This window comes from Salarias fasciatus, chromosome 20, assembly GCF_902148845.1.
Source record: "Salarias fasciatus chromosome 20, fSalaFa1.1, whole genome shotgun sequence".
Lineage (NCBI taxonomy): Eukaryota > Metazoa > Chordata > Actinopteri > Blenniiformes > Blenniidae > Salarias > Salarias fasciatus.
The window spans coordinates 31,831,140-31,900,724 of record NC_043764.1 but is presented as its reverse complement, the minus strand read 5'-3'; the positions used below and the strand labels follow the sequence as shown (position 1 = coordinate 31,900,724).

Here is a 69,585-nt window from a genome sequence, read left to right as displayed (position 1 = left end):
CCCGGCTCCAGAGACCGACAGCACGATCCTGCTGCAGATGGCGTCACTGAGCATCGTTCAACTGTTCAACATACTTTGCACAAGGAGCAGTATGGGAGAGGAAAGCGGCGGAAGCCTTTCCTACGCTCAGCCACAAACAGAGCTGCTCGCTGCTGAGGCTCATGTGGAGAAGCTCGCTTCATGTTGGAATCAGCTGCTGTGGACTGATGAATGTAAACTGAGTTATTTGGACACAAAAAGGGGCGATATGCCTGAAGGAAGAACACAGCATTCCAAGACAAACACTTCTACCCTCAGTAACATGTGGTGGCGGTCCCATCATGCTCTGGGGCTGTGTGGCCAGTGCAGGGACTGCAGTCTGGTTAAATTTGAAGGTCGCATGGATTCCAGTCAGTATCGAACAATGTTCAAGACTCAGTGTCAAAGTTGACACTGGATACTTCAACGCGACAATGAGACGAAACACTGCTGAGGCTCTACTGAGGCGTTCAGCAGAGGAACAACTAGAACGTCCTGGATCCGCGTCTCCGTCCCCGGACCTGAATAGTATTGAAAATCTGTGGTGTGATTTAAAGCGGCTGTCCTGCTCAGAAACCATCAAACCTGACTGAACTGGAGACGTTTAAAGGTCAAAAATACCTTCGACCAGAATCCAGACCCTCACTGGAAGCCAGAGGAAGCATTTAGAGGCTGTTATTTCTGCAAAAGGAGGATCTACTATATATTGAAGACATTTTTCTGTTGTGGAACCCAAATTTATGCACCTGCCTCCTTTTAAGTAATTATTGCACACTTTCTATTAATCCTATAAACTTCATTTCCTTAATCCTATAAAGTTCATTTCACTTCTCAAACATCACTGTCTGCTATATGATGTATTCAACTGAAACTGTCGATCAGAACAACCAATGATTTATGAAGGAACATCTTAAAAATGATCAGCAGTGCCCAAACTTTTTCAGACCACTGTTTTCTCTCACACTGAATCCCATTTCACCCCTCAGCCCTCCCCCTTGGCCCTATCCCTCCGTTCTGCGCGTTCACGTGGAGGGTAGGGGTGTCCCGATTGTCATTATGATGGAGGGGTCGGGGGAAGGGGGAGGGCTGTTCACCCCTCCAAAAGGAGATTCTCCCGAGGTACACTCCAAACGGAGGGTATGATCCAGTGGCGGCCGGTGGCGAGGGGCGCTTGTTTTGTCCGCCGACATCGCGACTGGCGGGTGGGGTTAGTTCACTTCCTCATTGGCGGGAGCGATCGTTTCCACACCTGCGCATTCCAAACACAACAGATAGACGATTATTTTCAATAAACTGGTTTCTTCAACACCGCCCGCCTGGAATGCGCGGGTGTGGAAACGAGCGCACAATAATATAATATAAATAGAGCGCACAACAATATATTCTAATATTCTACCCAGATTAGACCAAAGAGGAGGTTCAGCTGGAAGAAGGAGGTTAAGTTTTTGATTTCTGATCAGCTGATTTGTTGATGTTGCTCATCAATAGGGAAGGTCTGGAGGCTGCTGCGGTGAGCAGCTGAGGGGTGAATTTCCAACATTAAAGGCAGACGGGTTATTAGTTAAAGTTGAATTCTGACTTGCAGCGGCTCCTGAGGGACGGTTAACAGACTCAATCAGACAGACAGTATTAGCCAGGCTGGATTTATTCTAACCATCAGCATCAACCAGGTTTGATTTATTCGAAGCATCACTGCTGGTTGTGTTTGAACCAGTCCACTCAGACTCTGCTTCACTTCACCCAGACTGGAGAGGATGATGGGACGTAGAGCAGGCGGTCGACTCAGCAGCTCTGTGGACATGTTTCCTGTCTCCTGATGGGAGACGCGACACACCGCCAGTCTTTATACGGTCAAGTCTATCAGATGAGTGTGGGGAAGACCGAGGCCTCGGTGGCTGCAGGACTCCTCATGTGGTGGCGAACAGCGTCAGGAGTCCTTTGGCGAACGACACGATCTCGTTGCCCCCCAGTTTGGACTCGCCGTAGACTCGGTCCACGAAGGAAATGGGGACCTGTTGTCAGGAGGAACAGGAACACGGTGCTCAGTGGGATTGTGGCTTTGAGCTGAACCAGGACCAGGAGCAGGACCAGGACCAGGAGCAGGAGCTCACCTCTCCCACTGTGTAGTTGAGCTGTCTGGCCCGGACGATCATCTCCATCTGGAAGACGTAGCCTTTGGAGACGCAGCGCTCAACCAGACTCTCCAAAACCTCTTTCTTATACAACCTGACGGCAGCAGGACAGAGAGCTCAGAGAAGCCAGCGTGCACGTTTACTTACACACACACACACACAAACACACAGGAGTAAATCCTCAGACAGGAATCTAGAATCTCACCCTGGATTTAATGAAGTCTGTGACTCGGTGACTCTTCATCCTGTAAATACTGTGAGGGTTTTGAAGACCTGACATTTTCCTGCCTGAATTCTCTTTACTTGGACTAAAACAGTTGGACTTCTGGATTTTTGTGCAGTTATACCTCTGATCTACACCCCTCTAGTTTCTCCTTCAACTAAAGCATGTTTGACACAGCTGATTAAAACTGAAACACATGGATTTTTTTAAATGCATGTCTCTGTTCTCACTATTTCATTTGAGAATTCTTGGTTATTTTAAGCAGCTGCTGGTTAATAGAAGAGCCTGTGTTGGACGCTATTAGTGACTCTGATCCAGAATTCTCTTTGTTTTAAAAATGCAATAACAGTAAAGACAGTTGGCTTCACCCAGTCACTCACCATGAGTGGAAATATCTTATCATTCATATTTTATGAAAATAGCCACAAAAAAACTGTAATTCTGCAAGAGGACATAAAGTTTATGAGCATTATGTAGCGACAGAAAAGCTGTGGGTGGATAAACTGGGGTTAGGAGCAGAGGACAGTTGAAGATGAGTTGTGAGTTTACCTGAAGCTTCCTGTGAGATCTGAGGCTCCGGGTCTCAACAACACCTGGGTCAGAAAGTTGGCCCCTCGACTGGAGGGAGGAGAGAGGAGAGGGAATCAGAGTCTGTGTCGTCTGGATGCAGGTACAGAGCCTCGCCAGAGCTACCTGATGAGCTTCCTGCGCAGGTCCCAGCCGTACACGCCTCCGTTCCCTCGGTACCGAGTCCCAGACACCAGGTCGTAGTCACCCTCTCTCTGCTTTCTGACAGTGTCGGACGCCATTAAAAGAACATTTATAAGAATATGTCCACTTAAAACCAGCCAGAAATACAAAGCCTATACAAGAAGATTAAACACCTACTCAATAAATTCTGGAATAAACTTGGGCTGAAAAGAAAAAATGACAAATATGAATATGAAACTGTTACAAATATGGCATGTATGTCATTTGATGATAAGGTGAACGCAGAGCTCCACCCACATGGTGAGAAAGGTCTGCGTCCATGATGATGATGAAGTTCCCCGTGGCGTGCTTCATGCCGTGGATGTAGGCAGTTCCTGAAGGATGAAGTGTGAAGACATCAGCGGCTGGCAGAACACATCCCGGCTCCCCTCTCCCCTCTTTTAAACCGCTTTCATCTTACCCAGTCCTAATTTCTTTGCCCTCGGTCGAAGAAGCTGAAGAAGAAAAAACATGGTTTTAATTTGAAAGACAAGTCAAAATGCCCACCACCTTCTGTCAGCCTGCCTCCCTGGATCCATCTCAGTTTTAATACCAGACAAACACACAACCCCATAGGTCACTTGTGATCACTATCTTCATACAATTTATTGACTTTTAAAATACTCACTATTTATATAGATTTTAAAATCAGAAGGGTCTTGTGGATGTTGGTATCCGGTTACGAACCTGTCTGTTTTGATCCTTGTTGTTCTTTCACTGAATGTGGGCTACTGAAGACTAGAATTTCACAGTTTTGGAGTAAAAGTCGACCAGCACTCACTATCTTGTCTTCTCCATAAATCCCCTGCAGCTGCTGAGCGATCTCCAGTGTCCCGTCTGGGCTCCCGTCGTCAATGACGATAATTTCATACTTGTAGCCACTGTGAGCAAAAATAAACAAACAAACAAACAAATAAACAAATACAGAGAAACGCGTTTAACAAAGTCACACCAGGACTAAGCAACACTAAAGCATCATTAATCGGAGCAGCAGGAACTGGCTGAGTTGAGGTTTCAGTGACAGATCATCACAGAGGCGCATTAGCGCCAAGCTAACGTTAGCATTAGCTCACATTAGCGCGGCGGGCCGCCGGAAACGCACCTCTCACCAAAATACTTCACCAGAAGCCACACTATCAGCGGGAGGTTCTCCCTTTCGTTGTATGTCGGTAACAGGACGGAGTATTTGTCTCCGTTGTCTCTGCCTGGGGTTGAAGTTTTTCGGCTGGTCATATTTCGGAACCTGAGTTCACGCGCAGCTTACGGGGAAACAACAGCCGGTCTGCGCTTTCAAAATAAACCTCTGAGAACGTATTTGATACTAATGGTGAAAGCATATAAGTGCAAAGCGGGAACAATGCTCTTATAACGGAGGGGTATTGTGCGGAAGTGACGTAAGCAGAAGCCCTCTCTCGCGGGAAATGACGTTAGTTCAAACTTGTGAGAGCGAGAGCGCTTCAGTTGCAATTTTTTTTTTAATTCGATTAGAAAAAAATTAGTCTAGTGCCAAAAATTACCATATTTAAATATCAACTGTGTGGATTTTTTTCCAGAAAAGATGTAATAATAATTCATTTCTAAGATATTATTTTGTCAGCTCAATATAACCTGGAACAAAAAAGAAAATCCTCAACTTCAAAGACTGTATCCCAAATAAAATTGTGGTTTCTCAGACTGAATTCCTTAAATTTCCAATCCCCCCAAAATATAAAGAAGTACATTTCAAAATTCTCAATGAAATTTACCTTTTAAATGAATTTATCCGAAAACTATTCAAATTTGATGTAGAAAAATGTCACCTATGTAAAGACCACTTTCAGACAACAGAGCATACATTCTTGGAATGTACTACAGTCCAAAAACTTTGGATCTGTTCATCAGTGGATGACATCCAGCTCTGTGAACATAGACTTATTCACTTTCCAAAACATACAGGTTGGTGTGTTCCTGAAAGATTAAAGATTAAAAAAGAATTTTGGGTGAATATTATCATTATTGTAACTAAATCTTATGCACATAAATCCCATATGGCAAAGTCTTCCCCATTACGGCCTGCTTTGAAAAATGATCTCTAAAAGTATAAAGAAGGTCAACAATGTCCAATCTATAAATAATTTGTTTTCTAATATCAGAATAGAAATTCTTATCATCCCCTTGTTTACTTTTTTGTATGTAGATGTACATACTCAGTTCATTTTTTTTTTTTTTTTTGCTGCTGTTGTTTTTTGCTAATATAACTAATTTGAGATGCCTCCTTTTCGCTGAGATATCTGCTATGACTAACCATTTGGAGGTGATAAATATCTGCAAAGTTAATGTAAATGTATTGATATTATTTTGTGATATTGCCATTATTGTTTATGTTCTATTTGTTCATTTGTTCAATATGTTCAATGAAAGAAAAGCACTGCAGCTCATGGGATGTTTCTTGGTTTCTTCTCACGTCTTTGGGATCTGGACAGAGCGAAGAATCCCCTTCCTGTCTGTGTAGAGTGAGGAGAGTGTAAACAGCGGCAGCAGGAAGCAGAGGAGGCTCACGTCCAGCTGTGTGTGATGCTGGATCTTTACAGTCCGAAAACTAAATTGTGTTTCTCTGTTCATGAAGCGGGATCGTTTGGTTACATGAACATAACAGGTGGCACCGCCCGTGTTCCAGGGCAGGCCGCGCCTGTCCGCACATGAATGTCGCCAAGCGGCTCTTCCAGAGAGCTTGCACAGAGAGCACTTTTCCTGACAGCAGCAGCCGCCGTCACCCTTCCGTCTGCGGCTCAGCCACACACCACCGACATCCAGAGACACGTCTACTATAACATGAAGATCCCAAGGTCAGGGCCTCCAGAGCCATGGCGGACTACCCCCATCAGCTGGTTCCAGATGAGAGGACCTGCAGGACGTGTCCAGGAAGTCCGGAGTTAGAGGAGGCCGTCCAGATCACAGACAAAGCCAGAATCGTCAGCATGGGCGGTGTAGTCCAGGGTGCGTTACACTTGGTGTTTGGTTTCCACAGTGTGTTCAGCTTGTTTTGAGTCTCCATGTTTTGTGTTTCTCTGCATTCTCGATGTGTCGACCTTCAGCCAGAGGTGTCCGCAGTGCGCCCTGACCTACCGCTACCAGGAGTGGGCAACTTCAACCACCGGCTCATCCTCACAGTGCACCTCTGCCTGTACCTGAGGCAGAACCTCCAGGTGTGTGTGTGAGACACCGCACCGTCACCCCTCAGACCTGCTCCTTCTCGGTGTATTCCGTTCATCTGCACATGATCAGCCGAGGATTCTTTGACGGTGAGTATTGATTGATTACTAGAACCCACTGAGTGGTGCTCTGCACTCCTGCTCTGCATGACACTGCCTCGGACGGGACACTCGCAGAAGCAGCGCTGTCCTGAACACAGAGTTTGAGAAGGAGGGCTTGGAGTCGGGGCCCGGTTGATCTCGCCATGCAGGTTTATCAGAGAACGGGCTGATGGGGCAGAAGGTACCTACACACCTCAAGGCTCAGTTTTCTGTTGTTGTCAGTGCGATGCAGTAGATTAACACTTCAGAGTGACATGGCCTCCTGCCAAAAGTCTCGTCTGGATTACATTACATGTCCTCCTCCAGGAATCTGCTGTCTGAAAGCTGTGCAGAGCGTTGAACCTAGATTCAGAAGGATCATGTCTGGACCTCGTCAGCCGGCTGAGAGAGGACAAGATCAGCAGGCCGGAATATGACAAGGCGCTTCATTCCATCCAGGGCGTGTCTGGTGAGACCAGGAACTCCTGTCTTAAGGCATACATGGAGGTGAGGCGCCTCTATGTAGGGCTCTGGGTGACATGTTGAATTTTACATTACATTGACATCTTCCTAAAATCCAACACTGACCAATACGTTATCATTTATACTGATCAAACTTTCTGCATTAAAGGGGAACGGTTGTTTTTACAATCTGGACCTTATTTCACATTCAAAACAACAACATTTACTCACCCGTTTGACTTTCGTGTGATTTGCAGTTGGTTCGGAGATAATTAGATGCTCCCATATCCATATAACGGCAGCGGGCGGGGCACCGACATGCAGCCGTTACAGACGCTCTTTTCTCTTATGTTTGTTGTGAGGTGGTAGATACATGTAAATTTATTAAGTCAGCATCACTTAGCGCTATTGGGAAGTCTGTAAACCGGCTAGATTGAGCAACTCTCCGGGAGCGCTGAAGCGATGATGTCATCACACTGCGCCGTGGCGCACATTCATTCTGTTTGTTTACATGGAAGCAGCGTCTCTGCTCTGCGGTCAGACCACGGCATCTCGATTGGCTTTTTTAGGCAGTCAGAGTTTATTTTCAGCCGGTTGCAACTTTGGTACAATGGTTCCAGTGTGCATATATCCTGGTTGTGAAAGTGAAATGACCAGCTGGACGTCACTGAGCTCACAGGCTCCCACTTCGTGACCGGGATTTATTGAAGCTATGGCTTATAGCGCTCAACATGGATCCCAGCATCAAAGTTCAAACTTTTCGTTTGGATTATCGGGTGTGTAGTGCCCACTTCACATCTGAGGACTTCTTCCCAGTTCAGGAAAGAAATGAAGGCCAGAAGATCCAGAGAATGAACCTCAAAAAAAATGCCATTCCAGCGGCTGCAGGAGGAGGACAGGTCGAGGTAACGTGATGCTAATAATATTCATTTTTTTTCTTTACTAATGTCTAGAGTTGGCTAGAATGTTATAAACTTGTTCCTACACCTCATGAGCAACAGTGTACAGAATATTTTACTGTTTATGTACAACTCTTGTCATTGACAGATATACTTGTATCATCCTTTGTTGTTGCTCAAATGAACTAAACAATAAACATCCTGGCCTCTAGACATTAGTAAAGAAAAATGAATAGCATTAGCATCATGTATACAAGTACCGTATTGGCCCGAATATAAGACGACTCCGATTATAACACGACCCCTATTTTTCAAAGATCATTTTGTGAAAAAAAAAATGCTGAAGACAATATGGTCACTCATAAAACAACTTTTTATTATACAATTATTATAAACTCAAAAACTCACAACTGAGATAACATTTCACGAGATATAAAATGAAAAAAATATTACTACAGTATTGAATAAAAAATATATTCTCTTTCTCAAAATAAGAAACAATAAGCAACAAATAAGAAGCCTCAAGGGGTCAAAACCGCATAAATGATGTCAATAATTTTCCAGTGCCTTCAGCTGAATCAGGCTCTGGTGGTGGACATTCCGTCTTTCCGTTTTTCAGAGAGGTATTCACTCACCCTTCTATCAGTCTCTCTGAAGCGTCGCTCTTAGGACCACGGAAAGCTTTTCTCATAGTGTTATTCTATAGGCGTTTTTTTCTGTGCTCTCCAATAAGAACGAGGCTCTGCTCCACCAGATCTCCTGGCGGCTTGGCAGTAGTTTGATGACTCTGCTGCGTTGGTCACCATCAGTTTAAAGTTAGTATCATAACTTCTCCTCTGTTGTTGCTCAGTTGTCCAGCGTTCGAGCCCCTTTGTTCCAGATGATCCGCCATTTTTCATCAGATCATTTGATCTCATTTCATCACTCCACTCGCTCTCTGGTCAGTGATACTTTGGCTCCATCTAGCGGCGCAGATGCGTATTGACCAACTACCGTAAGTCCGCGATTATAACACGACCCCACTTTTGAGGATGCAATTTCTGGAAAAAAACATCGTCTTATATTCGGGCCAATACGGTATATCTGTCAATATGGGGAAGAGCTACCATATTCAGGATGGATAGAAGTGACATTTAAATCAGCTGCAAACGGACTTCTCACAACAGAGGTTGTTGTTCCCATTCTGGTGATTAAAGGTAACAGTCTCGCTCAACCTGTTATTGGCTCAAATGTTATTGAACTGATTGTTGATATTGAGCTACAGCAGAATAACGCCACTGATAAAGCACAGCTAATCAAAACTGTCCAAGCAGCTTTTCCTGGCTTTGGAATGGATCGTGCTGAAGTTTTTGTAAAGCAAGTTACTGCTGAACAGCGATCACATGAGTATGTAGCCAAGACAACCAGAGAGCGAGCACTTGTCCCCAGACACAGCATTAAAGCAGTACTATGCAAGATTTGCTTTAGCGCTCCCCCTACTGGTCTCCTGTCAAAGCTCACTGTTGTACACGTCCTCCATGTCACCCCCCTCCCCCACCCCCGCATGCAGAGAGCGTCCCACTCCCGTTTCTTTTTTTTCCGCTCATTAGACAAAGTTTTTTTTTTTTTTTCTGTCTTTTTGGTTCTGCCATCCATGAGGTGGTGTAGCGGTGGAATCCTGGTTGGGGTTAGGGCTAGTCCCGGAATTATCTTCCGTTCATGTCCGGTGTGTCGGCCAGGACACCACTGTGGCCACTTCTGGGATGAGGAGTAATGAGGAGGGAGGCAGGATGCAGGTGAATAATGGACTTTACTCACAGTTCAGTAGGCATACAAACTGTACTCGTGAGCGTGGGTGTGTGTGTGTGTGTGTGGTTTTCCTAAACAAAAGGAAACAATAAACAATTATCAAAATGACATTAAGGTGATTACTATACAGAATAAACATCAAGCTGCAACATCTGTAGCCCCACAGGAAATACAATGCTGTAAATAAACCGGTGCTCATGATTCCACAGTCACGGTGCTTTAATGTGAAGGGCACCGGAAGTCACGCATCGCCGTTAGCACGTAGCTTGACAGTCATCCACGGAGATACTGAATCGCTCTGTACACGTAACAATCAGGGAGCGATCATGCCATGTTCTACCAGCTATGCAACATCTGAACCTGCGACCGGATCACTGTTAGCAGCCAACTAACAGATGGCAGGGAACGGCAGCCCGTCCGCGCCGTGCTACTAGTTAGCCACAACATGCCCGGCGCTCACCCGACTTCCCCACCAGAGCCGAGATACGCCCGGCGCCAACCCGACTTCCTGGCTCAGATGCGAGTCACTCGGCAAACAATCCGACGCACGTACAACAACAGAAATCACGGATCATGAACCGACGGCGGTAACGGGGGATGAGTGAACTTACTTTTCACTGACGCACACAAACTTCACGATTGATCTCTTCTCCCCATGCACTGCTACTCCGTTGTGTCGGCGCTGAACTACAGGTAAGGGGGGCGTGGTGGCGTGGCCGCATGACTTAAACACCTCTGTGACCAGTAACCCTGTGGCAAATGAATACGCCCATTCTAGACACATACAAACGATGAACAAACTTGGTGGCCTTTCTTACAGGTGGCGCTGCTAACGCTAGCGAGGGTTTCATGTTTGTTTTGCGCACTTTTGTTAAATCTTCTGCAGCGGCAGTTCCTCGTGCTGCCTCCTCTGGTTGCTCCTTCTGTTGTAGAGATGCCTGCCTCACACACTCTATTGGAAAATAAAACACACTCGGAAACATGCTTTCAGCTCAGTGCAGCCAACTCGTGCTCTCTTCTACGAGAGGAGGTGCCACTCCTCTTAATTTTTCAGTTACCAAACAGAAATTAGAACCAATCAACACATCATGCAAAGATTGTCTATTGCAACACAATGACAGAAATCGCACTCCAACCGCTTTTATACTTGTAATCCCGTATGAGCGCCGTAAAGCAGGTTTGTTCTCTCAGATGTAGTCGGGTCGCTCCTCTGAAATTGCAAGCGCTGTTTTCAGGACACAGACCCCGGGGAGAGTGAAGGAACAGGCGAATCACCGTGACAAGTCTTTGTTTACCCCCACAGGGATTCTGAAACACATTTATTGAGGTAACAAAGTTGCAAAGTTCTGCTTTAAAAGTAGAGTGCCGTGTTTTGACAGCACCTTTGCAGGAGGAAACAACACTGATCTTTGAGCCTAATGTTGATCCACGGCCAGAGGGCGTCAAGTTCACTGACACACTTGTATCATTGAAAAAAGGGGCAAAACCATTCATAATGGTGGATGTGCAAAACTCAACAGATCATGACATAATGCTCACTGGCAGAACTGTTATTGGGACAGTGCAGCAAGTTCAAGCTGTCTACCCATCAGAAATCTTTGGAAGGCCCTGCCCCTCCCCTCCAGTAACAGTGAGTAATGTGGAAGTAAGGAAAGAACAAACCTCTGGTGGTGAATGGGATCCCCCAGTCGATTTGAGTCATCTTAACCCACCTGAGAAAGAAAAAGTTAAACAAGTGTTGAGAGAAGAGTCAGGCTCTTTGTCTACTTCTGATGATGACATCGGCTGTACTGAGAACCTGCAGCTCTCCATATCATTGACGGATACTGAACCTGTGGCCAAAACGTACCTGTCTGTACCGAAACCATTGTATCAAGAAATGAAGAGCTACTTACATGATCTCATAGCACAAGGCTGGGTACGCAAATCTAACTCCCCCTACGCATCCCCAGTTGTGCGTGTTAGGAAAAAAGATGGAAGTTTACGCCTGTGTATCGACTACCGTGAGCTAAATCGCAAAACTGTACCAGACCGTCAGCCCATTCCCAGAGTGCAAGACATCATGGGTGGTCTGGGTGGCAACTCTTGGTTTTCGCTCTTGGACCAGGGAAAGGCTTACCATCAGGGGTTCATGGCACAAAAGAGTCGTCCCCTCACTGCTTGCATAACCCCCTGGGGTTTATACGAATGGATTCGAATCCCCTTTGGACTCATGAACGCACCAGCCGCCTTCCAGCGATGGAAGAATGTCTGGAGGGGATCCGAGATGAGATCTGCATTCCATATCTGGACGACACACTTGTGTTCAGTCAGTCATTTGAAAGCCATGTTGAACATGTCCGGACTGTGCTGAGGCGACTAAGAGAGTATGGCATCAAGCTGAAGCCAGCAAAGTGTCAGATGTTTCGACGAGAGGTTCGTTATCTTGGACGGGTGATTTCATCAGAGGGCAGTAAAATTGACCCTATGACACCATAGCTGTCAGGGCTAACCGATAACAGGAACTTTGACCGGTTAATACTATCGGTTATTTATTTATTTATTTATTTTTTAAGCTCCAGCTGGAGCGGAGCTCTCCACAGAGCCCGTGCGTCTTCATGCAGCTGGCGTTGTATTACAGATATCAAAGACGACACCTTAAGTCACTGATTAATTCCAGTTGCCTTCATGTTGTGCAGTAGGGGAGGGTGTGTTTCTTTGTGCGCATTTACGCATGTGGCACAAAACTGGTGTTACATTGAATATTATTTTTTATCTCCAGACACGCCGCGGGTTGTCCAGATTTACAGTGAAATAGTTGGGTGTGAAGCCGCATCATCCAGATAAACATTAAGCTCCATCAGAACTGTTTAAAAATCAGATTTCAAAAGCTAAAACTTTATTTAGGAAATTAATCAGAACACACAAAGAAATCTCCAGCGTGCTCACTAATTTAAAAAAACAATACGAGATGACTGAAGCCTACAGTGCTGTTAATTATATCTAAATCTTGTAGCTTTTTTTACATTTTAGATGAGTATTTGCTGTCATTGTAAATCTGCAGTGAAGCACCGGACAGCGCCGAGTCAGTCACTCAGCTGAACGCACATTTCCGTGTCAGAATAGCAGTGTTTCGGAATGGTGATATGTCTAAATAGTGGTGCGTCGGAACGTCGGAGTGGCAGCATGTAACCGCTCAACAGGGTGTTTAAAAGTCGCCCATGCTTCGCGTCGCTTTGGAGCCTGGGTGCTCCACCGATGCGCGTTCCTTTCTGTGCGCGTTCCATACACGCCCACTGTTCCACGCATCCTTGAGAAGCTTTTCCGGCACTACAGACTGTTTCTCTGCTCCTTTATTACAGATTAATTAGGGAAAATTAAGCACACACATTGTCAGTACGTTATCATTAAAAATTAAAGTTTATATAGCCTTTTTTTTCTTTTTTCTGAATCTCGGGGCGGCGCCGGAGCGATTCTGTCGGCAGACCTTCTCCTCCCTCCAGACAGTCTGCTGTCTCCTTCCACGAGATTTTCACTCTCTGGTGTGTGGAGCGATCAGGCTACAGCTCCGTCTGCCTTCACTTTTACCGTCATATTTTGTTTGCTGTGGCGCTCTGGCGAATGCGGCGCCATCTGCGCGCAACGCGGTCAGCTGATAAAAGCCAGTTGAAATCATTCAGTACACAGAGTAAAAGGCTGATAGCTGAATGGGAAGAACTTACCTTAGATGATGATGGCATCCTGTGTCAAAAAACAGCCACACGAATACCGCTTGTTCTGCCAGAAAAGTACAAGGCAACCATTTTGAAGGAGTTGCATGATGAGATGGGACACCAAGAGTTGACCGAACCACCTCGCTGGTAAGAGAACGCTTCTTTTGGCCCGATATGCAACAGGACATTGAACACTATGTGGCGAGAAGCTGTTCATGTTTGAAACAAAAGAAGCTCAGCCAAGAGGTGAGAGCACCCCTAACCACATTGGTCACAACTCAGCATTTTGAACTAGTCTCCATTGATTTTCTACATGTTGACAAGTGTGCAGGCAGGTATGAGTATATATTGGTTGATATTAATCATTTTTCAAGATTTGCCCAAGCCTACCCCACACCCAATAAGTCAGCCAAAACAGTGGCAGACAAGCTCTTTCATGATTGTGCTTTGAAATTTGGATTCCCTCAACGCATTCATCATGATGAAGGAGGTGAATTTCTAAATCAGCTCCTTGCACAACTGAAGAAGACCTCTGGAGTGTTAGGCTCACGAACAACGCCATACCACCCTGAAGGAAATGGACAAGTTGAGCACTTCAATCGTACACTCATGCAGATGCTGAGAACACTGACAGAGAAAGAAAAATCAAACTGGAAAGATTCCTTGAACAAGTTGATTTTTGTGTACAATTGTACAAGATGTGAAGTCACTGGTTTTTCTCACTTTTATCTTCTTTTTGGAAGAACTCCAAGGCTGCCTGTCGACATACTCTTCCATTTGACACCAGAAACAGGTACACCTGATCATAGAGAGTACATGGCGAAAAGGGATGCAAGAAGCCTATGAAATCACAAAGAACAATGCAAGAAAGTTAGCTGAAAGAGGCAAAAGGAACCATGATTGCAAAGTGAGAAGCTCAGAGTTGGAACCAGGAGATCGCGTTCTGGTTAGGAACTTGACCCCAAGAGGAGGAACTGGCAAGCTACGCAGCCATTGGGAGGAAACTATCCACAAGGTTGTTCACAGAGCAAACAAAGATGCTCCAATTTACAAAGTTGTACCGGAACAAGGAAAAGGGAGAGATAGCCTGATATTACATCGAAATCTCTTGCTTCCATGTGATCATCTGCCTTTGGAAGTTCATTAGTTGGCTAGAGTGTCATAAACTTGTTCCTACACCTTTTGAGCAACAATGTACAGAAATATTTTACTGTTTACGTGCAACTCTTGTTTTTGACAGATATACTTGTATCATCCTTTGTTGTTGCTCAAATGAACTAAACAGTAAACATCCTAGCCTCTAGACATTAGCAAAGAAAAAAATGAATAGCATTAGCATCACGTTACCTCGGCCAGAAGATCCAGAGAATGTGTAACAATTCACCTGTTGTTTCCAAGGCGATCTTGCCACTACGCTTAAAGAGGTCACGGGCGGAAAACACCAACCAGCAGGGGTGATTAACAAGCAGAAGAGAAACATGAGATTGGGAACATAAAGCAGCATTTATTCTAACCCCCCCCCAACAGAAAACAAGCGACCTGCCGCTTGAGCGCTCCTCCTTATAAATTCAACAGATAATGCTGCACAACGTGAAAGTCCAGAATAAACAGAAAGTGCTCAAGAAAGTCCTGTCTTTTATAGCCCAAAGTTCCCCCCAAAGTCCGGGTCGCACGTCCTTTCGTGGGGACAGACTGAGTGTCCCGTGGCTGTTAATTACTCACGCCCCGGCAAGACCTCAGTCCGCTGGTCTCCACAGCTCCTCTTCTCTCGCCCGGTAGCTCCGTGGAAAAAAGGACGGTTTAATCCAGTAGATCCCAAAACCACCAAGTTATAGTCCCTCCCGATGCAGATCCACCCTGGCAAACGTCCACGGCCTCGCTCCTCTGGCAGGTGAGCTCCAGGACGGCGTGTGACGCCACTCCCCGCCCCGAGCAGGTGCGCTGCTTCCCCTTAAATAGTCTCCCCGCCCCGGTACAAATGACCAGATAATTATGACTTTGACACAGTTTCAAAACATAAACCCGTGCCCCAGATTAAATAGCCACGGTGATCCAAGTTTTACATGTAAGGATAACAGCACAGGAAAACATTTCATCACCCCTGCCGGGTGAAACGTGAGGACCTACCCGGTCGTTACAAATGAACCTCAAAAAGAATGCCATTCCAGCAGCTGCAGGAGGAGAACAGGTCGATTATAACACTCTAGCCAGCTCTAGACATTGGTATGGAAAAAAGATGAATGGCATTAGCATGACGTTACCTCGACCTGTTCTCCTCGCCTTCATTTCTTTCCTGAACTGGGAAGAAGTCCTCAGGTGTGAAGTGGGCACCACACACCCGATAATCCAAACGAAAAGTTTGAACTTTGATGCTGGGCTCCGTGTTGAGCGCTATTAGCCATAGCTTCAATAAATCCCGGTCACGAAGTGGGAGCCTGTGAGCTCAATGAGTCCAGCTTGTCATTTTACTTTCACAACCAGGATATATGCACACTCCAACCATTGTACCAAAGTTACAACCAGCTGAAAATAAACTCTGACTGCCTAAAAAACTCAATCGAGATGCCGTGGTCTGACCGCAGTGCAGAGACGCTACTTCCATCTAAACAAACAGAATGAATGTGCGCCACGGCGCAGTGTGATGACATCATCACTTCAGAGTTTCCAGAGAGTTGCTCAATCTTGCCGGTTTACAGACTTCCCAATCCGCTTGGAAAGTCCGACGTCACCCCACAAGGATACGTCCACTTCTGGGGCCAAACACGTCTGCGCTCCGTCAGCACAACGTGTAAAACAAATCAAAACAAACATGTCAGAACCTGTAAATCTCTTTACAATTGCATCTTTTTTCTGGGGAAGCCTCAGAGAGGATTCAAAAGGGTCTGAATTCTTGTAACTCCGGTTGGGTGGCAAATGTAAGCGTTATACAGGGTGTAATTTAAGGTAAAATCCAGGCATCTATGAAGAAGAAGCTCTGCGATGTCGAGGTGAGTTAACCACTGCTTTCTGGCTTTTAATGCTGTATATACCACTCCCTTGGCTTTTAAGTAGCCTTAGTTAAGACTTCAATAGTGATGTGGCTTTTCCTTCTTCTTCTTTGTCAAAAGCCACTGAGCTGTGACAAGGGTTGTTTCTCGTACGCGAATAAAAACATGAGATGTCCTCTAAGTCAAAAATGTTTACTCATAAAACAAAAATAAACAAAAAATACATTTTACATGTTTATCCGGTAGAAAAAAGTTCTGCTCCCCATCTTGTCACAGCTCTCATGCCCACAAATGAAACTTAACTCTCTTAAAGGCTGCATCAAATTTAAAGGGGCAGACACATACATTTTTTATAGGCCAAAATAAAAACATATACAGGTCAAACTGACTACTGTTCAAAATTATTACTCAGTTATGGCTCTTACAGGCAGATTTATATTATGGATAGATTTGTGTTATGTAACATTTCACTTGTTCAAATAGATATATAACGCGTTGTGTCTCTTGTTAGCTAAATGCTAACAGGTGGCTTAATGACCTGAAATCAAGCTGTCATTGTCTATAACAAATAACTTAAGAGTGAGTTCTATGCTTTTCACCCTTATTCTCACCTGCTCTTCAAAGCCAGACTCAGAACTCACCTGTTCAGACAGTCCTACATCACCAACGGGTCATCGTCATATCCACCAAAACAATGTTGTTGCTTTATGTTATTTCTGTTATGTTATTACTGTTCTTAATTTTTCTCAGTCTTTTAATGTTCAGTGTCCTTCGGTGCTTTGAAAGGCGCTTTTTAAAACAAATAAATTATTATTACTAATACTCACCTCATTCTAAAATGGTGGTAAAACAGCGGATAACAGCTTACAGATCTTCTATTTTCACATTTTTACACAGTGGCTATTGTGTGGCTTAACTGCTTCTCCCATCTGTAGGTCAGATGTCCCTGGACGGCTGCAACAAAGACTGTCCTGCAGGCAGCAGACAGAAAAGACTTCTTTCTGCAATGGAATGCAGCAACTGGTTCTCTGATGGACGCTCTGGAACAGTTCTACAAAGATCATTTCTTGCCGAAGATGTTGCAGGAGATGTGAATTTGCGCCACCAGCCTACAGAATGCATGCCATAAAGAAGAGCCACACTTTAAGCAAATGACACTTTATTATAATAAAGGTTCATACATTCATGACTTTGCATTTATTTCTTTTTCACATCTGAATCATTCCCATCATGCCATTTCATGCAGAATTGGTGTTTGCAGATTTGTAAGACAGACACACACTTTCAGTATTTTATCCACTATCCACACAAACCGTGATGGCCCAGCAGCTTTGCCCTGAGGGAAATGCCAACTGCACACTCTTGCGTTGTGGTTTGGAGTGACGTTGTCACGCCTGCGAAGGAGGACAGATCATTACAAATTGTAAAATTGGTATTAGTTATGTGTACAAAAATACATGGAAATAACTGACAAAGACTTCAATTTCAGACTTCCTCAGACTATATATACTTTTTTGAGATAAGTAATTTCTGTCATATGTATGGAAAGAACAAGTGATGGAAAACATAAATACTCCAAGATAATTTACAGGGTTGCAGTTACAGTATTTTAACAACAAACAGTGGTTAGAAAAAACACAGCAGGGATCGTCAGTTACACATTTTAGTACAAAGAGATGCATTTCTAATAAAAGGCTCTTAGAATATTAACACCAGCTTTGGATTCTTGTAGAGAATTATTTTGTTTGGAGACCTAAGGGCTAGTTTGCGATCATGACAGGCACAAGATAATGTCGATTGTCTGCTTCTGTAGCTGACATGAAGCTAACTCAGAAGCTAACGAAGACAGACACTCATCATCTCTTCTCTTCATCACGACCACAATTAATAATAATATAAAACACACAATACATCGACCCAACCCAACCTTTCGAGAAGGGCTGGACTCTCCACTTCTCTGGTGTTGCCCGCGATGAGAGGCAGCGGGCTGGAGTGGGTTTGCTTATAGCCCCACAGCTCAGCCACCATATGTTGGCGTTCACCCCAGTGAACTAGAGGGTCGCATCGCTGCGCCTTCGGGTCGGGACAGATGCCTCACTGTTGTCTCGGCATACGGGCCGAACAGCAGTGCAGAGTACCCGGCCTTTTTGGAGTTCCTGGAGGGGTGCTGGACAGTACTCCGACTGGGGACTCCATTGTTCTACTGGGGGACTTCAACGCCCACGTGGGCAGCGACAGTGACACCTGGAAGGGGGTGATTGGATCGCACAGCCTCCCCGATCTGAACCCAAGTGGTGTTTTGTTATTGGACTTCTGTGCTAGTCACAGTTTGTCCATAACAAACACCATGTTCGAGCACAGGGGTGTCCATAAGTGCATTTGGCACCAGGACATCCTAGGTCGGAGGTCAATGATCGACTTTGTTGTTGTGTCATCTGACCTCCGGCCGCATGTTTTGGACACTCGGTTGAAGAGAGGAGCAGAGCTGTCGACTGATCACCACCTGGTGGTGAGTTGGATTAGCTGGCGGAGGAGGAAACCGGACAGACTTGGCAGACCCAAACGTGTTGTGAGGGTCTGCTGGGAACGTCTGGTAGAACCCTCTGTCAGCATGGTTTTCAACTCCCACCTCTGGGAGAGCTTCTCTCATGTCCCAAGGGAGGTTGGGGACATCGAGTCTGAGTGGACCATGTTCTCCACCTCCATTGTCGAAGCAACTGCTCGGAGCTGTGGTCGTAAGATCTCCAGTGCCTGTCCTGGCGGCAACCCCCGAATCCGGTGGTGGACACTGGAAGTAAGGGCTGCCGTCAAGCTGAAGAAGGAGTCCTACCGAGCCTTGTTGGCTCATGGGACTCCAGAAGCAGCTGACAGGTACTGGCAGGCCAAGCGAACTGCAGCCCGTGTGGTTGTGGAGGCAAAAACTCGGGTCTGGGAGGAGTTCAGGAGGCCATGGAGGAGGAATATTGGTCGGCCTCGAAGAAATTCTGGCAAACCGTACGGCGCCTCAGGAGGGGAAAGCAGGTCTCCGCCAACACTGTTTACAGTGGAGGTGGGGAGCTGCTGACCTCAACTGGGGATATTGTTGGACGGTGGAAGGAATACTTTGAGGACCTCCTCAATCCCGTTGCCACGTCTTCCATAGAGGAAGCAGAGGCTGAGGTCTCAGAGGTGGACTCGTCCATCACCCAAGCTGAAGTCACCGAGGTGGTTGGTAAGCTCCTCGGTGGCAAGGCACCGGGGGTGGATGAGATTCGCCCTGAGTATCTTAAGTCTCTGGATGTGCAGGGACGGTCTTGGTTGACACGTTTCTGCGACATCGCGTGGCGGTAGGGGACGGTGCCTCTGGATTGGCAGACTGGGGTGGTGGTCCCCCTGTTTAAAAAGGGGGACTGGAGGGTGTGCTCCAACTATAGGGGGATCACACTCCTCAGCCTCCCTGGGAAAGTCTATTCCAGGGTACTGGAGAGGAGGATCTGACCGATAGTCGAACCTCGGATCCAGGAGGAACAATGCGGTTTTCGTCCTGGTTGTGGAACAGTGGACCAGCTCTATACCCTCCATAGGGTGCTCTAGGGTTTGTGGGAGTTTGCCCAACCAGTCCACATGTGTTTTGTGGATTTGGAGAAGGCGTTCGACCGCGTCCCTCGTGGTGTCCTGTGGGGGGTGCTCCAGGAATACGGAGTCTGGGGCCCCTTGTTAAGGGCCGTCCGGTCTCTGTAGGACCGGAGCAGGAGTCTGGTCCACATTGCCGGCAGTAAGCCGGACCTGTTCCCGGTGCGTGTTGGACTCCGGCAGGGCTGCCCTTTGTCACCGGTTCTGTTCATAATCTTCATGGACAGAGTTTCTACGTGCAGTCAGGGGCCGGAGGGGGTCCGGTTTGGGAACCACAGGATTTCATCTCTCCTTTTTGCAGATGATGTTGTCCTGTTGGCTTCATCGAACCCGGACCTACAGCATGCACTGGGGCGGTTCGTAGCCGAGTGTGAAGCGACAGGGATGAGGATCAGTACCTCCAAATCCGAGACCATGGTCCTCGACCGGAAGAAGGTGACTTTCCCCCTCCTGGTCGGTGGAGAGACTCTGGCCCAAGTGGAGGAGTTTAAGTATCTTGGGGTCTTGTTCACGAGTGAGGGACGGATGGAGGTGAGATTGACAGGTGGATCGGTGCAGTGGCTGCAGTGATGCGGTCGTTGTATCGGTCCGTTGTGGTGAAGAGGGAGCTGAGCCAAAAGGCGAAGCTCTCGATTTACCGGTCAATCTACGTTCTCACCCTCACCTATGGTCCTGAGCTTTGGGTCATGACCGAAACGACAAAATCCCGGATACAAGCGGCTGAAATGAGCTTCCTCCTTGGGTGGCTGGGCTCCCTTAGAGACAGGGGGAGGAGCTTAGTCACCAGGGAGGAGCTCGGAGAAGAGCTGCTACTCCTCTGCATCGAAAGGGGCCAGCAGTGATGGCTCGGGCATCTGGTTAGGATGCCTCTTGGACGCCTCCCTAGGGAGGTGTTCCAGGCATGTCCCACTGGGAGTAGACCCCGGGGAAGACCCAGGACACGCTGGAGAGACTATGTCTCTCGGCTGGAATGGGAACGCCTTGGGATCCTCCCAGAGGAGCTGGAGGAAGTGTCTGGGGACAGGGAAGTCTGGGCATCCCTGCTGAGACTGCTGCCCCCGTGACCTGGCCCCGGATAAGCGGTAGAAAATGGATGGATGGATGGACAATACATCGATCCTTGAGGAGTAGTTAGATGGCACGTTTGCATTTGGATGAATGAACTAAAAAGTTAAATCCTTGTCTGGTATGCAAAATCTGTAATGTTAGCACTGGATTAGCGAGCATGTGCTAACGTGAGCGATACTTCAAATGGCAATTTACCTGATTATTTCAGCCATCTCTTCTTCTTTTGATCATCAGCAGGGAAACGGTAGAATGAGACTTGAGTGACTCCTTTAGTCTCCGATCTATTAAAACACTGAGGGACACAACACTGTGGCATCTTGACGGTAAACAAACCAGGTTTGTAAGGACCGCTGAAGACGAATGGCCCTGGAAGTGCCCCTATGTCACGACTTTCCTAGCGGATAGCGTTAAATGAGGCTGAGTTAATAAATTTACATGTATCTACCACACCACAACAAACATAAGAGAAAAGAGCGTCTGTAATGGCTGCATGTCGGTGCCCCGCCCACTGCCGTTATATGGATATGGGAGTATCTAATTGTCTCCAAACCAACTGCAAATCACACGAAAGTGAAACGGGTGAGTAAATGTTGTTATGAATGTGAAATAAGGTCCAGATTGTAAAAACGACTGTTCCCCTTTAAAACATTACTTTTAAGAATTGCGATGTTTCCCAATTTCCTCCCTGACTACAGCTCATTCTGAAGCAAGCTGCTCCATGGCCCCGCCCCTCCCTTTTTGTTGCCCCGTCCCTCCCTGCACGCTCACCCCTCTCCTCCCTGTTGCCCGCCCGAGCTTCACCCCCTGTTCCGGTCTCCTCAGGGAGCTGGTCCATCATCATGTGTCCTCACAGAGATTTCACAGACCTCCTGCTGTCCTGGAAGCATCTCCCCAACATGTGTGTGTAAAGTTTTCTTGTGGCTTGGTGGTCCAAGCCAACTTTTTTTTTTTCTTGTTCATGTAACCTGCTTCCTGTTGGGACTGTCAGCAGAAAACACTCAGTTGCTATCCAGATGACACACATTTGTATGTAAAATAAAGTGAGATGATTGATGGATGTTTTTCTTCTTTAAAGCGGTCATGTGCCAGTGTTGGCTGTGATTCAGCGCATCTTCATGGTTCAGCCTGCCCAGAGCAGACTTCAGGGCGTGGCCAAAGGCATTCAGGTTCACGTCATGAAGTTGTGAAAATGGCGCAGTACACAGTGATCTTCAGATAAAGTAGTACAGAAGACAGACTGATCCTCAAGGCTTTGAGTTTGCTTTTATTTTGAAAAGAGTTGTGGACAGACTGATGTTGCAACTGGAAAAGATTCCCTCAGTAATGATTCCACCTGGGATCAACATTAATGATCCCATTTATGAATAATCGGGATGTTTAATAAAGTCTGCAAAATCACAGTCAGGACAGACTGAAATGACTTCACTCCAGTGCTGCATCTCACACACTTCCAGCATCAGTTTTTCCTTTTCCTACCGATATCCTGCATTTGAAAGTAACTATCTCTTGACTGATTCAGGATGTCTAGAAAAAAGTGGAAACGTCACGATTCATGAGACAACTTCAGGGATTTTATTAAAAAATACAAAACAAAAGAGATGAAGAGAGTCGGACCATCTTTTTCGCTTTTACCACCCAGAAGAAGAAAATGTAAACATAATTGATCAGTATTTCATATGGTATAAAATATACATGAATACGATACAGTAAATACAATAATCAATATACATTTATCATACATGACGAGACGTTCTCACAGTATCAGTCACACCATGGAGGAGGAAGAGCTTCCCCACGGATCACTCTCATCATCCTTGAGGCAGTTTAAGGTTAGAACGGCACATGAAATACACACGAACCAGACAGATGGCTGAACTACAGTGCACGTTTACAGAAAACACAGTCACAAAAGTTTTCAGTGCGAGCGCGAGGCGTGAGACGTTGCTGATCCCACCGGGAGGAAACTGCATCAATTCACCTCCCAGCTCAGCTCAGAGAAAAGCCCAGAGCTGTCAGGAGACACCAGACATCCTTCCTGTGAGTGTGTGTGTGTGTGTGTGTGTGTGTGTGTGTGTGTGTGTGTGTGTGTGTGTCCACGTCCAGTGGAGTTTCCACGTCAGTCAGTTATAAGTTCAACTCATCCGACCTTCAGCGGCGCATCGGGGCTTCATCCTTAGTCTGTCGTTCAGCAGCCGGTCACTTCGTTCAGGGCTGGTAGCCATAATAAGAGTCTTCTGGAGGAAGAGAGGCAACACACACACACACACACACATACACACACACACACACACACACACACACACACACACACACACACACACACACACACACACACACACAGAAGGAAATGATCAGTAAAAACGGGATAACGCAGCTGAAATGCAGTGTCCTGAACGGTTCTCTGTCTTGAAACTGCTTCACATGGAGCACAGCACCAGACTGGAAATCTTCAATCTGTACCAGTGTGTCACAGTATTTAGACTCCAACAGTGTTCATCTACATTTCCTGAACTCTGTGTTTGGGTTACATGATTTTTTATAGCTTCAAATTCAGAAAAATATTTAAATATCGAGAAAAAATGAATAAAGCTGGGGAGATGTATACGTTATCTTCCTCGATGACAGATTGTTTTAGCTATACAAAACAAATATTAAGAAGCCTCTGATGAGTCCATATGAATGTACCTGGTTATACAGAGAAGATATATTTAAATATGAAAGTTCTGACTATACGGAGGAGGCTGAATGAAATCTTTGAAGATACTTCAAGTTTAATTTAAATATCTACACACAATGACCCCAAAGTATTCAAAAAGTTGCTCAAATAAATAGAACACATTCCTGTACATTCAGTGCTAATCCTACTGATCTAATGTCCAACAAAACTCAGTAGTTTTCCACAGAACAGACGATCACATCACACATGGATTCTCAGACCAAAGACTGTTCACTCTTAAAGCGATACTTCAACATTTTGGCAAATTGGCCCGTTTAGCGCAATTCATTAGTCATTTCGAACAGTATACTTACTTTTTTGTGAGGGCGAGCTGTTGTTTATTCAGAGTTGAGTCGGGGAAGGATTTTCGGGACGGACACAATGGAAGTGGATGGTATTTTGGTTCCCCCTCGTCAAACTCATCAAATACACAATATAACAACCCCAAAACACTTTGGTGGGCAAATTATAATCCGCACATTCACTACGCTGTGAAGTATTAATGCAAAATTACGAGATTGAGTTGTTTATGCGAAGATTGATAAGACAGAACTACTTGTCTTTGCGTAGTGATTTCAAAAGAAAAAGTAGTTCCCAGTATTTCCTTCAGTCTCGTAACGCTACAATATTATTTGTTGGTGTTCCACAGCGTAGTGAATTTGCGGATTATAATTTGCCCACCAAAGTGTTTTGGGGTTGTTGGATTGTGTATTTGATGAGTTTGACGAGGGGGAACCAAAATACCATCCACTTCCATTGTGTCCGTCCCGAAAATCCTTCCCCGTCCTTCCCGACTCACCTCTGAATAAACAACAGCTCGCCCTCACAAAAAAAGTAAGTATATTGTTCGAAATGACTAAATAATTGCGCTAAATGGGCCAATTTGCCAAAATGTTAAAGTATCGCTTTAAGAAGACAAATAAAAAGAGAATGTCAGTGGGCCAGACCACCTTCATTTTATCCCACCCCCAGCTCTCTAGCTCATTCCTTGGCCAAGTTCTGCACTGAGGAGGTCTTTACATGTACCCAAGTGCTCCCATCCTGTCGTCTAAGGTGAAAATGTCTCCACAAGGGCACACTCTCCTTGCACTGCATAGAAAAAAAGCCAGAGAACACATTAAGTCCAATACGTGCCTCTCTACCTCATTTGCATGAACAGCAATAGAGAATCGCAGGATGCCACATTCAAAGTCCTATAACATGGCAACCAATGGTCATAACGACTGAAACAGGGTGTTATACCATGCACTGTGACTCAAGCTTTCATTTGAGACCACCCCCAGCTCTCTACGCCTTTCCTAGGCCAACTTAGAGCTCACTTTGCAGAATCTGTCAGCGAATGTTGGAATCTGTCAACCACTGACAGATTCAGCACTGAGCCTCTAAAATCTTTTAAAATTAACTACGAGACTTGATATTACTTCCACACCACGTAGAAGTCACCCAGCTTTCATATCAGACCAAAACCAGCTCTCTACGCCTTTCCGAGGTAAAACTGTCAGTGAAATTCAGAATCTGTCAGTCACTGACAGATTGTGCTCAGGGCCTCAAAAATCTTCAAAAACAAACTTACAGATGTAAAACTACTTTCACACCACTTAGAATTCCCCCAGCTTTCATTTGAGCCCACCCCAGCACTCTCGCTCATTTGCAACACAAGTAACAGCCAATCGCAACATGCCACTTTAAACTCCTATAACGTGGCAACCAATGGACACACTGACTCAAACAGGGCGTTATAGCATGTACTTTGACCCAAGTGTTCATATGAGACTACCCCCAACCTCTGTAGGCCTTTCCTAGGCCAACGTAGAGCTCGCTTTGCAGAATCTGTCAGCCAATGTATAAACCTGTCAGCCGCTGACACATTCTGCACTGGGCCTCTAAAATCTTCATAAAAATGTTCAAGACTTGAAACCACTTTCACACCACTTACATGTCCCCAAGCTTTCATTTGAGCCCACCCCCAGCTCTCTACCTCATTGGCATAAAATGTAATAGCCAATTGCAGGATGACGCATTCAAAGTCCTATAACTTGAGAAGTAATGGTCACATCGACACAAAGAGGGAGTCAGCATGCACTTTGACCCAAAAGTCCACAGGAGACCACCCCCAGCTCTCTACGCCTTTCCTAGGCCAACTTAGAGCTCACTTTGCAGAATCTGTCAGCGAATGTCAGAATCTGTCAGCCGCTGACAGATTCTGCACTGGGCCTCTAAAATCTTCAGAAATCCAGTTAGAGACTTGAAACTACTTTCACACCACTTAGAAGTCTCCCAGCTGTCATTTTAGCCCATCCCCAGCTCTCTAGCTCACTTGCATGAAAGGTAACAGCCAATCGCAGGATGCCGCATTAAACTCCTATAACTTGGCAACCAACGGACACATCGACTCAAACAGGGTGTTATAGCATGCACTTTGACCCAAATGTCCATATGGGCCTCTAAAATCTTCATAAACAAACTTACAGATGTGAAACTACTTTCACACCACTTAGAAAGTCCTCAGCTTTCATTGGAGCCCACTCCGAGCTCTCGCAGACTTTCCAAGAAAATCTTCAAAAATCAACTGAGAGACTTGAAACCACTGAGATGTCCCCCAGCTTTCATTTGAGCCCACCCCCAGTACTCTAGCTCATTGGCATAAAATGTAATAGCCAATCGTAGGATGACGCATTCAAAGTCCTATAACTTGACAACTCATGGTCACACTGACTCAAACAGGGAGTCATAGCATGCACTTTGACCCAAGCGTTCCTATAATGAGACCACCCCCAAACCTCTCTAGGCCTTTCGTAGGCCAACTTCGAGCTCACTTTGCAGAATCTGTCAGCGGATGTCTGAATCTGTCAGCCACTGACAGATTCAGCACTGGGCCTCTAAAATCTTAAAAAATCAAGTTAGAGACTTGAAACCACTTTCATACCACTTTGATGTCCAACAGGTTTCATTTGAGCCCACCCCCAGCACTCTAGCTCATTTGTAAAAAAAAGTAATAGCCAATCGCAGGATTGCACTTTCAAACTCCTATAACTTGGCAACCAATGGTCATCACGACTCAAACAGGGTTTTATAGCATGCACTTTGAACCGAGCATCCATATGAGACCACAACCAGCTCTGTACGCCTTTCCGAGGTCGACTTAGGGCTCACTTCACAGAAACTGACAGCGAAAATTCACAATCTGTCATCCACTGACAGATTATCCTTAGGGCTTCTAAAATTTTCGGAAATCAACTGAGACCTAACTGGGACCCCAGGGTTATTGCAGAGGCCGCTCTGGCGTACTGGATCATCCAGGTAAGCCCCAGGAAAACGCGACTCAACAACTCTCCAAAAACGGCAAAATGAGAGTGTTTTAATAATACTGTAGTGCTTAGCTTAACACTACAGTGGAAATCGTTCATAGGTTGGGCGGATTTGAAGATAAGCGGCGAACAATCAGCGCCAGCGTCCTCTCCGCTCTCCTTCCTTTTCTGTCAGCGAATGTCTGAATTGGTCACCCACTGACAGATTCTGCAGTGGGGGTCTAAAATCTTCATAAACAAACTTACAGATCTGAAACTACTTTCACACCACTTAGAAGTCCCTCAGCTTTCATTTGAGCCCACTCCCAGCTCTCTCGGCCTTTCCTAGGCCAACTTAAAGCTCACTTTGCAGAATCTGTCAGCGAATGTCGGAATCTGTCAGCCGCTGACAGATTCTGCACTGGGCCTCTGAAATCTTCAAAAATCAAGTTCGAGACTAAAGAGGTGACTCTGTTCATAAAGTATCTTTATACGCAGATGACACACTTTTGTTTGTTTCTGAGCCACTCCAGAGCCTAGTAAGGTCACTTGGTCTCCTAGAGGACTTTGGAAAAATATCAGGCTATAAAGTAACATGCAGAAGAGTGAACTAATGCCCATAAATGTTGTAGCCCAACAAAATACACTGATCTAGGTATATTGATAACAAAAAATTATAAACACATGTACAAAGCAAATTTCATCCCTTTATTAGACCTTGGACAAACAGGACCTTCGACGATGGAGTACATTACCATTATCACTAGGAGCAAGAATAAATATTATCAAAATGAATGTCTTACCTAAATTTTTAAGTTTACTTCAGTGCGTACCTCTATTTCTATCGAGAACTTTTTTCTCTTTTATTGACAAGTTGATATCCTCATTTATATGGAATGGGAAAACTGCGCGTATCTATAAAAATATTTTGCAGCGACACAGAGAACATGGTGGATTTTCACTTCCTAACTTTCAATATTATTATTGGGCATCTTATATCCACTCAATGCTATACTGGCATTCATGTAGCTGTGATTCCAAATGGCTTAAACTTGAAAAGATGTCTTGCAGTTTTGCCTGTTTACATTCCTTGAGTTCAAGACTACCTTTGCTTCAATCATTATGCAAATTCTCTGCAAATCCAGTTGTTAAGCACTCATTTAAAATCTGGGCACAATTTCGAAGGAGTTTTAATTTGAATGATATGTCAGTCCTTGCTCCTATTGCACATAATCACATGTTTGTCCCTTCAATTATGGATGAATGTTTTACAGCCTGGGATGCAAACGGCCTGAGGACTCTGAAAGACATGTTTGTCGAAGGACTATTCGCCTCATTTCAACAACTGAAAACAGCATTTCAGATTCATGACTCTCAGTTTTTCAGATATCTTCAACTACGCAGTTTCATGTCAACATCATTCAACTACTTTCCCTCATGTCCACCAGACTCTGCTTGAAACAATTTTGGACATGAATACATTCTCAAAAGGACTTATAGGTAAAGTTTATAATGTGATTAATTCCCATAATGTACAACCACTGGCTCAAAGTGCGAAGAGGAACTTGAAACTGCAATTTCTGAGGATGAATGGCAATCTGCGATAAATAATATTTACTCATCCTCAATATGCCTAAGGCATAGAGTAATTCAATTCAAAATCATCCACAGATTGCACTGGTCAAAAGTTAGACTAGCTAAAATAAAGAGAGACACAGACCCAACTTGTGATCGCTGTGAAATTGATCCAGCTACAGTATCCCACATGTTTTGGTCTTCTTCAAAATTGTTACCTTTTTGGCAGTGCATATTCAAGTTCCTCTCTGATGCATTAAAGGTCAATATTGAACCAGAACCCATAACTGCGATATTTGGCATCAATTTACAATTCTCTAATCCGAATAAAAAAATGTAAGGTGGTGGTAGCCTTTGCCACACTCATTGCCCGAAGGCTCATTTTGCTAAATTGGAAAGAAAAACGTGCACCACCTTTCAAATTATGGTTCATTGAGCTTCTGCATCATCTAACTCTGGAGAAAATAAGGTACTCCATAAGAGGCAGTGCTAGCAATTTTTTTCGTGTTTGGCAACCTATTTTGGATCAGATTAAAAAGGTGGAACCATCACTTATCTTAAAGGAGTACTCTGGTTTTAGTGACTGGATTTTGATTCTCTAATTTTTGTTTCATTATTGATATTTCTTTTCCTTTCTGTAATGGTGCAACAGGGTGGGTGGTTCTGGGGTGTTCAAGGGTGACGGGGTTATAAACAAAAAGCTATCTGTATTGTATCCTGTTATGTAAGACAGAATCTTCAATAAAAATCACTTTGAGCCAAAGAAAAAAAAGAAAAAAATCAAGTTAGAGACTTCAAACTACGTCCACACCACTTAGAAGTCCCCCAGCTTTCATTGAAAATGTCAATCCTTCAAATCGCAGGAAGAAAAAGCTTCCTTCCCTTTTCAATAAGCAGTTTCTCTTCCCTCTGATCAGGGAAGACCAACCTGAGGATGTAGAACCACTGGAAAGAAGAGGATGAGGAGCTTGTTTAGTAAAGGAGATTTAGACCAACCTGTTTGCTGGGAGACACTGCGGCAGCCTCCACTGCTGTCACACACACCCGGTGGACCCATCTCTCCAGGCTGACCGGGAGGTCCAGGGATTCCGGGCGGTCCCAGCTTCCCGTCCTCTCCTTTAGGCCCCGGGTCTCCCACCTTGGACTCGCCGGCGGTGCCTGTGGATGTGAATCGACCGTGAGCATCGGAGCGAGTTGGCAGACCGACCGGACAGGACGGAGCCTGACAGGACTTGTGGGAAGGAACCTGCGAATCCCTTGATGCCCGGGGGTCCGTGGACGTTGGCGCCGGGGTCTCCTTTGTTCCCGGACGCTCCTCTTCTCCCTGACGGACAGAAACCAGCTGCTGACTGAACGCCGACGCCGACCGGGCCGGTGTCTCGTCCTCAGTCTTACCCTGCTCTCCAGGATATCCCGGTTTACCCGGCCTCCCCCTGGCCCCCACACGGCCCTGGCTCCCCCTGGTGCCCGGGGGGCCCTTCGGCCCCGGGATGCCCGGCTCTCCCGGGGCCCCTGCGGGCTCCTCGATGGGAGCCGGCTTCCGGCTGATCTCGTTGATGAAGGCATCGAGCTTCAGCACCTCCTCTGAAACAGGAAGAGAAGCGGGTCTTGAAGGGGCTCAGCGCCGACGGGACTCCAACACAAACGTCCCGACATCCTTGAACTGCTCACGACGCCACCGCCAGGACCATAACAGCTGCAGCGGCCAATCAGAAGCTCCCGTGTTCTCAGGAGAACTCACTGTGTACGAGTTGCTCGCAGGCCTGTGTGACCAGCTGGTAGATCACAGCCATGGACTGAGGTTCCCCCTGCGGATCAGAAACACACCAGATCAACCCACTGCTGCTGCAGCAACAACCAAGAACACTCCGGCTCTGACGGCGTCTGGCACCTTTTCTCCTCGTTCGCCTTTGTCCCCTGGCAGACCCTGTGAGATGAACAGCAGGACGGTAAAAATGGACAACAGAGCATGAGAGGACAGAGGGAAGACGAGTTTGTCCCTCAGGCTCACCGTAGGTCCCACCGGCCCTGCAGGGCCTCTTTCCCCCATCGGACCAGGATATCCAGGCATTCCCTGGAAGCCCTGCGTGACACATGGATCCGTGTCAGACCAACACATTCACAAAACCACAGACTGTTGGGATTACAGAGGTCAGAGGTCACCAAAAACCCCAAACCCCGAACAGGATGTGAGCGTCGGTGCAGAGCGACGGACGGATCTGATCAGCCTTACTCGGGGTCCAGTGATGCCGGGCGCTCCGATGTTGCCCTCCACTCCCCGGATGCCCTGGAAGACAGGAGCAGATCTCAGCAGGAAGCTCACTCAACCCTCAGCAGGCGCCGTCTGGCGTGGCGGACCGGAGGCGGAGCACCTGGGGGCCAGCGATCCCCTCCTTCCCTTTGGGACCCGGAGGTCCTGGTAGGCCCTTCAGGAGACAGCAGGAGGAGTAAAGGCAGGTTTATACTCAACAGCACAGAGATCCGGGCAGTCTGACTTGTCTTGTTGAATTCACCTGTCCTCCAGGCCGTCCTGGATCTCCCTTCTCTCCTCGCACACCCGGTGGACCCTGCTCACAACACGAGACAGAAGACCGTTACTCCAGCTGCACGAGGCGCTCACAGCTGACTGGAGGCCCGTCGCTTCGCCTACCTGCCGTCACACACACGGCCTCCTGACAGTCCTAAACACTGGGAGGAGCTAACGCTAACAGACCAGGGCTAGGAAACTCTGCTATCCAGACCTGAGACTTGAACTGACAGGAGCTCGACTCTAAATAAGTCTTCTCTTGATAAAAAAGTCATTTTCTACTTGATTTCTATTGGCTACTTTCTTTTCTTTCCCGGTCTTGGTCTGGAGGTCTTGATTAGAATGACAGTTTTCACGCATGGTGTTTATTTCCAGAGTCAAACAGTCATTCTAGCCGAGGCGCTACGCTCAACTGATAATGCAATAATGATCTAAAAACATAAAGACATGACCATTATAAGCAATGAAGCCATTAATAAGAGTCAGTGTCATTTGACTGAAGACTTCCCAGTGAATCGGTCTGATCCTGATCAGCAGGTGGTCTTCATTCAGGTGCTACAGTGGAACCAGACGGCGGTCCCTGCAGTCAGGCTGGAATCAGAAGCTCCACACTGACCACGCCCACATGTCTCAATGCACCGGGTGGCTGCAGTTCGACTGAACTGCTTCATCAAATGTGTGTGAGAGTAACGGAGTGCTCACCACTTTGCCGTGCACAGTGATCCCGAGCGGTCCAGGACGGCCCACGGCTCCAAGGCCTCCCTCATATCCAGGCTTGCCTGGAGGACCCACCTCCCCCTGAGGACACGGTCACTCACAAGTCACTGAGCGAAACAGACGGACCGGCGCTTCCAATCAGCTGTTCAGCCTCACCTTTTGACCTCGCTCGCCCTTCTCACCCTTCTCCCCACGAGGACCCGGCTTGCCCTGGACAGGAAGAGGAAACACCAGGATCAGCTGTTTCCAGCCGGTCGACGCTCTGAGTCGATCTGACGGGACGTACGTTTGGTCCCGGCTCACCGGGAGCTCCGGGGATGTCGGAGGAACAGGTGCAGCTGTAAGCAGGCGTGGGACAGCTCTCATCATCTCTCTGAAACACACCCACCCACAAAACACACGTTCCATCAAGCATCTCCCAAAACCAGAGCAGAGCTCAGACTGCTCCATCCCGCTCGCACTGACCACTCCAGGCAGGTCACAGCAGGTGTCCTCCGAAGCCCAGGTGGTGTTACAGATGATCTCAAACGACTGCAGCTGAAACTGTGAGCAGTCACACAGGTTAGAGACAGATCCGGGCCGGACCGGGCGGAGCTGGATGAGGCGTACCGGGGCAGATCCACTGTTGGGTCCTCGGGTCTTGGTCAGTTTTCCCAGCATCTCGAAGCCGTCGGTGGGCAGGCTGCCTACGGGGCGAGCGGGTCTCTCTCCCACATGCTCACAGTCCACAGACAGGGAGACACTCACCTGGCTGACCGACAGGTGGACCTGCTCAGGAGGAGGAAGAGCAAACAAACAACACTCTCAGCCTTCTTCACTATTCATACATGCAACACAATAAAGGAAGACACTGTATTGTTGTCTTTCTTTAGTATTTACACCAAAACCTCACATGGAAACAGACCAGAGGCGAGAGTCCCATCGGATGGTATCTGCCCAGAATTCGCTCCCCAAACCTTTTTACACCACTGACTGGTTTTAAGCAACATTGCTTCTCTGGCAGGATGGTGTATGAAAACATTTAAAGAGTTTTGTGCATTAAATAAGTGCTTGTAGAGATGAAGTGCTTTTAAAAAAAAAAATCAATGCAGACCCAGAAATTTAATTGCACACTTTAAAAATAAAACCTTTCAGAATTCAGATTATTAAAGCACTGCAGCATTTCTTCATCAGTTTCTGTATCCGTCCCTTTATTTCTGTCTGCACCGATCCCTCCACAACAGCTCAAACTGAGCTGGAGCTGGAGCGCACCTTGTGGAAGCTGCCGTAGAAGAGACGGTGGACCTGCGGCTGGTCGAAGGTCAGCTCCTGCACCTCCCCTCTGTAGTCCAGACTGAAGTACAGCAGCTGCTTGGTCGTAGCTGTGGAGAACCCAAAGCAGCTCGGCTGTTTTCAAGGCCTGGTGACAAACGGTCTGATGCTCGGCGAGCTGCCACTCACGGTCAATCACCACGCCCATCTTGGGCTGGAAGTCATTGTCGGTGAGCTGCCAGAGAGCAAATGGCTCCCTGGGAGTTTCCTGCAACATGCGGAAGGCGATGCTGATGGTGTGCTCTGGAGAGAAACCTGCAGGGTGGATGAACCTGGAAGGAGGGGGGAATTACAGTTCACAGTGTGGTGGACGGTTCTGAACAGCTTGATCTCATGTTCAGCAGCAGTGGAAACGCCCGGCTCTCCAGGTAAGACCAGTATGGATGACACTGAGGCCGACCCTACTAGAGACTGTGTCCGAGCCGAGGGAGCAGAGGACTCGACTGGAATGGTTCAGGAGACAAAAAACCAAACAGGTCTCTGAAAGCCTCAACAGACTCAAAAGTCACCAGACTGCTAAACACATCAGACCCGGGGGGTAAACAGGCTGACTTTAGAGCACTAGGCTCCAGCATCCTGTCCCTCCTACACCTACGACATTCAGTAAAACCAGAACAGTCCAGGGTACAAGTCACCAACACTCAAAGGAAGGCGGCTGTTTGAAGAAATATTGCAGGATGTGGACAATTTGGGCCCCAATGTACAGATTTTACAGAAGGAAATGGTCCGAGAACTGGTCCTAGAGAGAGCTGGTGCTAGAGGGAACTGGTCCTAGATCAACTGGTCCTAGAGAGAACTGGACCTAGAGGGAGCTGGTCCTAGAGAGAACTGGACCTAGAGGGAGCTGGTCCTAGAGAGAACTGGACCTAGAGGGAGCTGGTGCTGGAGGGAACCGGGCCTCACTTGGTGCTCTGGGTCAGCTGGACGTCTCTGTACAGGCTGTAGGCCGGCAGCGTGTTGAAGACGAAGGGCTCTGCTGCTACTCCCTCCACCGAAGAGTGAGCCTTAGGGGTCAGGCCGAACGCCTCCATCATGTCGAACCCTGAGCCAGAAACACACACACACACACACACACACACACACACACACACACACACACACACACACACACACACACACACACACACACACACACACACACACACACACACACACACACACAGCCGGTGCAACTCCTCAGTGGTCGCTGAGTGGGAAGACAGCTTAATGGAATACACAAAATGTAGAGCGGTGTGTGTGTGTGTGTGTGTGTGTGTGTGTGTGTGTGTGTGTGTGTGACCTTTCACGACGTTGTTTCTGATGGTGACTTCAGGACAGACTGTAAAACAAGGAGCAGTGGATCAACAGCAGCTCAGAGCGGGGACTGAAGCTGGTTCACTGTCATTCCAGCGAGTGGCGAACTGAGGAAACCTTTCAGCGAACCCACTCATTGGAAACATTTTGACTTCATTCTGAACTCCCATGAAGGTAAAGAAGAAGGACTGAACCTTCGTTGTGGATGGGATACATCCGAGGGTGGATGTTGATTCTGGCCGGAGCTGCAGCTGAAATGAAGCACATCAAAACAAATCGGATGAAGGAGGGTAAAGACGTCTCAGTGTGATACGACACACCAAAACATACATCAGCTGAGGGTGAGAGTGGATTTTCAGCATCATTCAGAACCTACAGGAGTGCTACGAGTGGGTGGAGTGCTGGAGGAGTAGTGGAGGAGTATTCTCCACGGGGCTGTACCTGTTGGGTGGAGTATGGAGACTGCGGCGCCCTCTGCTGGGCCCAGCAGTGAGTGAACGCTGATGCGATACAGCGTCTCCGCCTCCAGCTGGGTGAAGCAGTGGCTGCTGCTGGAGTCCGACACCAGTTCTTCAGTGGTTTGTCTGTCTGCACACACGCACACACACGCACGCACGCACGCACACACACACACACACACACACACACACACACACACACACACACACACACACGAGCAGCAGGTACAGAGGCTTTGAGGTGAATTCATCAGAGAAAACTCTGAATAATCATCGTCATCGTCATCGTCATCATGTTTAGGGAACTTTATGCTTGCTAAATAAAGCACGGATCCATGGACTGACTGAGTCTGTGTGACTGAGAGGAGATGACCTTTAACAGACTGGATGACGATCCGGTAACCGTCGACGGCAGACACCGGCCTCCAGGACACACAGATGCTGGAGTGATCTGACCGGACCACGCTCACACTGCTCACCCGCAAACTGGCTGGACACACACACACACACACACACACACACACACACACACACACACACACACACACACACACACACACACACACACACACACACACACACACACACAAACAGACACATTTCAGATGGCCACACTGTGAGCCACACCTACTGCGATACTACACTACATGCTACATTAACACTATTTTAAGCACCATGAACTGTGAGAAGTTGAGTTCTGCCGCTGGTCAGGTCTCAGGAAACATGGTCAACCCTCTAAATGAGAAGTCACCCGTATGAATTTCAGTTTGCCAGCATGACACTTCAAAACAGCAAAAAAGCGACCAGCTAATCAGCACACAGAGACAGAAAACCCCACTCTCATGCTCAGTGAGCTGCATCAACCATTTTTAACAGACTCAATCATGTTTTCATGTCTCTTCAGATGTGTCACCTTGCTGCACACAGAGATTTTTGTCCTCAATATAGTTAAAGTCATCTCATGTTCTTCGTCTCACCTGTTTCTTCATGTCAAAAATTACAAGAGGAAACTTTCTAGAATCTAAAGCAAAACACTCCTGCTGGTTGAGTGTTTTCCCTTCCATCTTCCAGGAAGAGTCCCTGCTTCCAGTGTTCTGAACTCAAATATCAAACATGTAGAATTTATTCTAATAGACTGTTAAAAAGTATTTGCACGGCTTTCTTTAAGGCAGCTGAAAAGAAATTCAGATGCGCTTATTGTGGTGAGATTTCTTCACCCAGCCGCCACATCCTCGTTCCATGAGTGTGTGTCTGACTCACTGGTTTTGCCCTGCGTGGAGCCGCTGCCTCCCTCTCGGTCGCGGTACTCCGCCGTGACCAAGATGCTGTAGCGGGTGTCCGGCTGTAGCGAGTCCAGCAGCACCCGGTCGTCTCCGCCCGGGGCCAGGACCTGCAGACGACAAACCAGGTGAGGCCGCGAAGAGACGGCGGGCGGTGCGGACCGGCGCTGCGCCGAGGCGGACGTCACTGACGGTGCTGTCCTGGGCGTCGGCTCCACCCGTCAGGGCGGTATAGGACACTCGGTACTGGAGGACGTGAGCGTTGGGAGGAACCCAGCTGACCACCAGGCTGACCGCCGTCTCCTCAGACACCGTCACACTGGACGGACCTCCACCCGACACTGAGACACGCCAAAGGAGAAGACAGGAAACCGCAAGAACCACTTTCACGCTTTTATATCCACCCAGATGTGAAACGTTCCTGACTCCAGTGGTGTACTGAGGGTGTGGTGTAGAGATGGAGCTCGGATCACACTCTCAGTGTCTGTCAGCGACTCACAGGTGCTGTAGCGAACAGCCACAGCTTCACTCTGAGCTCCGTCTCCGTACAGCGCCGACAGAGAGATCTGGTACTCCTTATTGTCCTCCACCTCCTCCAGGATGGCTCCTTCACTCTCGCCGCTCACCCTCAGCTGAAGCCACACACATACACACACACACACACACACATTAAAGGTGTGTTTGTTGAATGTATTGGTCCTGCCGTGACCCGGTGACCCCTCCCTCACCTGTCTGAGGTCTCCTCCGCTCAGAGAGATCCACTTGATGAGGTAGGAAACCACGTCGTCGGCTGCAGGCCTCCAGCGCACCGTGATCTCGCTGCCGGAGAAATTGGACACCCGGAGGTCCGACGGGGGCGGGACCTTCACTGGGAACAGGAAACAAAGACACCGGACTTCTTACTTCAGAACTACGTGCACAAACAGAGGCCGTCGGACAGGAAGCATGCGTGTCTCACGTGTTGTGACGTTGGTGGTGAGGGCTGCAGAAAGGCCTTGTGGGTAGTGAGCCTGAACCGACACCAGGTATCTGGACAGGGAGGACAGGTTCTGCACCAGCACCGAGTTCAGTCCTGACACCTCCACCTGGAAAGAAGGACCAAGTCACTTCATCCTCCTGCTGGGAGCTCAAGGCGTGAATCTGACTCTGGGATCCACATTAATCGATCCAGGTCTTCACCGATACACGATTAGCGTGATCTTCTGTGACTTTGACGGCCCGGCTGGTGAACGCGCTGCTACCTGTTTGACGTCGCTGCCGTGGTTGGTGCTGTAGGTGACCCGGTGGCCGGGCACGCCCTCGGAGCCGGGCACCCAGCTCACCTTCAGGGCGCTGTGGGTGACCACGGGGAAGTGGACGCTCGCCGGCGGGGGGAGGGGCGCTGGGGGAGACACCAGGACGGACCACTCAGATGAGCAGACGTGTGAGAGAGCAGGCTGGTGGAGGAGGAGGCGTCAGGCTCTTACAGGTGGCGGCCACGGCGGTGACCGGGTCGCTGGGGTCCTCGTCGTACAGGGCGTACAGAGTGACGGAGTAGTCCGTGGACGGCTGCAGCCCCGACAGCTCCACCGCCGTCTGATCTGCACCGAACTTCTCCTGCACACACAGCAGCAAGCCCTCAGTAAGTATGTTCAGTAGGTCAACCTCTCCACCGGCCTGGCACTGGCAGGAGGCCCAGGACAGGAGAGGAGACACTCCACCATCACACCCGGTCAGCAGCAGACCACCGACCGCCATCGAGCTGCTGAATTAAAGGTTAACTAACTTTTACCAACTGCCAGAGCTCCAGGATGCGTTGTTGACTGACAGAACGTCTTCTGACCCCCAGTTTTCCATTTGTAACAACATGTTGGGTTCATGCTGGTGTGTATTCAAAGACGTTTGAATTTGTGGGAAAAATAGTAGGAAAAAAGAGTAAATGTTAAAATCAATGTCCAATGAACCAAAGCTTTAGCAACGCCCTGCAGTTCCTCCGAGGACCCACTAGAGGTCGCAGACTGCATGTTAAAAACCCCTGCTCCAGTGGATGACCACACACACACACACACACACACACACACACACACACACACACACACACACACACCTCCTTGGCGTCGTCGGGCTCCCCGTGGCTCAGGGCGGAGTACAGGATCATGTACTGCGTGGCTCCGGCTGCTCCGTCCCAGCTGACTCGCAGCGAGCTGTAGGAGGACGGCGCCACCTGCAGGTTAGCAGGCATGGCCAGAGGCACTGCGAGGGAAGGAAAGCAGCAGGATCTAAAAATAAACCTGGACTGTTTGGCGATGGATAAAACATCTGACGGATGGAAAAGTTCATTAACACCCTCATGACCTGCCGTGACAGGTCAGTGGATTAAAAGAGAGGAATGCTAAACGCTGATACATCCAACAGAAGCTCAGACTGCTCCTGTGTAGACATGTTTGAAGGATTATGAGGGATGTCTCCACACCACCCTCACTGGGTATCAGAGGAGGAAGTGAGTCTGATCTGCCTGCTGAGCTGCAGTCTTACTGGTGGTGACGGTTCCTCTGAGAGGCAGGCCGATGCTGGCCTCATACACCGGGAAGATGGAGATGTGGTACAGGGTCTGAGAGGAGAGGCCCTCCAGCCGGACGGTGGACTCTGATCCAGGCAGCACCACCTGCAGAAACAGCATCGCAGTTACTACTGGGAGAACCGGCCGGGCGCGGCGCAGCAGCCAGGAAGCTGGAGTTTGAGCCAAGGCCTTCCTCTTCATCAGGCTTTAGCCACACGGCATGGACGGGAGGTTTTGGAAACATGTTTCTCATATATTAAATGAAAACAGAATTCCTGTGTATACTATACGTTTATAAAGTGTTCTGGTTCAGATCACATCTCTGTTCAAATTCAGCCCCCCCCCCCCCGTCTCCCGGTGTTCCTCAGGGCTCTGTCCTAGATCCCAACCAGCTTCGAGATCCCTCCTTTGGGCATGTTTGCCAAAAATCCAACATACAGATGAACACTGGCTACTGACTTGATGCCACTGCGACGATGCAGCTCTGACCTCTAGTGGACTCTGGCTCTCGGCGCTGTGGTACACCACTCGGTACTGCTTGACGGACTTGGCCAGACTGGTCCAGTGAAGCTTCACCTCTCGGGATCCCAGTTCAGAGAAGCGGAGGTCAGTGGGACTGGGGTACGAGAGGGCCAGGTCCGCCGTGGGACTCGGCTCCATGCCTTCAAGACACAACGACGCTGTGTGTGAGACACACCGTGTGGACTGTTGCTGGATTCAGGGTAGTCTCATCAGATCGTATTCATGTCGGGGGTCTTAAGGATGATCAGTGTCTAACAGAGTTGGCCGGTTACGTTTCGTGATGCCGCGGTCCTCGATCCTCCCACACAGGATGTGCACCAGCCGTGCGACCAGCTTGCTGAGCAGAGGGAAGTCGTTGACGTTGTAGACGTTGATGTCCACCGGCTCCGACGCCACCTGTCGCAGCTCAGCTTCATCTGCATTCTTCACTCCTGAGGAAGAGACCAGAAAAGCTCAGAACCGCGATGAAAAGCTCTCTCGGGTCAATACGCTGCCGTTTCCCTTCCGGCCTCACCGACGGCGATGATTTCCACGCCCGCGTTCTTGAGCCGATTGGCCGCAGCGATGGCGTCGTCCTGCGACTTCCCGTCGGTCAGCAGGACCAGGAAGAACGGCGTGTCGGGCCTGGCGCCCGCCTGGGGCTTCATGTTCTCCTCCATGACATGCAGCAGCGCCTGGCCTGACGGGGAGGCGGGACCAGGTCAATGCTGACGTCCAGGTCAAGGCGTCCAGGATGACGGCGGGGAAACGTGGCGTGAGTCTACCTGTGAAGGTGTTTCCGCCCTTATACCTGAAGTTCCTCACGGCCTCCAGCAGCTGCTCTTTGGTGGTGAAGTTGTTGAGCTGCCACTCAGTGCGGGGGTCTCCGCTGTACTGAGTCAGGCCTGGAAGCACAAGGGCGGGAACCTCATGGCACCGAGACACAAAACGTGACCGACCGAGAAATGATGGCACAAAGTGACTGTTGTGAAGCAGAATCTGCAGTAAAGCGTCATGTGTTTACGTCGGAGAGCCTGCTGAAATAATCCTGGAGGAAACACTGCGTCAGTGATCGAGTCGGACGGGGAGAAGCACACTTAAAGTGAAATATGAAAACATTGTTCAAACAGGTGAGACCTGGGAACAATCTCATGGGAGAACCATGACGATTTCCAGCATGTTTTACCATAAAAAGTAAATATTTAGAGGCTAATGTAATATAATATAAATATTAATGTCAGAGTTTCACTCATTTCAGAGTTGACACACTCAGACTTTTCACTAAACCACATCTGTGTACTGGACCCCTGGGGACTGGTCCATGAAAGTAGGATTCATGGATCCAGGATCAATGTCTGATCCAGGCTCATCCAATCCAGAGTGTTCAGGATTCACTGGTTGCACTAAAGACCAAGTGAGGATGAGAACACCCGGATTCATCACGCCAGGTGAAAAATATCCTGGATCAGCGTGAGTACACGATTCCTTCAACAGAAGCCTGAGATCGATCACAGAATCACAGATTCACCGTGATGGCCAGAGCAGCGTCCCTCTCTCCACCGGAACAGGAAGTTCTCCTGGAGGCCTGATCATCCTGTCAAACGTTGTGTAAACATTCATTGATCCGCTTCAGACAGAAGATGAACGGAGAGCAGCAGACAAGAGGAGACTGAAAACCTGGAGGAGGAGGAGGAGGACGAGGAAGAAGAAGAAGAAGAAGAAGAAGAAGAAGAAGAAGAAGAAGAAGAAGAAGAAGAAGAAGAAGAAGAAGAAGAAGAAGAAGAAGAAGAAGAAGAAGAAGAAGAAGAAGAAGAAGAAGAAGAAGAAGAAGAAGAAGAAGAAGAAGAAGAAGAAGAAGAAGAAGAAGAAGAAGAAGAAGAAGAAGAAGAAGAAGAAGAAGAAGAAGAAGAAGAAGAAGAAGAAGAAGAAGAAGAACCACTGCTTCCTGGATCAGGACAACGTTCACCTTTAACCAGTCTGGCTACTTCGAAGCCCACCATGATGACATTAAAGAGGATGGATGTGTCTTTATCTGAGGTTTGATACTTCAGAGCGGAGAGAAAACACAAGAAGAAAAACTATTATATCAGCCACGAGGCCATAAAGCATTCACAAAAATACACAGCATTGAAACATTTTTAAAATATAGAGACAGCTTCATCATTTCAATTAAATAACTTGGTTATATTTGTTAATAAAATATAATTAGTTACATTATTAACTGTCTCCAAATCGTGATGTGATTCAACACGTCTGCATTACTTTTAGTTACTTTCACCAAAATAACCTCAGAAACAGGAGGAGGCGCTCTAACCTGCTGGAATGGAGCTTCCTGCAGCTGATGAAACGCTCAGTGGAGGGGGTGGAGAGGGGATAACACTGATTTATTGGTCTGAACAAACCACTGGACGAGCTGCTGGACCAGCATTCTGCATTCAATCAGCTGATTATCAAACAGGTGGTTCAGACGAGCTGAGATAACATCTGAAACACCGTCAATCTACTGGTTTCTACTGAGACAGAATGAAGAGCTGAAACACTTCTGAGGGGCATAAACAACATGCACACCGCAGTTTCTCTTCATTCTGTGTGTTCTTGCTGTTGAGGCTTCACAGAACCTGGAGTCTGTTGCATGAAAGGATTCATTGATCCAGGATCAATGACCGATCCAGGATCATCCAATCCGGAATCAGAGGGGTCCAGGACCAGAGGTTCCACCAAAGACCAAGTGAGGATGAGAACACTGGGACTGATCCAGCAGGTGATCAATATCCCGGATCAGCCGGACCACTGAAACCATCATGCACTTCCTCTCACCCCCTCCGGTTCTCACCGATCTGAATGTGGTGCGGCCCGATGCGAAAGGGCGCCATCAGGCCCTCCAGGAAGTCCCTGACGCGTCTGAAGTTGGTCCGGCCGATGCTCCAGGAGCCGTCCACCAGCAGCACCACGTCCGCCGCCGCCTCCGTCTCACACCGGAAGGGCTTCCTGGGGCCCGCCCCTGAACACACCAGCAAAACACTTCAGAGTGTGTGTTCCTGGTTATGAGGCCGGCGGACGTGTGTGTGTGTGTGTGTGTGTCTGTGTGTGTGTTCCTGGAGGACACATGAGCCCCGCAGCTCAGGAGGACGGTCTGTCATTATCCTTCACTCGTCCTGTCATCATCCCTCAAACCAACACTTAATGCTCAGAAACACATGTTCCTTCCCCGCAGGACGATCTGCAGGACGATCTGCAGGACGAGCTGCAGGTGGCCACAGGAAGACATGCTTAACGCTGTAAAAAGACACTGAAGAATCCCAGAGTGCAGTGCTGGCATTAAACACACATGAGGCTGAAGAGCCCCCATCCTGCAGGGTTCATACCTGAACTGCCTGAACAAACAGTCAACCTCCAGAAACATGACGTTTAAAACCTTTTAAAAGTCCTGACTGTCCGTAAACAGACGTCCTGACTGTCCGCAAACAGACGTCCTGACTGTCCGCAAACAGACGTCCTGATGAACTGCTGTCTCTCGTGTCCCTCTCTTCCTGTCTGACCTGATGGGACTGCAGTAAAAGACTGATTGATTGGACCTCTGTCACATGACGAGGTGTTGACATCAACATGTTGAGATCCACGGGTGATAACAGAAAGCCTGACCCGGTTTCAGGGGGGAACACCGGGCCGGTCTCCGTCAGCCTCACCTGTGACGGGCTGGGTGGGGTGAGGCGCCTTGCGGGGTTTCTCCGGGGCGGCTTTCCCCCGGCTGCTCCCATCCTGCACCTCTCTCCTCTCCCCAGTGGAAGGCTCTCGCTCTCGCTCTCGCTCTCGGTCCTTCTTCCTCTTCCTCTTCTCGCGGGCGGCGCTCTCCGGAGCCTCCTCGGGGAGCCGGGAGGTGGTCTGAGGAGCCGCCGGCTCTGGAAAGGACAGGTTATGGAGAGCGGACGGGCGAAGGCTCAGGGCTGAACAGGAGACCGTAAAGCTGACCCTAACTCCTGCTCCATCTGACCTTCTGACCCTGAGGACGTTTCTGCTGCCAGGTCAGGACGGTACCTGCAGTAGTGGCAGCAGCAGTGGCGGAGGCGGAGGCGGAGGCAGTGGTGGGTTCTGGGTATAACACCGTGGGCAGGCCCAGCAGGGGCTCGGTAGCATCGTCCAGGTCTCCAGACCCCGAGCCGCCGGGCAGCAGCTTCTTCTTCTGCTCCCGACTGCCAGTCCGGATCATCTCGTCCTCCCGCAGACTCTCCACTGAGGGACACACAGCTGTAAGGACACTGGCTACGGGCTTCTTCATGTGAATGAAGACTAAAAACCTGCTGCCAGAGAAGGAGTGTCAACTGAAATACAGGCTGAACGCAACGATGGAACAGCAGTTTGATGTGGTTCACAAAGAATTCGTAAGAGTAACAGCAGCAGAGAAAATAAACTCGTAGAAAAAAGCAGTCATACTGTCCACAACAAGAGTACTGGCTGGGACAGAAGTGTTCAGCCTTTAATTCTTAATTGCAGAACACAAATCCCAGGAAGTTCTATAATGCTTCAATTTCACTTTCAATTATACAAACAAAACAACAGAAGTGATGCTGTTACTGCTTCTGTCTTCAGGATGGTTATTTAGTTCATTTTTCAACTTCAGTCCACCCAGTTTTAGTTTGAAGTTGTTTACTATTGTAACTATCTGCAAAGGTGCTTTTATTTTGAAAGAGGAATTAAAGTCAGGGTTTCTGGTCCTTCTGGAAACAGTAGGCTATTAACTTGAAAATGCACTTGTAAGTGAACTACATGCAGCTCAGAGTTTAATGGTTTTGGTTTCCTTTTGTGAGTTGTATTGAGTTGTCTTTGTGTTGTGTGTTGTGTTATGTTATGTTGTTGTTAGTTGTGTGCACATTTTCCGCTTTGGGCGTCTCACACAGAAATGCTTCAAGAGGTAAATCTTTGATGTAATTCAGGAGAGGATGCAGACGGCGGCGGCGGCGGAGGGAGGAGCCGGAGCGGAGCCCCGAGGGGGTTAATACCAGCGGGGGAAAGAAAGACACACGAGGAAGGAATTCCCAGACTGTCATCATTCAGGCATGAGAGCCGGCGTTGCAAATTTCCACGCCGAGTTGTTTTCCTTGCCTGTCGGGACACGCCGACCTCCACACGGCAGGTTCAGAGGGCGACTCTAAACACGCTCTGTTACAGTCACAGCTACCTGCAGAGGACTGTAGTCCGACGCTAACTCACTCGCCGTAGCCTTAAAGCAAAACGCCGGACAGCTGCTCCTGGAGGCTTTAATGCTAAACAGTGCAGGACAGAACCTCTGGGGCGAAATGGAAACAGGAACATAAAAGTGTCCTAAACGAGCAAATACCAATCAAAATAAAATCAAGAACTTAACATCCATCATACTTTGACTCATCTTTGACTCGGTGGAAACACTGACAGTAGCAGAGTGATCTGACTGCAGCTTAGATGTTCTTCCTCTAGTCCTGCATCCGCACGTGTCCAGTTAAATCCATTTATCAGAATCAGCACCAGTTAACTTCAAATTTACTGAGGAGATGCGTCGCTGAGGCATACGGCTGTTTCACTGCTTAAAGGAAAACTTTTTCTCTATCTTTATTAAAACGAAACAGGTGGAACAGTTTTCTTAGTGTCAGCTGTGGATCGGTCTGCCAGGACTCTTCTTTGTTATTTGGACTCAGTCTTCTTCGGGTTGATGGAGGGTTACCTCCGTCTGTCCTTCCCCTTTTCGCCACTTTATCCTTTTACTGTTCTACATCTCCCATCTCCTTCTTCCAGATTCAGCAGTGCGTCTGTTTGGCTGCTGGTGGATTGATCTCCAGCTCTTCGTCTCTGGTTTTCATTCCCTGCTCTGGTTCAGACGAACTGAACGACTCTTTGAATCGTCTGAAGCTTTGTGAAGCTGCTGAAGCTCATGTTTGGTGGGCGGTGTCGTCTGTTTGAGGGGAAAACCGCTGACCGGAGCAAGAGTTTGAGAAGAACAACAAGCAATATCAGCACTACTCACTGGTGAAGCGCCTCTTGGCCAGAAGCTTCTCCGTAGTGCCGTTGAGCAGCAGCACCTGGAGGGAGTACTCCTGGCGGGAGTCCAGTCCTGCCACGGTGGCCCGCCCCCTGGTGGTGGTCAGCATCAGCTCGGGCTGCGGCTCATCTGGACACAACAATCACACTTTTAAAATGGTTGATGTGGAACAGCCTGATGGCCACCGGCGCCAGAGACCCGGCCCTCTCCAGACCTCAGACAGCTCTGGATAATTCCTCCTAACGTCAAACCTGCTTCCATGATTTGAAAAATCCTTGTTCTTTGTTTGTTTTTTTTTGACAGCGGAGTGTCCAGGGGTTAGGGTTAAACAGGAGGAGATGTGAGGAAACACTGGGGAGCGTGGCTGTCTGGAGGAGCTCCGACCAGCCGCTGTGGCTTCACTCTGCGTTACTGCAGCTGCATACTCAGTGCATTAACATGAGCTGCGTTATAATCCAGCTGAGCAAAGTTCAGAGAAAAAAGCAGACTTCATAGCCGACCTGACGCGGTCAGTGGTGAAAAACTGAATTTTTGAATGAGAGGAAGCAGCAGCTGTGGATAATAAGGACTTACAACAGATGACTGTCATTTGTCTGGAGGTTTGTCTTCCTGCATGAGGAAATTAGAGTTTTGGAGGTTTTAATGTTTACGGTCAGCTGGGCTGGAGTGAGTCTCTCTGTGGTGTTCTCCAGATTCAAATCGGTACCGTCCAGCAGCATTACAGGAGTCAGCATTCAGCAGTTTTATTTTATGTACTAAGCAGGATCACACTTCCTTCACTCTTCAATCCTGTCATCAATGCTTTGTCCTCCTCTTCAATAGTGGATGGAACCGGCTGTGGAGCCTGTCTTACCCTTAACCCAACGAATTCTGACGACATTAACCCAAAGTACCAGGATCATCAATAAAAGGACGTCAACAGTAAATACACACAGCAAATTAGAATTAGGAAATAAAAAGCCCATCACTGAGGGGCCAGAGAGGCTCAACTAGTTTGCTCAGTTTCATCCAACTTCTTGAAAAGAGTCAGGCAGAACACCAGGAGCCATTTAATTACATTTATTAACCACTGCCAACACCACAGAGGAAGTAAACAGTAATGAGGCATTTCCTTCACGGTCAGAGCTCCAAGCTGTCATTACTTCAGAAACTTCACTCCTCTAATGGAGAGCTTCCATTATCCGTTCATCCACACGGACAGAGCACCTCCAGCCGAGCCCTCTGCCATCTTCACTGAGCCTCCTATTATTTTGGAATCATCTCCTCAACACTATGAAAACAGCGAGATCTTCAGATCTGTCATTATGGACACAAACACTGTTTTACTCCAAATTATATGAAGGAAGCAGGTGAAAAGATGCATAAGAAGTCCAAAGTAGACTGTAAAGACACCGTTCAGCTCTGACCGAGGTCCTTCATTGAGCCTTCACATATAGCAGGTTCTGGTTCTGCTGGTATCGCTGGTCCTTTTCTGCTCCGGTCCTGTTTCCCGTTTCCAGATCAGTCTGGCAGTTTGGAGCCTCGTCATGAAACATTTTCTTCATTTTCCACCAGATTTTCAGGTCCATGCAGATCTGGACAGCCTGCAGGTCACGGTCTTCGCCTTATGTGCCAGTTTTTGGTCTGAGGCCAGAGGTATTATTGATGAATGATCTGATCGTCCTCAAATGTCCTTTCAACTTTGAAAAGTGACCAAAAAGTGCCTGACATGCAGCTTCACATCACCAATGACATCTGCATCTTCTGTTCAGGTGGCCCTTTCCATAAATACCCCTGGAATGGCGTCAAACCAAAGCTGCAGCTTCTGGACTCGACTGGTGATGACTGACGATTCCTCACTGAGGAAGACTCGTCCACTGCTGCTCTTCTTCAGCCCACTCGGTGCCCATGATGGCTTTAGAAGAGATTTAATCTGAAGCACGTGTTCAGTTTGGGAAATGAAAATATGATTCCAGACTTCTTTTGCTCCATTTGTTCTAAAAAGGCAATGATTATTGGCGAGAAGAATTTTCTGTCTCGATTTGTTTTTGAGTTAGTTGACATTCTAAATTCCTTCGGTTTGGTTTTATCTCTGTGAACAGCTTCTTTTCCCACAAAATTAAACACCTTAATGAACGAACTCCCAGACTGCTGACTCCATAACTCCCATAATTCTAAGAAATCTGGATAATGCCCAGAACCGGATGGTCTAACGATTGAGTTGAGACTCTTACTGAGACGTTCAATGAATCATTTACCTCAGACACTGAACCAAGCATCAATCTGATTAACTCTAACATAGAATAAAGATCTCTGAGCTTGTTGAAGTGACTGTCCATTTAGTTTTTGAAATGTTGATGTAAAAGGTTCGGGTTCAGCTCTCAGGTGATCCTCCTGGATTCTACAGCATCAGCTGGATGGAGCTCTACTCTCCCAGGATATCTGGCTTGCCCCGGCCTGGCTCTACTCCAGAGCCGCCCTCTCAGCCCTCTGCTGTTGGCTATGGAGCCACATTAGACCCCAGTATGACTGCTGCAACCACAGACGCCTCTGAACAGAAAGTCTCACTTTATGCAGATGAAGTCTTTTTGTTTCTGGCTCATTCATGTGTCTCGGTTCCTGTAAATGATTCTGAGATTATTATTAAATCCACCACCTTAGAGAGTCCATTTGATATGAACCTTCATACCATCATAGCTGTGTGTTGAACTGTGTCTGGGTTTTTATAAAATAATGCCTGCTGTACTCTGAAGTTGTCTTCCTGTGTGCATACGTTCAGTTTCCTGTGGCGTCTCACCTGAGATGGGTCTGACTCGGACCTTGTAGCCCTGAACGGGTCCGTCGGCCTCCTTCCACTTCATCTGCAGCCTGTCTTCAGACAGGACCGTCAGCTTGAGGCGGCCTGGGCAGAAACAAGACAGCCGCCTGAAAACCAGGAACAGTCGGACATTTTGCTCATGAGCGGAGGAGGAACAAAGAAGACGAGAGGCCTTCATCAGAGGAGGTCTGGCCCCGCTCGCTTCCACATCAACAACGTCCAATCCTCCTCTTGTTCAGGCCTCATCTGCATTATTTCCAACAGGAGTTTCCCAACAAACGAGGCCTTTCACGTTCGAGTGCTCCCATCCTCCATCCACGCCCCTGTCCAGCTGCCTCACCCGCTCATCAAAGCCTGAACTGTCCTCTGTCCGCCGCAGAAACAGGAAGAGGACGCTGGCTGCAGACTGAGGCGCAGGAGTCAAAGGTCACGTCAGAGGATCGTCAGAGTTACAGTGAGGGGAGGAAGAGCAGGGAGGGGGAGGAACGGAAGGGAAGACGGCTGAAACATAAAAACCATGAATCACTGAGCTGTGTCTCCATCACTTCTGACCCTCGGCACTCAACACATCCTCTACTGACAAGTGTGTGTGTGTGTGTGTGTGTGTGTGTGTGTGTGTGTGTGTGTGTGTGTGTAGGGTCTTCATCCTCCGGGTCCCTGGCAGGCGATCAGACAGTCTGGGATATTCAGAGAGGCTGGGTCAGGGTGGAGCAGGCTAACAACACCGTCTCCAGACAGACTCTCAGTGTTGTGTCTCTGATTTGCAGGCTGAGCATCAATGGCTCCTCTTCTCCCTCCAGGAGAGAAACCAGGCCTGAAGTAGCCATAAAATCAATATAGATACTGGGATTCTTCAAAAGTAGGCCGAGCGGAGGCCCTGCTCCTCTGATGACGTGAATCATTTCAAGCTTTTGGAGCAAAGCATCACCGCAAGCTGAGGACAGGAGTGTTAGAGGACGTGGTCACATGGTCCTCTGAGGAGCTCTACCTTGGCCGCTGACCGCAGGACACAGCAGCAGCAGGACACACAGCAGGACAGACAGCAGGACACACCGGCCCGGCGGGGGGGACGGCCGTGATGCAGCGAGGAGGCGGGGGGGCATGGCTGCAGCCTGCAAACAGGAAATACCTGGTTTACACATGGCTGCGGTGTTCAGGTGGTGGATGGACTTCTCACACACACACACACACACACACACACACACACACACACACACACACACACACACACACACACCGCTCTACATGTTGTGTGTCCATTAAGCTGTCTTCCCACTCAGCTGATGATAAAAGGGAAGTATTCATTCGATCCAAGAAGTACAGCAGGTTTTCAGGAGCCGACAGAAAGATAACCACACCGCCAAAATAAAAGCAGCAGGAGAGATGCAGAGATCCATCGTGAACACTGAGTCTGGAGGACTCCTGGCAGGTGGTGGAAACAGAAAAACACCACTGAACACACTAAAGAGTGACTTTATGTTATCTTGGTCAGGACTCCCATCATTTTAATAACGTTTAGTTTTTTTCATGAACATTTCTGAACTGGTCCAGAACAGGATCCAGCTCTGAAAACGCCGTGTCAGGGAGGGAGTGTGTTTAGCGAGCGTTTCCCATGGGAACTGTGTTTACTGCCAGCAGACCGTCGGCGCCCGTCTTCATCACAGAGCCTCACACTCCACGGCTAATGACACACCGGGCGGCTTCAAGCCGCTCTTCAGGGCTCATAAAGCTCCGTCAGCTCCGGAGAACACTGCTCTCCGCCACGACTCACTCAGGCCAGCCTCTGCTCAAATCTATCAGAGCAGGTTCCTACGTTCTCAAACTAAAGATAGGTATGTATTAAATAAAATAATCAATATTAAATACAAATTAAACACCTTATAGACCAAAAAAGCAGAATGCCTGTTTCGTATGAACCAGGCTGACTGGGAGATGGGTGAAAAACCAGGGAAACTTTTAGCTTATCGTCTCAAGCAGCTAAACAACATGAATCATATTCCAGGAATACAAAAATCAGATGGCTCCATCTCAACCTCATCTAAACAAATAAATTATTATGGATTTAAAGAATTTTATAATAAGCTTTTAAATTTTAAATAAAGCACCAGGATTAGATGGTCTACCTTTACACTTTTATAAAACCTTTTTAGACTTACTTAGCCCCTTGTTGCTTGAAATCTATAATGAATCTTTCAGGTTAGGCTCACTACCAAAATCAATGCATTCTGCACTTATTACAGTAATTCATAAAAAGGAGAAGGACACTGTCGATCCTGGTGGCTATCGTCCTATCTCACTGCTTAACTGTGATCAGAAGATTTTGGTAAAGGTTCTAGCGAATCTTTTAAAAATAGTTATAGACAAAACCATTCCTAAAGACCAGTCTGGCTTTATCCCAAATCGGTATGGTTCAGACAACATCAGAAGGTTTGTGAATTTGCAACATTATGCATATGATTCAACAGACCCTACTATTACATTATCTTTAGATGCTGCCAAAGCCTTTGATTGTGTTGAATGGGATTATTTGTTCAAAACACTGGCGAAGTTTGGGTTTGGCAATAAATTTATTTCTTGGATCAAGACTATGTATGACATGCCTGACGCCTGTGTTTTGACAAATGGACTAATTCATGACTTGTTCAACCTGCAGAGATCCACAAGACAGGGGTGCCCTTTAAGTCCTGGCCTCTTTGCTACAGCAATAGAACCATTAGCACAAAAACTGAGAAACTACACTGATGTCTATGGAGTTACTGTGGGTACCACACATCATAAACTTCTGTTATACGCAGATGATATGTTGGTGTTCTTAACACAACCCGAAAAATCTATTCTGGTATTATTAGATTGCACTGAAGATTTTACTCTACTTTCTGGGTATCGTGTGAACTGCGACAAATCCGAAGCAATGCTCATGTCAGGACACTGTCCATCTTCCATTTTTAAAAAACGGAAATTTCGCTGGTCCCCTAAAGGCATTAAAAACAGGGATACAAATTACATCTGATTTTAATGATATGGTTAAAATGAACACTCACCCCCTACTGGAAAAAATCAAGACTGACTTGGGTAGATGGTCTAAAATCTTTCATTATGCGGGAAAATCAGCTCTATAAAGATGATAACACCAGTCATGATTTACTTCCTGAACAATATTCAAACTGTATATTCATGACTCATTTTTTAAAGACTCGGATTCTTTGATTTTGAATTCGCTTTGGGGTAATTCACACCATCGCTTTAGCCTCAAAAAATTGCGAACAATGCTGAGCAGGGAGGCTTTGGATTGCCAAACTTTAAATGGTATTACTGGGCTGAGAGAGTTAAGCAGCTGAAACCTTGACTGCCAAATTCCAAATTATCAGAAAAACCAACTTGGTTCCAACTGGAATGTGAGGCTAATGGTGGTGAATCTCCATGGTTACATTTATTTGGAGTGAAATCCAAAATATAGAGGGAACACCCTATTATTACAGCAGCTAAATTAGCATGGACTAAACTACATAGAGCAGGGCGATGGGACTTTTTAAAGTCACCATTAGCGCCACTTTGGAATAATAAATGTGTAATTGGTAGGGGTTTAGTTGATTGGCCACAATGGCGTAAAAATGGGTTGTCTTATGTGCAAAACTTATTTGATATAGAGAAAAATGAATATTTAAACTTTGACCAAATTGCTGCCAAGTATAACTTGTCCCCAAATCAGTATTGGAGATATGTCCAACTCCATAGCTCAGTATCTAAATGGCTGGGAAGTCCTTTCAGTGGCCCCGCAGGTAGTCCCATAGAAGCATGTCTTCGTAAATCATCATCTAAAAAAGGGACTACTTCAAAACTCTATAATTTACTCCTTGAAAAACTGATCCGTTATCTAAAGTTAAAAAATACTGGGCCGAGGACCTTGGTTTGGACATATCCCAGGAAGATTGGCAATCTTGTTTACAGAATATTAATACAATGTATGAAGAAATTGATAACAGATTTATTCAGTTAAAGATTATTCAGAGATGGCACCGGACCCCTCAGCAACTGCACAAATGGAAACTAATTCCTACAGATTCCTGCTGGAGATGTCATGAGCTTGGAGGATCAATCTTTCACATCCTTTGCACTGGTCCAGCCCTTCAAGAATGGTGGAAAAATATAAGTGGAAATTATTCTTAAAGTGTTAAAAATACGATTCTACATTTCAGCCAAACTTTCCATTCTAGGCTCAACCACAGAACTTCCGGACTCTCACTTTTCTCCCTTTGAAAGAGGATGGATCATACTCGCTCTTACAACTGGAAAACGTATTTTGTCGAGACACTGGATGAAGAAACAACCTCCTCCTTATGAGGAGTGGCTAACAACAATGGTTAAACTGGCATCGTATGAGAAAGTAGCCTACTGTCTGAATAAGTTACATCAATACGACTGTACTTGGTCCTCTTTTACCAACTGGCTGTCTGCATCTGAATCTACTAAGTGATTATTGGTCAGTGTGGGGGTTTTCCCTTCCCTTTTTTTGTGTGTATTTTTTCCTTTCTTTTCTCTTCTTTCTCTGTCTGTCTTGTTTCAATAAAAACAACATCAATAAAATACACATTGCAAAAAAAAAAAAAATCTATCAGAAAGATGGAGTTCTGAAAACCTGGTAAGTAAGGTTCAGCCCAGGAGAGAGCTCATCACTCATCTCCTGTCAGCACATCCCATAATACCCATAATATAAAGCTGAAATAAAGAAGATGGACACAGCTGGGTGGAGTGACACACTCAGGTGAAGCAGAGGCGATGGGATCAAACCACACAGCGGATTCAGACCAGCAGCCTCGCCCCACTCCCACCCACAGGCTGAGGCAGGAGCCTTCAAAGTAAAAGCTCCAGGACGTTAGTCAGGAGCCTTCAAAGTAAAAGCTCCAGGACGTTAGTCAGACCTGCTCCACAGAGTCTGCTGTGCTTCAGTTTCAGTCTGTCAAAATGTGATCTGGACCACAGGGACGGATCAGATCTGGAGAGAGGCCAGGTGATCCTGGAGGGGGGTGGGAGGGGGGACCTGGACCTGGACTTGCCTCTGAGCCAGCTGAGCCTGGAAAGCCCCCCGAGGAAAGCGAGACTGAGACTGTAGCTCAGAGACGTCACCCGACATGTCCCTGCAGGCCTTCTTCGCTAAAACCCTCCATTATTTTACCTCCGTCTTTTATTTTGGAGATATTTCAGCTCAAGGTTTCACTTCAAGCCGTTTAAACTATGACAGCTGTCAGAACTCTCTAGGCTTTTTTTATTTTTCTGCATTTTGTGTCTTTTTGCTTCATTGTGCAGATGAATCAACTTTTAAAAGATTTTGCATTATCAAGGAAAGGCGTATTTTTCAGTCAGTGTCTAAAAACCCAACGCTGGGAAACACTTTAAATCCTGATCTCTGTAAACCTTCTGTTTACATTAGAAATCTCAGAAATGAGTAAAGGAGTCTTTCATGTTTTAAAGAGTCCTTTCAGGCTGGTTGTGTCCTGCCTCCCCTCCTCTCCTGGAGAGCTGATCGCTTTAATCTGACCCTGCGGGTTTCCTGGGGAGCCTGGAGGTTTTCCTCATCAGGCGATCCGTCATGCGCGGCATGCGAAGTGACTGTATCGCGCCGTGTCGGTGTTCTCCTGACGGTCCTCGTCTGCCTGCACGCAGCTCGCTGTCCGCCGGGCGCCGCCGATCCTCTCCATCAGAACACACCGCTCTTCTACAGAAACTCTGCATCACTTCATCTGTGGGGGTTTCATGCCTGGCTGGAAGCTTTTATTTTGAAGTCGATACTCTGTACACTGAGCCTGAACGCCTCATATTCCTGGTCTGACAACAGGACTGAATTAGGTTTTATTTATTCAATTAGTTCCTGAAAAATGCGTAATATTACTTGCATTAAGACATTCAACACACACACACACACACACACCCCTCTCTAGTCATCTGTCAGGCTGAGCGCTGGTTTATTGCCGCCCTCAGTCTGACCTCAGATGAGAAAAGCCTCGCTGCTGCCAGTAAACGTCTTGAACTCAGATTAACCTAGAAATACTCAGGTGTCCTGCTGAACGTGCCAAACTTCACCTTTTTTTTTTTATACATAGATGCAAATGTGGGAGTTTTCAGGTTAAACCAACCCTGACTGAACTTCAAAACTCCAGTAAACTGAGTCAAACGTGACAGACGTTCATTTGTAAGAGTTTGAATTATTAGCTGCTGGAGGCGACCTGAGACTGATCAAGACAAAGCAGCTGCTGTGGCTTTTATTCCATAACAATCATCCTTTCAGTATAAAAGCCTGTGGGATTTGTGCCTCTCCCAGCGCTGACCTGTTTTCTTTCTGGTCTCCAGCAGGATTCAACCAACGCAACAATAAAAACAACAAACATTTGCACAGCCCACCCTCTGACCCCTCAGGGCCCACAGGCCAGTGACAGGCTTTCATTTTGAAATGCGGCAGGCCTGCTGTTATGCTGAGTCTTATACCATTAGTTTAATTTGTCTCCATCACACACCTTGACTCATTTAGACGTGAAATCTGCTTTCTGGTCAGAAAAATGTTCTTTAAAGCTTCATCCTCATTCTGAAACATTCTGGAGAATAAAGCAGAGACGGTTTGAAGCACGACTCAACGCTTCACAAACCACCGCTAACGCCGGGTCGTTTCTGAAACATGTCAGAAATATCATGATATATCCAACTGTCAGAGTGCGGGTGCTGAAGGATGTTTCATTATTGTTTCACATTTTAATCACTATTCCTGGCATTCCTGTAATAAGTAAGATTTTCTATTTTTCAAGTACTTCTTCAAATATGTGAATTTATTATGAATGATTTTGTCTACGACTTTCAAAAGTCACAATTCGAGGTTAGATTTATAACCTTCTGATGTGCATGTTTGTTACTCAGTTACTTTCTGATTCGATCCTTTTCTAGGACATTTGATTGAAACATACAGTGGCAGCTCTCTCCACTGGTCAAGACTAAATACTCTTCGAAGAAATTTTATTTGAAAAACAAATAATAAAAAATTATCAAAACAGAAAACTTTTGATAACTAGAAATAAATGTGAAAATAATACATAAAATAAGCATATAAGTAATAACTCCACAGGTAATGGAGTGACCCTGTATGTTCAGATCAGCAATAACGGATCAACACTGTGGTTTGATGAACTGTGAAAAGACTGAGAAACACTGCAGTCAGTGTTAAGACTGACAATTCCATGACATGTGAGTAAAACTGTTTGAAAAGGCCAAAATCACACAGATTTCACCAGTTATATCTTAATATGTGTGAGGTTGTGTGTGTGCGCGCATGCATAAAAAACTGTGTTAACGCAGGTTTTTCATTGTTCACTGTAGTTTCAAGTTAAAAGCATTAATCAGGTATTCAGAAATTAAAGTCTAAAATTAAAGTATTACCTTAAGAGGAAAAAAATAAATTCTATAAACTGGTTGAAAGAAAACTGTTCTGCCTGATGCATATGTTTGCTTACAGATGCTTTATACCAAATTCTGTGGGATCTTTCCAGATGTGACTTCCAGTTTCATCTGTTCCTTTCCTCTGCTCAATATGTTGTCACGTCTGCAGATTTTCTGCAGGATTTTCCAGCTATTTTGCAAAATCTGTTCTTCATCCATAGGAATCACAGGGTCTATCAGTGTCCTGACTGCTTCCGTTTATATTGAACATATTGATAAAAGTCCCAATAATATCCTCATTTCTTCTCATAAATCATGTAGTGCCACTGAATAAATGTCACATGGAAGAACTGTGTTCTGGACTGAGGTTAGTAGAGCTGGGGAGCATTTTAATAAGCTGTAAAAACTAAGACAAAAATAGTGTTAAACTTCTCATTATTATTGTATTGCTTTAAATACACAAAAATCTTCCAACAGCGATTCAAAATTCTTAAATTAAATCTTTTCTGCTCAACAGAGAGTGTGTGTTTTGGTCTGTTTTAAACTGATTCCAGCTCATCGGCTCGACTCACAGGATGAACGTGAAAGATGAAATAATTTCATTTATCAGAGGAAACATCTGTTATTTCTGGGTTATCTAAAGAATTACATGGTTTCAACAGAGCAGAAAACATGAGAGAGAGAGCAGTAAAATCCAGCCGCATCCCGGAGACACCATAATCATGAAAATAAGGAAAAAGAACAAAATAGAAAGAGCCAGGAACAAACATGAATTCCTGAGACTTCAGAAGACTGCTCATCATTAAAATGACAGAAAGGTTTATTTTCATTAACTTACCTGAAACGGAGCAGGAATCGGAAGTTGCCAAATATGGTCACGTTCCAGAAAAACAGTCGGTTTAAGAAGCAGCGGCTCGATCAAAGAGTTCCCGGGACTTCCGGTGTGAGCTCTCCGGGTGAGGCTTGTTCTCTCCTCCGCTGCCGCGCCGGGACGGAGCCTCCATCCAGCTGGGCTCGTCTCACCTGCAGGTCCGCTGAGTCCGGAGCTTCCCGGCGGCTCGTCCCGCTCGACTGGCTCTCCTCCGGGATGGGGGGGGCAACCCGAGAGGCGTGGCGGAAACAAGCCCCGCCCCTCTGCGGGCAGGTACGCTGCTCCACGGCTGAGGTCGGACTATCGAAATGAAAATGAGTTTTCATGATGACAGTGTTGATATTTTCATAGAACTGAGCAGTATGCGGAAGATGACTCCAGTCTCCACGTAAAGTCAGTTTTATTGAAACTTCCTGGAGTTAAATCCAGTGAAATGTCCTCTGAACTCCTCCAGCTGGTACATTCTGCCTGTTTTCCAAACCCCCCCCCCCCCCCCCAGGCTCATGCTAGTTTAGCAGCTCTCATGGAAGCATCGGCGATATTTCAGCTCCAGTCTCATTGTTGTGTCCAAAAACCTGCACATTTATTGAAAAATCAGTGTTTTCTTTGAAATTCTAACCGTTGCTTGGTGGTTTGGAGCTTCTTGGTCGTGGGTTTTGGCTCTCAGGTCTTATGTTTGACATCCTTTAATTAAAATTTGTGCAACAGTTCCAAGAATGGAAAAATTAAAACACCCACTATTAAGTCTAAAACACTGTGGTCTTTGTATAAGAACTATTCTCACTCCAGTCACAGATTTAAACTTCGGGGCACATGTGGCTATTGTCTGTTGATTATAACTGTGATTAAAACACCTGAATGAGATTCTCGGGGCTGTTTGATCCGGTTCACCTGTTCCACAGAAAACCAACAACAGCAGAAAACACAAAGCAAGAGAAGCTTCCAAAAGTCCATTTATTTCCTTATTTATTTTAACAAACCTACACTCTGCAGAAAGTCGTGTTAAAAAAAAAAAAAAAAAAAACACTTTCTGAAAGCTCAACAGTTCCGCTGCAGGCCCGGCGGCCCCCCCGACGGAGCAGAGCCTCGGTCAGAAGGCACCGAGCACATCGAGTCATTTCACATCCCTTTAGACCAGAAGCGCCTCACACCCTGCGGTCAATGCAGGAAATCCGGAATGTTCTCTGAGTCCTGGAGCAGGACCGCTGCACGGCGCGGCAACAGCCGGGACGACCGGTCCACGTGAGTCTGAGCTGACAGGAAGCTAACAAAGCAGCGGGAAAGCAAAGGCCAGGCCCGGAAGACATGAAGGCGGCTGCAGACGCACAAGAGACACAGTCCTGCTGTCGGCTGTTCGTGTCGAGTTCTGGACGATCGGGACTTTTCTGAGCCACTGGACCAGACCCAGCAAGACCCCAAGCTAGACAAACCGTGTGAGCTGTGGAACCTGGACCTGGACCTGGACCTGGACCTGGACCTGGACCCGGCCGAGAGCAGAGCGCCGCCGCCAGCAGGGGGTCCAGAGACGGTCCTCCTGTCCTCAGCAAGGACCAGACTCCAGGGACACGTCCCCGTCCTGACTGGACAAACCCTCGTGTCCTCGAACACACGCGGCCGCATGGTGTGTGTGTGTGTGTGTGTGTGTGTGTGTGTGTGTGTGTGTGTGTGTGTGTGTGTGTGTGTGTGTGTGTGTGTGTGCTTCTTAACGCTGGAACGTGTTGAGCCTCACATGTTCCTGCTACATCTGGAAGCTTCCTGAAGGCAGACCCAGTCCTCCCTGAATCCAGCAGCTTGTGCTGCAGTGGAGAGTCCCGGTCCGGCCTGGTCCCGGCCCGGTCCCGGCCCGTCAGTGCAGGACGATCTCCTGCTCCTCCTCTTCGTCGGCGGCCGAGTCCTCGCCTCTCTCGGCGCCGTGCCGCAGCAGAGGCAGCTCCAGCTCGGGGCTCTTACTGCTCAGCGGCCGTAAAGACGGAGCTTTGTCTGAGGGAGGAAGACACAGCGCCGTCACGTCTCCTCATCATCACAACCCAAACCCAGACAGCAGAAAGGTGGCGCTGTTTTCTGCCTCAGAGGAGCTTATGCTGAAATCAACCATCAGAAATCACGCCGCCCCAGAGTCTGGAGGGTCGGCTCACTTTTGGAGTAGTACGCCTTGAGTCCCACGTGCAGTGAAATCCCGCTCAGACAGACCACGAAGCCCAGCCAGTTCAGGGCGCTCATCTTGTCTCCCATGAGCCAGGCAGCCAGGAGCAGGGTGCAAATCTCCTGCAGAGAAACCACAGCAGCCCCACCGGCCGTTCAGTCAACCACACACATTCTGCAAGGTTTAAACCAACGTGGAACAAAGAACTTAAAAACAACTCGTTTTAGTCTCATCCCCTCCACTTTTTATGAGTCTGCTCGAAAAGAAAAACACTGCAATCACCTTAAAGATCCCCGATATGGATAAGGTGAGGCTGGAGGTCCGGGAGACCAGCAGGAACTCTGAGAAGCCCAGACCGAAGGCCAGAATCCCCCCGACGCTCAGAACGGAGAGCGAGTAGAGGAGAGGAGCCAGCTCCGAGACCCGGAACAGCTTCTCCGAGGTGCTGAGGCTCAGGCCTGCAGACACACACACACACACACACACACACACAGACACACACACACCTCTGAGATCAAGATACCGGTCCAGACGCTATCCTCTCCACTGCCAGCACTCCCTCTGGTCGTGTACGTTGAGTACAACCACACAACCAACCTTGACCCTCATCGGAAAGCTGACTGAGGTAGTTTGGAATATTTGGCAGCAGTAACAGCCTCACACCAGCAGGGGGCAGCAGGCTATTTCAAGGTAGAACTGGAAAGGTATCAAACATGACTGCAGGTCTACACCAGGAGGGACCGCGTCCCTGTTTGACCGTGTGGCGTCCCGGCAGAGGGACCGGCCGGACCGGTCTCCGACCGTCCCACATCCCCGCTGGACTCACCCTCGTTGAACAGGAAGAGAGGCAGCAGGCCCAGGAACATGAGGGGCTGCAGGTGGTACATGGCGTCGATGGGGTTGTGGAGGCCTGAAAGACAGTCCTGGGATCAGTGTGGAGACGGGAGCAGAGCGCCCAGTCGCCATGGAGACGGGAACACCAGGTTCCTGGAGCTCTGGGGTCTGAGTGAAGGCGTTTCTACTGTTTTCAGTGGAATGAGTCCTTCATGCTCAGCCACTGACTGCTGGGTGCTTCAAGTCATTTCAACATGTGTGTTAAATGCGTCAGTGGAGGGCAGTGTGTGTGACAGACCCAGCTCCGCCTTCTGCATGAGGACCTGCGTGAGGGTCCAGCGGATCCCCCCGATGAAGGAGGCCACCAGCACCATGACGAAGCCCTCCAGGTTGAACTGCGTCGACTCGAAGGTGAACATGAAGAGGCCGCCGGAGATCAGCGGGACCACCAGGATCAGGAAGGGGTTCTGTGGAGCGAGAGGCGGCGGCGCAGGAATGAAGCATCGTTCCCGAACAGTCTCAGGTTCAATACCGTCATTACAGGAAAACCGCAGCGCTCTGCGGCCTCTAGGGGGCGATGGGGAACACTAAGAGGAGTTACTGCTGTAGCGTTGAAAGATGGAACCCTTCAGTCTCCTCTGTCTCAGTCTGAACGTCCCCACATCCAGGAAATGTCTCCAGGTGAGACACGGCCAGGCGGCCATCTTTAACCACCACAAGAGCCGCCGCCACATAAATACAGGCTGACGAGGTGGAGCTTCAGCGCAGACAGAGCAGCTTTGTTCGCCGAGCGTCTCTCCATCTGACACGTGTGTGTGTGTGTGTGTGTGTGTGTGTGTGTGTGTGTGTGTGTGTGTGTTCCACACGTGATTCTGAACAAGCGCCCAGGAGACGATGAGCGCTCACTCACCGGCTCCTCCAGTTTAAAGAGCAGAGAGAAGAAGAGGATGAACAGCACTGCTGTGGACTTGGTCATGGTGTACCTGAGAGGACACACACACACACACACACACGAGACACCATGAGACACCATGACACACTGACATCCAGCACTTCATGTGACCACGCCACATCAGCAGGCTGAACTGACGCTCCACTGCCGCCTCACAGCCAGATAACTCCCTGTACTGGGTAAAACACGACGCTGCTTCCATGGTAAATCTGATTTTCACAACCTCCAAACTGTCTCCACACTCAGAAAGCATCTTTAAACGTTGACTCACAGGCTGATCGTGATGAAGAGCAGGCTCCAGTTGGAAAGTCCAATATCCAGAGCGGTGGCCAAGGCTGCGTGGAGAACACAGGTTACGGGGTTCTTCATTTCCTGTTTTACAACTTTGGACTTTAAAGCACCTCATGAACATTGTGAAAGTTTAAAACTTTACAAAAATAAGTGCTCAATGTAATTTTTAGATCCCGAAGAGTTTTTATGAAACATCGGTAGAAAAGGCTTCACAGTGTGACGTAACGTTTTCCTCTTCTGGACTTTAGCCAGGCTTTAGACGAGACGCAGTCAACGTGATAAGAGCTGAACTCTGCCCTCATGTAGCGGTGTTGGGGGAGGGTGGGGGGGGGGGGGGGGGGGGTGGAGCCTCACCGGTCGGGGCCACCTTCCTGAAGTAGAGCGTCCAGCTGAGGACGACGCGAGGCTTCCCCGTCCAGCACTGCAGGAGCCAGCGCGTCACCGCCGACAGGCTGAAGATCATGACCACGTGGACCAAGGTCATGAAGAGGGGGTAATGGAAACCCTGGGGGGGAATGGAACCGTGAGGATGGGAACCACAGTGTACCGTCAAATCAGTTCAGATTTATCAAAGACTCTCAGACAAGGCAGAATGGCAAAAGGGAAAAGCAGAAGCACAAAAAACTACAATCACAGACCGAGAGTTTTCATCATCTTAAACCAGAATATTACTGCGAAACTCAAGACTGTGCAGCTGTAAATAGAGAAAACATGTTTCTGTTAAAGCGATACTTCAACATTTTGGCAAATTGGCCCATTTAGTGCAATTCCTTAGTCATTTCGAACAGCATACTTACTGTTTCTGTGAGGGCGAGCTGTTGTTTTTTCAGAGGTGAGTCGGGGAAGGTTTTTGGGACGGACACAATGGAAGTGAATGGTATTTTTGGTTCCCCTCGTCAAACTCATCAAATGCACAATCCAACAACCCCAAAACACTTTGGTGGACACGTTATAATCCGCACATTCATTGGCTAAATGGGCCAATTTGCCAAAATGTTGAAGTATCCCTTTAAACTCTGAAGGACTTTCTGTGGATTTCCACACACACTCACCTTCATGAGCCATTTGTTGTAAAATGTGATGCCTATCGAGAAGACGTAGTACAGAAGGACCAGTCCGACCGTGCGAAGTCCCCGACAGAGGAACTGGACCGGGCACGCCATGAAAGCACCACCGGGACGGGCAGCAGAGCAGACAGCTACAGGGGGAAGGTCATCTTCAGGACGAAGACGCCCGCCCGCCCTGCTGGGAGCCTGCAGCAGGGGGAGAAGCAGCCTGTCAGAGCTGGAGGGGGCCGACAGAGAGGCTGACGGCTCCGTTTCTATCCCCCTGCTCCGGTGGAGCAGTGGTTAGCACCGTCTGGCCCCATGGGCCGCGAACATGAGAACCTGTGGAGACACGCAATGAGCTGAAACACATGAGCTCCCAAACATTCAGACAGAAACAACACAAACTGATGAAGGCATCTGGCTGAAGAGCAACAAAACTAACAAAATCCAGCTGACCTGACTGAATTGAAAATAACATCAGCAAATACTGGCTCATCCATGCAAACCTAGGGAACTAATGCTGGTGGGCACAACAGCATGCAGGTTAGACATTATCCTGTCATGGAAGACAGACTATATTGAACAGATGGCAAACACTGCTTTAAGAAAACTGGACCACGTTTACACCTGCAGCCAAGGCTGAATGACTGGAAGGCTGTTTGACGGGTCACAGAGGCTTTCCACACTAACTCCTGGTCTCCCTGGTCATTCGGCATTAGCTCGCAGGGTTGTTAATGCTGACAAGTTAGCGTTAGTTAACTCATATCCGGGCTGTCCTCCTGCAGATCAACACTTCTTATCAGCATGCGGTGACGTGGTGTGGTCCGTGAACGCATCACTGTCAGACTCCACACATCATTTCGATATTTTAACACTTTCATCGCCTCCTTTCAGTTTACAGCAACAAACATCACCGAGTGAAATGTTGTTTGAATGGGTTAAGAGTCCTGCACAATTCAGCGCTCGCCTTACGTTCAAAAGCCAAGGAAAAGTCACAGTTTTGCTCAAAGTTGACCCAAAACAAACCATCAACAATTTCAGCAGGTTCTTTCACTACGAGCACAAGCGAAGCGGTGACACGGACAGAGCCGGTAGAAAAACACGTTTCAATACAGACACAGCTGGTAAAGAAGCATGTTTAAACAGGGACACAGCAGGTAGAGAACGACGTTTAGGCAGAGTAACATCTTCACACAGTGAGCTAAGTCGATGGCAGTGGTCAGTACGGATGTTAAGTTTGGCATCTCTTGCTTCTCTTACAGTTCAACTTTTACAAATACAGCAACAAATTTAGTCGGCTTTTAACGAAACTTACGGTCTGTCCGGCTCTCCATATGTCTGAACTACAGGTCTAAACTTCCAGATAGCCACATTGTAAACGCAGTGTGGTAAAATGAAGTGACGTATCCGCAAAGGGCGGTGTTTCCAAATGAACTACTTCCTTTGAGACCGTAGAAGAAGACGGCTGACGCAGCTTAGCCGCCATCTTGGATGATGACTCGAGTTCCCTCTGGTTGGAGAAAAGTACAAAACAATGAGTAAAAATGTGTGTATAACACAACAAATGAAGGGATCGTTAAAGTGCAATGGGCTACGAATAATAATTAAAAAACAATATGTGAAATGCTATGTTTGATATCCATAGCAATGAACAGAGAAAAATGTACACGTATGTGTATTTCTAAGTTATTGATTTTTTTTTATTCATAAGGCTAAATTCAGTGACACAAAGCCTTCTATTGGTTTTGAAAAGGGAACCAAACACAACATATATCTAATAGTGATTCAAATAATAAAGAATTTACTAAAATTCTTTTGTACCTTGCTTCATATTTCTTTAAATGAAATTCCAATTTTTTCTATGTACGATAATGTCAGTGTCTGTGTTTGTGTATTATTTGATGACGATAACAATAATAATAATAACAACAACAACAACAACAACAACAATAATAATAATAATAATAATAATAATAATAATAATAATAATAATACAGTGAATGAAACGCGGGACCCATCCAAGATGGCGGCTGGACTGTACGACCACAGCAGATTTTTGGGGTATTATTATTATTATTATTATTATTATTATTATTATTATTATTATTATTGTTATTGTTAAATGACACAAACATCAACGTACAAAATAAACAAAAAACTGCCACTGGGAGACCACAGCGGAAGTTTGCGAGTATCTACGACTACTTCCGGGTCAACGGACTAAAGCGGAAAAACACAAGCCAGCTGTTGTGATTCTCACCGTAAAAACCAGGTAAATGTCCTCCGCGTCTCATTGTTTGCACAGTACTTGTATGCAGCCGCGCTGATGTCGCCCCGGGTGTTTTCAGCAGCATGGCGGATGAGGACGAGGAGCCGGTGTTCGACGAGGAGCTGGAGGAGAGCTCCGGCGGGATGGACGTCTGCCACGGCAGGAGGAAGCGGCTCTTCTCCAAGGAGCTCCGCTGCATGATGTACGGCTTCGGGGACGACCAGAACCCGTACACCGAGTCCGTGGACATCCTGGAGGACCTGGTGATCGAGTTCATCACAGAGATGACCCACAAAGCCATGTCCATCGGGCGCCAGGGTCGCGTGCAGGTGGAGGACATCGTCTTCCTGATCAGGAAGGACCCCCGGAAGTTCGCCAGAGTCAAAGACCTGCTCACGATGAACGAGGAGCTGAAGAGAGCCAGGAAAGCGTTTGATGAGGCCAACTATGGCTCTTGAACTCGCCTGCCCAAACCTTTTGGAAGGTCATTCACCCTGATGTCAGATTTCCTGGCAATGAGATGAACTGTTTCAGTGAAGGAGCCTGTCTTCTGTTTTAACAGGAGCTGCTACTGGTCATGTTGTTATTATGCCATTAATTCCAATTAAAGCTTCTGTATGAATGAATCCAGTTTTTTTTCACTCCACCACTTAGGAGTGTCTCCAAACTGCCTAATGCGCCATCATTAATATTCTGGATTTTGATATTACCATAAATGCTTTAGTATTTGAAATTACAATCATTCCCTAAACACAACAGAATATTTTCCATGGATAAGGTTGTGCTTGTAATTAAAGTCTTGAATATATCAAAGGTTAACTTCAACTTAATTTGATTGTATTGATGGTTTTCTTCCAGATACGCCCTTCCTTCAGCTTTGTGGTCAAACACCCACTGGTGTCCATGTAAACCTCAATTAGAAGACATGTCTCTGTTGTTAGATTTTATAATCATACACTCTGCAGTGTTCACCATTAAATTCAGGGTTTTATATTGTAGACTGTTGCATGATAAGTCTTCATGTGTTGGAGCTGTGTGATGATCAGGTGTGTGTGTGTGTGTGTGTGTGTGTGTGTGTGTGTGCCCTGAATCCTCGTGTTTGGTACATGTTAGTTTTTGGCCATAAGGATGTAAAGGTGCCCAATCCAGAGTGTCGGTGGCTTTTTTTGTTTGTTTTAAATGTTATTTTTAAGAAAATCAATGGAAAATGCCATATTCTTTAACAAAATCAAACTTATGTTATTAAAGGTTCAGATGTTTAAAGGATGGTTAAGTCCCCCAGCATCTGATAAAAACAGTATTACCCCGTTCATAGGGTTCTTTGTGAGTGTGGTTAAACAGTTTTGAGTACCTATAAAGAGGATTCCTCGTCTTCTGCTGCTCTGTTGAGACTGTCGGACCTGACTGTTCTCCACATGAAGCCACGGCGACAGTGGAACTGACAAGGGCTGTGAACATATCATTTTGGGGCAGTGCGTGTGTGTGTGTGTGCGTGCGTGTGCGTGTGTGTCGTTTTTGAGCTAGGGTAGTTTTTTAAACTGAGGCAGAATATTGTTGTAATCCATAAACTCAAATATGTGAAGCAGGAGTTAGTCTTTAAAGCGATACTTCAACATTTTGGCAAATTGGCCCATTTAGCGTAATTCCTCAGTCATTTGAACAGCAGACTGACTGTTTTTTGTGAGGGTGAGCTGTTGTTTATCCAGAGGTGAGTTGGGGAAGGTTTTCGGGACGGACACAATGGAAGTGGATGGTATTTTTATTCCACCTCGTCAAACTCATCAAATACACAATCCAACAACCCCAAAACACTTTGGTGGACACGTTATAATCCACACATTCACTACGCTGTGAAATATTAATGCAAAATTACCAGATTGAGTTGTTTATGCGAAGATTGCTAAGACGGAACTACTTACTAAACATGGCGTCTGGGCGTAGTGATCTCAAAAGAAAAAGTAGTTCCCAGTATTTGCTTCAGTGTCGTAACGCTACAGTATTATTTGTTGGTGTTCCACAGCGTAGTGAATGTGTGGATTATAACGTGTCCACCAAAGTGTTTTGGGGTTGTTGGATTGTGTATTTGATGAGTTTGACGAGGGGGAACCAAAATACCATCCACTTCCATTGTGTCCGTCCCGAAAACCTTCCCCGACTCACCGCTGAATAAACAACAGCTCGCCCTCACAGAAAAGTAAGTATGCTGTTCTAATGACTAAGCAATTGCGCTAAATGGGCCAATTTGCCAAAATGTTGAAGTATCGCTTTAAGGCTTCAGTTCTGATTTTGTGTCATTCCTGCTGGACTACCCAGAGACCGCGGCGCTCGGTCTTGGTTCAGGTCACATCCTGAGTGGGGGTCCTCTCTGACCAGGTCTCCGTCTCGTCTCGCACACTGGAGCAGCTGTGTGGATCAGTGTCAGACTCACGACCTGCACAGGAGGAACACTGCTGACTGCTGGGACTGGATTCTGGAGCCTGAGGCTCTGCACACCTCCACCTCTCCGTCTCCGCCTCTCTGAACCTCGCCCGCCCGCCACACTGCCATTCTGAACCTCGCCCGCCCGCCACACTGCCATTAGCATCAAGTACAAAGCTGGACAACAGAGATTAGAAGGACGTCGACGGTGAGTTTTCCTTCATGAAAGCGAGGGAGACGAGACTGGGAGCACGGAGGCAGCTGAGAGGAGATGCTTTAAAAGGAGGTTTGATTTGTTCACTGTGTTTCAGGAAACCAGCCTGATGTTTCTCAGTTTTTCTTCATAGTCGAAAATGTGGTGAATTGTTCTGAATCTCTGGTTCTTGATTTTACATTGAAGTTGTTGTTTTGTACTTATTTTTCCATTTTGCCGACTTTCGAAGCAAAAGCCATTTAGCGGGACTGCTGCTGTTGTATGGCCTAAACAACACAAATCCAGTGCTTTCAGCTGAAGTTGGATGTTGTTACTTTCACTTCTTTACTGACAAGACGCCACCTTCTTCTTTTTCTACAGTAAATGAATCTTTCTTAGTTTTTTCAACTCATTTCCTTTCTCTTCTTGTCATTGATAGACCCCCCTCCTTTCTTAAACACATTCACTGTTTAATGAATGTATTTGTCACACAGCAGCAGTATGGTTTTCTTTTTGTCATTTATTCCGTTTATCGGTTATTATTTTTTTCTATCAGGTGCTTTTAACTTGAAAGGGAGCTTTGCAGTTTGCTTCCTCCTGGGACGTCTGTGATTATGTTCATATCTGAACCTGTGAAGAGTTTCTCCTTCACACTTTCCCTGCTGTGATTTTCTACAATGCAAAGATAAAGCAGATAAAAAGCAGGGTCAGAGGTCCCCTCATGTGACCTTTGACCCCTCTTCCACTAACTGTCCCGTTTCCCAGTTCAGTTTGACTTTCTGTCCTTTTATCACAGTCGGCTTGGTGTTTCTCTCTTCATGGTGTAAAACATTCTTGTGTCTATTCAGAATGCAAAGACAAAAAAAACTAACAAACTTTTTTCTCGAATGTCGGTTCAGTAAATGAATAACCAGATCACAAAGCTGAAGGACGAACACGTAGAGAAGTGTGATTACTTTCACCTCTCAGGTCAGAATAAAAAACAATATTTGCTCAGCCTCGCTCTGCGGCTCAAACACGACGGACAAAAAAGAAGAAACAAGTGGATTTTATTGATATTCCTCAAAACAAAAAAAAGCTTTTTTCTTTTTTACACAGACCATAAATAGCAGAGAGCGAGTGGGTGGGTGGAGGCCGCTCCTCTACACCGTCCATCTAGTCTACATCTGGATCAGTTTGTGTCACCAGCGGGGGGGCGGGGGGGCGACATCCAGAGGCGGTCTGCCGTCACCAGGAGCCAGGAGGGGGGGGCGGGGTCACAGCCCCACCCCCCCTCCCCCTGCGTCTGCTGAGGATGAGGATGTAGAGGAGAGGCGGGCGGAGGGCGGTGGAGGCGCTGACAGGACCAGGGTGGAGGAATGTCCGTTGAGTCTCTCCTGGTTTACTGCACATTCTCCATCATCTTGAGGAATTCTGCAGAGCGGAGCAGAGAGAGGTGAGAACCCCGGGAGGGCGAACGGAACCGGCCGGAGGCTCCGGCGGCGTACCGTCAAAGTCCAGCATGCCGTCAGCGTTCTTGTCTCCGTCCTTCATCAGCTCGTCGATCTCGTCCTCCGTGATGGGCTCGCCGGTGCTGCGGATGATGAGGGCAAACTCCTCTCTGTCGATGTAGCCGTCGCCGTTCCTGCGGCAGAGGGAAACAGATTTTCAACCGGGCGTCCGGACCAGGACGGACCCAACGCCGAGCCGGGTTTCAACGTGAACCTACTTGTCGAAGACGCGGAAGCACTCTGCCAGCTCCTCCTCGCTCTTGCCGGCCTGGTCCTCCTTTAGCAGCCTCACCATCATGACCAAGAACTCCTCGAAGTCGATGGTGCCGCTGCCTGAGGGTTCAAGAGCCGGCAGTCGTTAGCTCAGGAACAATAACACACGATGAGGCGCTCTTATTTTGAAACATAACAAGCAGTGATGGTAGAGGAAGGGAAAGATCAACACTACGGTGGGTCAACCTCCAGACTGTTGTGACAGAACACACTCAGGTTATTCACACACAACACAGAGACTCAGTCCAGACACAATATCTACAGACTAGTAACAACTCATTTCATGCATCGCTTGGTGGTTAAAAAACTAACGTATTTAAAACACAGCGTGTGTGAGGTGGTTATCTGTCCCAAACTGTTCCATCTGCTGGTTCCTTCAGAGCCTCGGACTCTCAGTGCTTTGTGTGTAAACAGCTGCTGCCCTCCATCGCCTGACGACGGCGCCACAGTCTCACCGTCCTCGTCCACCTCCTCGATGATTTCATCCAGCTCCTCCCTGGTGGGGTTCTGACCCAGCATCCTCATCACGGTGCCCAGCTCCTTGGTGCTGATATCACCGCCACCGTCGGTGTCGAACATGTCGAAGGCAGCCTTGAACTCTGGACACACACACAGGTGGAGGACAGACAGGTGTGAGACGCACGCCTGCACGCAGGCACGCACATACACACACACACACACACACACACACACACACACACACACACACACACACATACTCACCAGCCAGCATCTCCTCGCTCAGGTAGGAGCGGGCCTCTTGTTGTGCGTCAGTCTGGAAGAAAACATGGAGCCACTCATTACTACATTCAGGCTGAGATGACTCTAATTAATATAATAATAATTAAGAAATAATTAATATCTATCTTTTATATATATATATATATATATATATATATATATATATATATATATATATGCACATTTTTGTTTTTTGCAGATTTTTTTATTCATTATTTATTTTCTTAATATCCATCGACAGTTCGTTATTGTGTTGCTGTTTCACTGTTACTTTTTTATGTTTTACATTTCATATCTGTGACTTTCATATATTACCACCAAAACAGATTCCTAGTATTGTGGCAATAAATCTGTTTCTGATCCTGAGATATTTATTCTTGCTTGATAATAATATAAGTATAAACTGTAATCCTGACAGACTGAAGGTTTATTGTGCTGAACCAAAGACACACATTTTTCAGAAAAAAATGTATTTGTTTAATTTTTTTTTGCTGTGAAAAATGCTTGAAGAAAGCCAGGAGAGGGAGCGTCAGACGAGTGGCTGCAGTGCCCTGAAGGATTCTCCAGCTTGGTGAAAATTAGCGGGGCTATTTCAGGCTCAACACCTTCGGCAGGCTGTATAAGGCCTGCAGACATCCAATCCCGCGGAATTTGTCGGCCTAAGCAGAACTTCCTGGCTGACCCCCGTCAGAACGCCATGTTCACTCTCAGCTCAGCTTTACTGCATT

At 47.3% G+C, this 69,585-nt stretch overlaps 5 protein-coding genes across 7 annotated transcripts in view; 1 reads left to right on the top strand and 4 right to left on the bottom strand.

Annotated features, from left to right (window-relative positions):
• Positions 1-1,656: 1,656 nt before the first annotated feature.
• Positions 1,657-4,476, bottom strand: dpm1 (dolichyl-phosphate mannosyltransferase subunit 1, catalytic). Its single transcript, XM_030119846.1, has 9 exons — positions 4,226-4,476; positions 3,905-4,004; positions 3,545-3,578; positions 3,382-3,458; positions 3,262-3,287; positions 3,067-3,162; positions 2,923-2,991; positions 2,130-2,244; positions 1,657-2,030 (listed from the first exon to the last, which is right to left on the bottom strand). The coding sequence occupies exons 1-9, from the start codon at positions 4,354-4,356 to the stop codon at positions 1,926-1,928; spliced, it is 753 nt and encodes a 250-aa protein (XP_029975706.1). The 5' UTR covers positions 4,357-4,476; the 3' UTR covers positions 1,657-1,925.
• Positions 4,477-22,252: 17,776 nt separating this feature from the next.
• LOC115408859 (collagen alpha-1(XX) chain) lies at positions 22,253-48,959 on the bottom strand. Its single transcript, XM_030119809.1, has 41 exons — positions 48,903-48,959; positions 47,894-47,998; positions 45,103-45,246; positions 43,143-43,337; positions 42,794-43,006; positions 41,941-42,108; positions 39,893-40,012; positions 39,643-39,807; positions 39,401-39,559; positions 39,096-39,268; positions 38,582-38,711; positions 38,154-38,299; positions 37,534-37,663; positions 37,309-37,448; positions 37,026-37,152; positions 36,796-36,935; positions 36,567-36,699; positions 36,260-36,408; positions 36,048-36,177; positions 35,161-35,277; positions 34,771-34,917; positions 34,524-34,580; positions 34,316-34,354; positions 33,940-34,078; positions 33,166-33,308; positions 32,977-33,086; positions 32,335-32,493; positions 32,191-32,268; positions 32,012-32,098; positions 31,882-31,935; positions 31,711-31,806; positions 30,995-31,048; positions 30,854-30,907; positions 30,715-30,768; positions 30,493-30,564; positions 30,373-30,408; positions 30,223-30,289; positions 29,877-30,065; positions 29,728-29,805; positions 29,478-29,639; positions 22,253-23,134 (listed from the first exon to the last, which is right to left on the bottom strand). The coding sequence occupies exons 2-41, from the start codon at positions 47,955-47,957 to the stop codon at positions 23,109-23,111; spliced, it is 4,644 nt and encodes a 1,547-aa protein (XP_029975669.1). The 5' UTR covers positions 47,958-47,998; positions 48,903-48,959; the 3' UTR covers positions 22,253-23,108.
• Positions 48,960-57,825: 8,866 nt separating this feature from the next.
• Positions 57,826-62,887, bottom strand: slc35h1 (solute carrier family 35 member H1). Of its 2 annotated transcripts, none has more exons than XM_030119839.1 (10): positions 62,789-62,887; positions 61,477-61,677; positions 60,779-60,929; positions 60,405-60,468; positions 60,092-60,164; positions 59,480-59,648; positions 59,174-59,257; positions 58,630-58,805; positions 58,340-58,469; positions 57,826-58,184 (listed from the first exon to the last, which is right to left on the bottom strand). In XM_030119839.1, exons 2-10 carry the CDS (start codon positions 61,585-61,587, stop codon positions 58,051-58,053), a joined length of 1,092 nt encoding a protein of 363 aa, XP_029975699.1. In that variant the 5' UTR covers positions 61,588-61,677; positions 62,789-62,887; the 3' UTR covers positions 57,826-58,050. The 2 variants fall into 2 exon arrangements, with proteins under 2 accessions (XP_029975699.1, XP_029975700.1); XM_030119840.1 differs by having other exon boundaries at positions 61,477-61,812; positions 62,789-62,879.
• A 748-nt stretch (positions 62,888-63,635) lies between these two features.
• On the top strand, positions 63,636-64,364 carry taf13 (TATA-box binding protein associated factor 13). 2 transcript variants are annotated; one of them, XM_030119856.1, is made up of 2 exons: positions 63,636-63,745; positions 63,825-64,364. In XM_030119856.1, the coding sequence occupies exon 2, from the start codon at positions 63,826-63,828 to the stop codon at positions 64,198-64,200; it is 375 nt and encodes a 124-aa protein (XP_029975716.1). In that variant the 5' UTR covers positions 63,636-63,745; position 63,825; the 3' UTR covers positions 64,201-64,364. The 2 variants fall into 2 exon arrangements, with proteins under 2 accessions (XP_029975716.1, XP_029975715.1); XM_030119855.1 differs by having other exon boundaries at positions 63,681-63,745; positions 63,822-64,364.
• Positions 64,365-67,391: 3,027 nt separating this feature from the next.
• Positions 67,392-69,585, bottom strand: part of tnnc2.2 (troponin C2, fast skeletal type, tandem duplicate 2) — a 2,576-nt gene continuing 382 nt past the window's right edge. The window contains exons 2-6 of the mRNA XM_030119851.1: positions 68,840-68,891; positions 68,572-68,715; positions 68,062-68,176; positions 67,841-67,977; positions 67,392-67,766 (exon numbers count right to left, since the gene is read on the bottom strand). Of these exons, the coding sequence (XP_029975711.1) occupies positions 67,735-67,766; positions 67,841-67,977; positions 68,062-68,176; positions 68,572-68,715; positions 68,840-68,891 (480 nt within the window). The 3' untranslated portion in view covers positions 67,392-67,734. The remainder of the gene's footprint in view (positions 67,767-67,840; positions 67,978-68,061; positions 68,177-68,571; positions 68,716-68,839; positions 68,892-69,585) is intronic.

Bases quoted from the DNA above. Each gene is read 5' to 3' on its own strand.
- dpm1 (XM_030119846.1), bottom strand. From the start codon at position 4,356: ATGACCAGCCGAAAAACTTCAACCCCAGGCAGAGACAACGGAGACAAA. The intron at 2,992-3,066 runs GTAGCTCTGGCG...TCCTCCCTCCAG, and splicing joins CTGCGCAGGAAGCTCATCAG to TCGAGGGGCCAACTTTCTGA. The intron at 2,031-2,129 runs GTGAGCTCCTGC...TCCTGACAACAG, and splicing joins TCAACTACACAGTGGGAGAG to GTCCCCATTTCCTTCGTGGA.
- LOC115408859 (XM_030119809.1), bottom strand. From the start codon at position 47,957: ATGAAGTGGAAGGAGGCCGACGGACCCGTTCAGGGCTACAAGGTCCGA. The intron at 34,355-34,523 runs GTTCAGTCCTTC...CTTGTTTTACAG, and splicing joins GTATCCCATCCACAACGAAG to TCTGTCCTGAAGTCACCATC. The intron at 32,269-32,334 runs GTACGCCTCATC...GACTGCTCACAG, and splicing joins CCAACAGTGGATCTGCCCCG to TTTCAGCTGCAGTCGTTTGA.
- slc35h1 (XM_030119839.1), bottom strand. From the start codon at position 61,587: ATGGCGTGCCCGGTCCAGTTCCTCTGTCGGGGACTTCGCACGGTCGGA. The intron at 60,165-60,404 runs GTGAGTCAACGT...GTGTCCTCTCAG, and splicing joins CTCTTCATCACGATCAGCCT to GTACACCATGACCAAGTCCA. The intron at 59,258-59,479 runs GTCTGTCACACA...ACTGTCTTTCAG, and splicing joins CATGCAGAAGGCGGAGCTGG to GCCTCCACAACCCCATCGAC.
- taf13 (XM_030119856.1), top strand. From the start codon at position 63,826: ATGGCGGATGAGGACGAGGAGCCGGTGTTCGACGAGGAGCTGGAGGAG.